The sequence below is a fragment of the Helianthus annuus genome, chromosome 17 (assembly GCF_002127325.2).
Source record: "Helianthus annuus cultivar XRQ/B chromosome 17, HanXRQr2.0-SUNRISE, whole genome shotgun sequence".
In the NCBI taxonomy this organism is placed as follows: domain Eukaryota; kingdom Viridiplantae; phylum Streptophyta; class Magnoliopsida; order Asterales; family Asteraceae; genus Helianthus; species Helianthus annuus.
In genome coordinates, this window is record NC_035449.2 from 1109495 (window position 1) to 1170442 (window position 60948).

General features: G+C 39.0%; 4 protein-coding genes across 5 annotated transcripts; 1 reads left to right on the plus strand and 3 right to left on the minus strand.

The window, feature by feature from the left end:
* Positions 1 to 24359: 24359 nt before the first annotated feature.
* On the plus strand, positions 24360 to 26590 carry LOC110920845 (cytochrome P450 86A22). 2 transcript variants are annotated; one of them, XM_022165048.2, is made up of 2 exons: positions 24360 to 24548; positions 24659 to 26590. In XM_022165048.2, exon 2 carries the CDS (start codon positions 24711 to 24713, stop codon positions 26289 to 26291), a length of 1581 nt encoding a protein of 526 aa, XP_022020740.1. In that variant the 5' UTR covers positions 24360 to 24548; positions 24659 to 24710; the 3' UTR covers positions 26292 to 26590. The 2 variants fall into 2 exon arrangements, with proteins under 2 accessions (XP_022020740.1, XP_035842483.1); XM_035986590.1 differs by having other exon boundaries at positions 24368 to 24551; positions 24674 to 26590.
* A 6830-nt stretch (positions 26591 to 33420) lies between these two features.
* Positions 33421 to 35210, minus strand: LOC110920695 (BTB/POZ domain-containing protein At5g41330). The gene has a single exon (XM_022164889.2). The coding sequence runs from the start codon at positions 34965 to 34967 to the stop codon at positions 33561 to 33563; it is 1407 nt and encodes a 468-aa protein (XP_022020581.1). The 5' UTR covers positions 34968 to 35210; the 3' UTR covers positions 33421 to 33560.
* Positions 35211 to 36735: 1525 nt separating this feature from the next.
* On the minus strand, positions 36736 to 38707 carry LOC110921536 (ubiquitin-conjugating enzyme E2-23 kDa). The gene is made up of 6 exons (XM_022165872.2): positions 38484 to 38707; positions 38294 to 38373; positions 37596 to 37710; positions 37464 to 37516; positions 37249 to 37377; positions 36736 to 37010 (listed from the first exon to the last, which is right to left on the minus strand). The coding sequence occupies exons 1-6, from the start codon at positions 38525 to 38527 to the stop codon at positions 36877 to 36879; spliced, it is 555 nt and encodes a 184-aa protein (XP_022021564.1). The 5' UTR covers positions 38528 to 38707; the 3' UTR covers positions 36736 to 36876.
* A 10808-nt stretch (positions 38708 to 49515) lies between these two features.
* On the minus strand, positions 49516 to 50606 carry LOC118489215. Its single transcript, XM_035986914.1, has 3 exons — positions 50009 to 50606; positions 49637 to 49939; positions 49516 to 49523 (listed from the first exon to the last, which is right to left on the minus strand). Exons 1-3 carry the CDS (start codon positions 50604 to 50606, stop codon positions 49516 to 49518), a joined length of 909 nt encoding a protein of 302 aa, XP_035842807.1.
* Positions 50607 to 60948: the final 10342 nt, after the last annotated feature.

Genomic DNA, 60948 nt, shown 5'->3' on the forward strand with positions numbered 1-60948 from the left:
GAAATCGGGGTGTGACAGTCGTGGCCATTTCATGAATGATGCCAAGGATATCCGGGACATGGTCATTAAACTCCCAAAGGCGTAAAACAAACAAAACTAATTTTTAAACGGGTCACATTGATAATACCCAACTACTAATGAGTTAGGGTCAATTGCCCGACCAAGCGGTATTTTATATACCGTACCCCAAGCCCGTATAAGGGAAAATAAGTTAAAAGTATTTACCTGAGCAAATTTATACAATTTATCCCAGCCGTATACCACCAAGCAAGTACAGATAGCTTTTACCGGGCTCCTAAATCTGGAACGATGGTTTTTAATAACCTATTAGATTCCTAACGGGTCTTTAATTAAGCCTATGCTTAGACCGGTTAGTTTTAAAGGAGGATACGGTTCAAAACGCATGATTAAGCGAGAACCGGATTAGAATGTGGTTTAGAACCCACAAGCCTGTATACTTGTGTAATAAGGGTAAACTAAACACATTCTGGATTTTGAGATAAAAACGATAAGGTTTGTCCCGTTTCGGCTAATTTATGCAAACTAGTTACATAAGCCGATCCGAACGCGAAAAGTGCGTAACGGGTAACCAAAAGAGTCAAGAACAAGTTTCCTAAGTCAATATGCCTTAAGTATATTGTGATATCAGTAGGATACCTTCCATTATGCCCAAAACGAGTTTAAGACCAATTTATGCCCCGAATGGGTATTTCGGTCATTTTAAAGGTTATAAAAGAGTTTAAATAATAATCTGAGTTACAGGTCTGATTTAATCTATAACTATACTTAATTTAATAAGTCATAACAGTAGGGTATCATATATATGTGAAATTTATTAATTATAACCATACTATGCACCGTAGGGGCATTTTGGTAATTTCACATAGGCTAAAAGGGTCAAAACTGAAAACCCGAGTTTAAAACTTTTCCTTACTGTTAAAATATAAAAATTTACTGAATATATCAGTAGGCATCAAACCTTATGAGTTTAAAAATAGTTTTAATACATACTATGCGTTGAAAACGCTTAAAAAGGCGATTTGGAGCCATTTCCGGGTTTTCAAAGGAAAGCTGATATTTTTATAATTCCAGAAGGCTCAAAATAATTTATTTATCATATTAGATCAGTAGAAAAAGGTTTGATATCAAAAAGATTTGTAAAACTCATTTTATAAGCCAAAAGGGCAAAATCGGCAATTAACGAATCAAGCTTAGAACCCTATGTTATGCTCAGCCTAAAAATAAATAAAAATCTTCAAAAATACCAAAATATTATTTTATATCAGTAGGTATAAAGTTTGATATCAAAAATTGGGTTTAGATAGGATATATGCTAATTATGCCGTTTAATTAATAAAAGCTTTTCATTTACGCTAATGAGCATAACTTCTAATCTAGACCTCCAACTGATGTCAAATTTTAGGGACAAGTTTATAAATCAGTAATAAAGATTATTGTCCTCTCACATTTTCAAATTTCTCGTTTTAGGGTCAAAAGGCATAACGGTCAACATTTAGACATTTAACGGAAACATGCATGAACTAGGATTTCTATGGAACCAAGTTGTATAACCTTGGAGGGTTATACTAACTTATAATACGGTCCTAATGGAATCCTAAGGCATATCTAAATTAATTTAAATCGGGTCAGAACTGAAAGTCAAAGCAAAAGTCAACTTTTGCGACTTTCGGTTCCGAACCGAGCCTATACTTAGAATTGTCGGGTTAAATCATGCTTAGGCATGTTCAACTAATATTTACCAAGTTATTAAAGTGACAACACTGATTTTATAGCTTCTATATTATTAGTTATGAATTTTATTTAAACTAACCCGTTTGACTTTTATTTGACCCGACAATTTAACTAAGTAAACGTGGTAATTAGGAGGTGCCCTTTTGAGGGTTTAACACCTACCTAATTACGGTCACGTAGCCACGTTCGATGCGAACCATGGCTCAACCGTTTAAAAGTCAAAGCGTTTTATCGAAAAAGCTTGACTTTCGGTTATAACCGCTAAAAATTAAACTAAGCATGAAATGACACTTACAAAAGGTCCAAGCAAGGAAGGAATTGATCTTGGATGTTCAGGTATGAAGCACAAGGGCCCCAACTTAGAACATTTAGATCAAGGTGTGGAATGGGAGCAAGATCAAGGGGGTATTTATAGTTTTTGTACAACCGTTAAGATCGTTTGTCGAAAACCGAGCTTCAATCTCAACCATCCATGTGGGCACATGGTTTACAAATACAAGGGGCACTTGAAAACCATCAAAATTGGCCCATAGATTGATCAAAAACCATTTGCAAAAGCTGGAATGAGCTGGAAATAGCTGGAAACACATTTTGCTGGTCTGGGATGTCTTACGGACCGTAAGCAAAGGTCCATACGGACCGTAAGGACCTTGCAGGTCAGCAACTTTCAAAAATGGCAAAACAGGCCCCTGCACCCCCCAAACTTGGTTTTCGATGCATTTTTGACACGTTTAAGTCCCGTTAACCTCATTTCAAAGCTCTAAAATGAAGTTAAAGTATAGGGAACTTAAAATATGTTCAAAAACATCTCGGATGTCGGTTCGTTTGGTCGTACGGTCCCGTTGTTCGGCTAATTACGACGAAACACGGACGGATGCTAAAAACGATCTAATTTACGCGACGAATGGAATTTTATCAAGCCAAACACTAAAATAAAATATTTTAGTGCTTACATAAAATTTTGGGTGCCCGGGGATATTCAGATTGTAAGATATGCGCGAAAATGCAAACTTGTGCACTTTTTGACACTTTTAGTCCCTGCATGACATAAAAGTTTATTTTTACGCACAAAACACCTCTAAGCCTATATCTAAGCTATATAAAGGATAAATAGGGTATGATTAACTTGTGTTCATATTCTGGAAGGTCCGATTCTACATGGATCGACATACTTTTGCAGTTTGACGCAATTAGTCCCTTATTTGCGCAAAGTAGCGCGAAATGCCGTTTAATGATATCTAAGCCTTCCATGGCCCATAATAATCATTCCAAAGCATATATTTAAATATTACTACGCTCCCGTTTGCTTAAATGGTCACCGAATGGCGTAGATTCAAAAGTTGACGCTTTAGGTCCCTCTATTACGTAAACTTGCGCATCTCATCATCTAATAGCATTGAAGCCTCGTCTAATCCATATTTGTCATTCTTGAAAGTATTATTGAACATCACGATGCTTCGGGTTTGCTAAAAGGTCATTCAGAGGTATAATTAAACATATTGACACTTTTAGTCCCTCTAACTTGCAAAGTTGCGCGTAACTTTACTTATAGGCATAAACACCTTAGACGACCATCATTTGGCATTCTCGAGAGTATAATTAAATATTATGAAGCTCCCGGTTTGTTAAAAGGTCACTCAGAGGTTAGAATTGACATGTTGACGCTTTTAACCCTTTATTGCGCAAACTTCCAATTTATTACACAAACAGCTATACTTGATTGACAAGTGGCTCATTTGTGAACATAATCATCGTGAGAGGTTATTTAGAAACTTATTTTTGGTATGCTAACACTTCCAGTCCTTTCATAATCAAAGTTTTCGATTTTTCGAAAAAATTAGTCCTTAAATTTCAATGCTTGACTTTATTAGGGTTTATTACACGTGTCAATACATCATTGGATGTGATTTTACGAGGTGTTACAGCTCCTCTTCTTTGGAGAGATACTTTCTAAAACACAGACCTGTGGCGGAGATCTTTTCTTTTCAAGGAAAGGATTCTTCAGATTCGAAGTCCCTTGTCAAGGGGGCTCTCCCCCCCTCCCTTTTTTTTTTTTTGAATAAGTTGGTCAGGTGCGAAATTTCAAGGAGGATTTTTCTCATATATCAAATCCCAGGGATGTACTTTCCCATTCTTAGAAGGAACTTTACCAATACTTGATCCCATAGCCGGGTGCACTTCTGTTCGTTGAATAGACTTCTGCAATACTTAATCCCATGGGAGGGGATACCCTCCTTTTCTTGGGAGAAACTTGTTCCTGTTCGTTTAAGAGACTTACGAGACCCCTAATCACATAGCGGGGACATCCTCATTTTTTCGGAGGTGGCTCCTCCAAGACTTAATCCTCAGATATACTAATCCCCATCGTGAAACTCCCACTTTAATTACCCCCCACATTTAAGTTTCAAATAATGACACATTGGATCCATGACTCATTTACTCCCACTTTAATTACCTCCCACATTCCTCTTGTATTTTCATTCAATTCAACTTTTAATTAATGACCGAACGGCCCCTGTACTTCCTTATTTCATATTCTTGGAAGGAGCTTCTTCAAGGCTGAATCTTCGAGTGAGGGATATGTTCCTTCCTATTCTTGGAAGGAGTTTCTTTAAGATTGGATCCCGCTGGAGGGATGTGTTCCTTCCTATTCTTGGAAGGGGCTTCTTTAAGACTGGATCCTGCTGGAGGGATATGTTCCTTCCTATTCTTGGAAGGAGTTTCCTCAAGACTTAGTCTTGAGGAAGGGGTATGTTCCTATTTACGAAAGGGACTTCTAAAATACTTGATCCCAGATAATGGGATATTCTTCATATTCTTGGATGGAACTTTTCCTGGACGTAGTTCCATGGAAAGTATACGTTCCTGTTCTTGCAAGCGACTGCTGAGGTACCTTGTCCACAAGAGAAGGGATTTTCTTGTTGATGGAAGGGACTTCCGAAATGCTTTAGTCTTTAGGAGTGAATATCGCTTTGTTCAAGGAGACCAGGGTTTCTTGAGCACGAAAGACCGTAGAAGGACTTCACTTTCCCCTTAAAGAGAAGATATGCTTATTAAGGTTTCCCTCTTTTTCTTTTTCCTTGTAGAATCTTTGTAGATGCTAGCTGATGGGAGGAGCTCATTTCCCCCTATGATATAGAGTATAAGTGTTGGGAACTTATTGTGCGGATTATTTTTCTCCATGGAAGAGACTGAATTAGCGGCTCGCAGGAGGGGGTTCTTCCTTCCTTCAAGGAGTGAGTGTCCCGGTTTATGGATTAATAACGCAGTCCAGGGAGTGTTTCGCCTTCTGGTGAGGAGCCAAATATGCAGCCCAGGCTTCCCATTTCTTCAAGTAAAGGATAAGTGATATAGCCCACTGATTCTTTTTCCCTTCAGGGTAGGAGCCAGATACACATCCTTGGCTTTTCCCTGTCTTCAAGCGGAGGACGAATGATGCAGCTTACTGATTCTTTTTCCTTCAGGGAAGGAGCCAAATAGACATCCCAGGCTTTTCTTTTCTTCCAGTGGAGGAGTTAGTAAGGCAGTTCATGCCCATTCCCCCTCCCTCCCCCTTTTTTTTTGTTTTCGAGATCTTCGAACATGAGAACTTATGGAGGTGCTTAATCCTTTTCGGAGGAGGTAATACAAAAATAAAGATCCTTTCGAGAAGTCTTCAACGTAGGACCCAATGGTGTTATACCATGCTAGCTCCCCAGTTCAGTGTTGTCAAGCGTAGTTGGTAATACTGAACTTATGAAATAGGTTGTCCTTGAGCCCGTCTGTCTAAACCCTCGGTTGTGAATGAAGAACATAGTTACTTTTGATGAGTATCGGAAGTCTTCTAAATCATAATCACTTCTAATGAGTGATGTCTTTATCCGAGACACGATAGCACGCAAGGAAATAACCGATAGATGTATCCGGCAGATGATTCTTTGTTGAATTAGAGTAGCCCGTGGTTAGCAAAAACTCTGTCCCACAATATCCCCCTAGACATATTAGTCCCCCAGTTTAATGTTGCACAAAGGTATTTCTTGCTTTTACTAATGTTGTGTCACTTTCCTCCTACCCGAGGCTATATCCTTGTTTAAGGATGTTTAAGGTGGTCACTATTTTTCAATGTCTTTCCAAAGATCATGCCTTGTTTCTCTGGTGCACATCATCCAGTCCAATATTAGCTTCTGTCGACCTATCCCGTAGGTCGTGACTAATAGCTTCTTGTGTTGTTCATGTTTATGCTTCGATACTCGCCACGAAAACACTTTCAAAGAGGTATGTCATACCAAAGATCAATTTACCCATATGTTAAACATGTTGTGTTGTGTGTACAAGTACTTGTGCCTCATGCTTTATTTTGTGAAGACATGCGATCATCATCTCGTTAATGGGGGTAGCCTACGTACCCTAACAACGTTGTAATGGGAACAATAAATCTGCATTTAGCAGTGGTGCATGACGCAAGACTTTGAAGGGGGCCTTGCATAGGCGTTTAATAGTTAGGATCTAGAAAAGGACCTAGTAGAAAGGCCTGAGGAAGGACCCTGTGAAAGGACCTGAGTAAGGGTCAGGTGGAAGGACCTGAGGAAGAGGCCAGGGGAAGGACCTTGGCTGAAGGGCCTGAGGAAGGACCCTGCGAAAGGACCTGAGGAAGGACCTGGTGGAAGGGCCTGAGGAAGGACCCTGGGAAGGACATTATGGAAGGACCTGGTGAATAGACCTGAGGAAGGGGCCAGGGGAAGGGACCCCGCGAAAGGGCCTGAGAAAGGACCCGGGGAAGGACCTTGTGGAAGGACCTTATGCAAGGACCTGTGGAAGGGTTTTGTACTAGTAAAATATTATTATTTTACATTGGTAAGAGTAACACATCATTACTCTTTTTCTTTTTTTCTAAAGGTGAGGTCACATCACCTTGGGAAGACAAATGCTTAGCTTTTTTCCTTTCTCTTTTTTATTTGTCAGAATAGTGAAAGTCAAATGAAGACAAGGTAATTAATGACTTTCTTATCAACTATATTTTTTAATTTGCATAAAAAATTAAAATAGTTGTTGACAGCTCATGTCAAGCTTTACCACATTATTTTTTTGTACTTTCCAAAGTAGGCAAGAAGTTTTACCTTTTGACTAATATTTAGAATCCAACTTTCTAATAGGACGGACCTTAACTTTTGTCATCATGTCCCAACAAGTTCACCATAATCTATTAAAAATCATTTTAGTGTGACTTAAATGATGGCTGACTCATGCAAATCACCCTAAAACACTGTTAAAATAATATATGGTAAAATGTAATCTAATACTCCATTACCCTGTAATGAGGGCATGTTTTTCTTTCATAAGAGCAAAGAATCCTTTAAACTCTCACATAAGGATGTGTTCATATGTCTTATTTTAACAATAAAAGATGGTCAACACCTTATAACGTTTTCTTTTCGTGATTCATATAATCATGGTGTTTAATAAAAGATGGTCAAACCGTTTTTTCTATTTTTTTTAAATCTTAGTACATGCCATGAGTAAAATTTTGAAGCAACAAATCTTTTCAAGCTATGCATAGGAGAGTTGTACTTATTCAAAATTGTGTCACAGACGTCTTTCATGAATTTACAAAATATCATTATTTTTATCCTACCAGTATCATGTATAGGATCATGTATGTGGATGATAGATACCACAAAGCAATTAGTTCATATGCACTTTTGAGGTTTTAAACCCCATGTCATTACACATGATGCTTTCTTCTGTGCATTATAGACTTGTGCACAAAGCACTAGCACTTGTTATTTTCATTTTCTTATTCAAAAAATGACATGTTTTTATGATGAAAGTATGAAAACGAACTGTAGTGTTCCATGTTTATTATCTTGGTTTTGAAGATGTTTCTAAGCCCGCATGCTTGGCATAACGATGTTTATCTTTATAGATCTGTAACTTTTATTTAGAAAAGTGAACAGTGTTTGGAGGTAAAAACATTTAATGTTTGTCCAAGACCCTCAAGATCTGTAAGTGTGCTTTAAACAGGGATATAGAGCAAAAAATGCATATGCCCCTACAGATCTGTATATTTTCGGGGTGAAGAGAGAGATGTAACGTTTGGAAACAAAAGCTTATAAAACTTATTCAACACCCCAAGACCTATAGGTTACGACAAGTAAAACGTCTTTGACAGATGGAGGAAGTTTAGAGATTCGGAACCTGGTGACCGGAGTCAAAATGCAGATCTGACAGTCGCAGAGAGGCAGATCTAGCCGTTTGTATGAAGGGACCGAGGCATGCTTGCACTTTGTCCCACGGATGGCGCCAATGTCGAATCCCCAAATCCCTGAAGTCGTTCAAAGGGTTTGGCGGTACTAACCTTAGATTCGGTGAGCTCCGGTTCAGGTTCGTCCTCTCGTCGTCACGGTGACGGTTCCTCTTGAGGGATGTCGGGTCTTGGGCTGCAGCCACAGGTAGATCTAGTTAGAGGGCCCGAGGGGGTTCACCCCGTGGGCACTCCGACGCTCAAGTCAGTATCATGTATGGCAATGATAATTATAAGTGCAAGTAAAATGTATATATCCAGGAAGAGGGAGCAGCGATATTGTATATGAGACGGAGAAGTAACCTTTTTTGTGGGGAAAAATATGTTCTCTTTATATAGTGAGACATTTGGGCCATAGCCCTAATGGGCCGATCCAAGAGTGGGCTTAACAGGTCATGGCCCACTCAAACCAACTAAACATACCGAGAAAGACACAAGTGGGCTCGAGCCCAGCCACCAATCTAGGGCGATGAGCCCAGACGAGGAGCCCAAGCGGGGATCCTCGTCGTCAAGCCTACTGATCGATGGAATTAAGTATGCATTTGCCTTTGTTAATTATAATAAACAGGGGGGCTTTGGATATTGATACAATTAATCAAAACTCACAAATTTAGAACCAATCTGATGAAGATGAGAACCCTAGATTGGTCATGGCAAACCCATCTGATGAAGATTAGAACCAATCTGATGAAGATGAAAACCCTAGATCGAGTTTCAACGAGAACCCATCTTTTTTCGGATTTCTCCGCTTCAACTTCACGGCTAACCCTCATTAAAGAAACACTCATAATCCGTTTCAGTGATGGCGGCGTTAGGGTTTCGGGCGTAGGTGATGGTGCGGTGGTGGAGGTGTAGTGGTGATGGTGGTGGTGTGGTGGTGCGGTGGTGGTGGTGGTGGCGGAGATGAGTGCTGCAGCGGTGATGGTGGTGTGGCAGTGATGGTGATGGTGGTGTTAGGGTTGAGAGAGGGGAAGGAAGAGAGAGACGAGGAAGAAAGAGAGGGAGAGTAATCAGTGTGTGTAAGATAATAATAATAATAATAATAATAATAATAATAATAATAATAATAATAATAATAATAATAATAATAATAGTAATAATAATATTATAATAATATACAGGGGCATTTTAGTCTTTTAATGAAAAACTAACAAAAAATTCAAACAGAGTTAAAAAATTAGACTCAAATGGTTAAGAAAAGTGGTTGTAGAGACTCAAGATGTTAAACATTTTGATTTTAGACTCAAGTTAAAACCTCTAAAACACAGAGACTCAAAAAGTAATTTTCCCTAAAAAAAACATATTCATGTGAACTTGTGATCCGTATTTGTATGAACTCGAGTCATATTCATCGACTAATATGTATTTTCCTCCTAAGGACCACTAATGATTAAATCAATGTCAAATAAAAGTCATTCTTCATTTAAAGACCCAAAGAATTCAATCTATGAAATCACTGGATCAAATTGCTAGTAACTGTTTGGTTAAGATAACTTAAATTTCAGCAATTTATTTAGTTTTAATTTACAAAGACCAAACAACTATTACTAACTATTTGTCGTAAAATCGAACCGTGAATAATCCTATAAAAGATAATAAAACTAATCACATAACATTACCACTAAATTTGAAAAACTTAAAGGAGAAACTTAGGCTTTAATGTTAAGTTAAAAATCTCCTTTTAAGGACATTTTCTTTGACATCCAATATGCAATCTGGCCCTAAAATTTGAACTTGCTCAAAAAAAATTTATGGTTCAACTAACAGAGAAAATAAAAAAAAATCCACAAACGTATTAACTACACAACTGACCGATATTATTAATCGATTGACCTTTTTTTGTTAAAAACTAGGTGGACACCCGTCCGATGGACGTAGGTACATCGTAAACATTGAATGTAAGCCTACGTTTATATGTAAAATATGATGTGAAATTATTTAATGAATTCACATCCGCATTATACTTAAGAATACATTAAACTTGTTGACTGATTAAGTTTAGACACAAGAGAAGCATAACGAACCCACAAAACATGTTTAATTTCACTAAATGATTTAATTTCACTAACATAGAAAACGCAGTAATTGAAAATCATATATTGTGTTATTTAACTTTTTTATCTATATGAGCATTTGTCCCGGGGTACTAAGGTCGTCTACTATTAGCGGACAACTCATCGTTTGATTTCCAACCTCACATGCCCATGTCACACCGCTGTTGTTCGGATCATTTGAATGGTTATTCTAAATGACGCCATTATACTGAAAAAAACATAATCTTCAGTTACAACAAGATTTAAGAGTTTAAAATGAGCCTATGCATTTAAAGAAATGAACTATGAGTCTATGATCACCTTTGGCTCATCGACTTGTTTGATTCTGCCAGCATGTTTTGTTACACTTTGCAAGAAAAGCATGTGTTTAATCGTTCGATCCAACAAACAGTCAATGCTCATCTATAAAATCAAAAGGAATCAATTATTTAATTAGTTACTAAAGGATCCAAATCAAATACTTGTAATATGACAGTATTTAGTGTTCTTTAAAAGTAAATACCTTTTCACCGTTCGGGTAAGTTAAACATGTCTTGAAGTGGTTCTTTAAAGGAAGTCAAACCCGAACCGATGTTTGGTTGTAAATCTATAGTAGACTGGTTATTATCAACAAAAATGGATCCAAAATAGGAATCTTGTGATGGTGTCAAGGACGTAAACATTCCATTTGGTGAAGAAGATGAAATTGTTGATAAATTTCCGTTAACAATTTCGTTAAACATTGTTTTCGTTTGATGTATGAAATATGTGTTCTCTAGAATCTGACCACACAAGTAATTCATTAGATTTGTAAAAATTATGTTGACAATTTATATAAAAACTTAAAGCTACATATTTTTAAGGTTGGCTTACTAACCTTATTGGTAGACCCAATTTGTAACACCCCTTGTGGTTCCACAGGGATTGCTGCAATTGTCTGCAAGATGGAAGCGAAAATACGATCAAAACTGGCTCGTTTACGCATTGAATAAAGATCGATGTCGAATAAATTGAATTTGAGTAAATTAATTACCATTATACCAGAAGAAAGTTGCCCACTAAATTTGGAATCATTCTGAAAAATAAATATACAAAAACATGTTAATTACTGAACCTCATATCCGTACACTATCTAAGACATCTATATTAATTACACGATAGCGTAAAGAGTCTAAAGCATACCTCACCACTTACCTCATCCTTTCATCAGATTTCTATGAATTAATTTGAGGGTTCAGACTTTAGAGGTCTACAAATTTCACTCTTTTTACAATCCTCTTGAATCATCTGGGACGTATCGACGTAGTAGGTTCAAATTACAAACTTACCGGTTGCCATGTGATGATATCAGGTAACCATTTACCCAGCACTTCTTGATAACCTATTAATAACCTAATAATCAAAGAATCTAAAACTTACATGAAATTAAAACATAAACCTGTTGATCACCTAGGATTAGGATCAAATACAAAGGATCTTAATTGTAAGAAGTGTAAGAAGGATTTATAGAGTGACAAGTGTCCAATAACCTAAAAAAATCCACTACACAAAAAAAACCCACTAAAAAAAAAAAAAACCTTAAACATCCACCACCACCAAAAACCTAAACCCCCACCCCCACCCCCCCCCCCCATATCACCCACCCTAAAAAAAAATATTTTTTTTTGCCGAGGGGGTGGGGGTGGGGGTTTAGGTTTTTGGGTGGGGGTGGGGATGGGTGTTTAGTTTTTTTTTTTTTTACAATAAACTCATCCCGATATTTTTCATTCATATTTGCCAAGTTACATCAAAACAAAAGGTAGACGGGCAACAAGCTGCGCCGCCACCCCTTTCTGAATGGCAAACCCCTTTTTTTAGGTTTTTTTTTTTTTTTGGGGGGGGGGGGGGGTTAGGTTTTTTTTTTTGGGGGGGGGGGTTAGGTTTTTTGGGGGTTTTTTGGTGAGGTATAGTTTTTTTTGTTTTTTTTTTTTTTTTTTTTTGCGGGGGGTGGGGGGGGGGTTAGGTTTTTTGGTGGGGGGGGTGGTTAGGTTTTTGGGTGGTGGTGGGGTGGGGTGGGGTGGGGGTGGGTGTTTAGGTTTTTGGTGGTGATGTAGTAGGTTTAGTTTTAGGTTATTGGACACTTGTCACTCTATAAATCCTTCTTACACTTCTTACAATTAACTTGACCCTGATAACCTAATATCAAATAAAAAAATAATGCTAAATAAGGACATTGTTTTGAAAGACCACTTACCCAGCACTTCTTTATAGTGCAAATCGTCCATATTTCAACATCAACTTACAACTCAATATCAAAACCTAACAAATATTACTAAAATATACATCAAACTTGGACTTTTAAAGAGGTAAAACACCTGAACTTCAACTGAGCCTTTGCATCCTCTTACCACATCAAAACCCTGCAATCCACCGTCTATGTGACCACAACACATAGTCCAACAACTTGTAAAACAATGGCACAACTTTTACACCCACTTTGTACATTATCTTACCTTGTAAAACCGTAGAAAATAAAATCAGAATATAAAACTAATTCAAAATAACTTCACACTCGCACAAGATTTTGTTTATAAAGGCTGATATTAGTAAAATGATTAAAAAAGCAAGAGATAGCATACTTGGTACAACAGATGTTTGATTAAAACCGATATTGATAAGAATCCTTGAAGTTTTTCTTGCTGCAAACAAAGCTAAAGTTGCCTGTACATCATGCAACAATAACATTTAGGATATTTATGTAATGTATACTCTTGTTATGAAATCAAAGAGATACCTTGTAAAACCGTGGAAAATAAAATCAGAATTTATAAAACTAATTCAAAGTAACTTCACACTCGCACAAGATTTTGTTTATAAAGGCTGATATTAGAAAAATGATTAAAAAAGTAAGAGATAGCATACTTGGTACAACAAATGTTTGATTAAAACCGATATTGACAAGAATCCCTGAAGTTTTTCTTACTGCAAACAAAGCTAAAGTTGCCTGCACATCATGCAACAATAACATTTAGGATATTTATGTAATGTATACTCTTGTTATGAAATCAAAGAGATACCTTGTAAAACCGTGGAAAATAAAATCAGAATTTGTAAAACTAATTCAAAGTAACTTCACACTCGCACAAGATTTTGTTTATAAAGGCTGATATTAGAAAAATGATTAAAAAAGTAAGAGATAGCATACTTGGTACAACAAATGTTTGATTAAAACCGATATTGACAAGAATCCCTGAAGTTTTTCTTACTGCAAACAAAGCTAAAGTTGCCTGCACATCATGCAACAATAACATTTAGGATATTTATGTAATGTATACTCTTGTTATGAAATCAAAGAGAGAAGAAAACGTAGATGCAGACCTGGCTGACTGCACAGACTGAAGGAACATTCATATAAAACATTGCTGAGTAGATGGCTTCTTTTAGTTCCCGTCTAGCCGTTTTATCATATTGCGTATCTAAACATATTAAAAACGTAACAGTAGTGAAGCCGATTCTAACATTATATAAATGTCAGCAATAAAATTTAGCATACCTCCATATTGGGTGATTGGAATTGAGACAACAGTTGGTTGTGTATATGATTTCACTTACATCCTGCAAGTCATAACATCAAGAAAAACTTCAGTTTTAGATAAAGTAAAAAAAACAGATCTTACTAATATACAATTGATTGCCAAGTAAGCTTTTCTTAGGTCAGCTCTACTTCTCCTTTTATATATAGTTAGATTTACTCACTTCCTGGTAACACCCTGAACTGTACCCAATAAACTAATTTATACCTAAGTAACCAATTTCATAAGCATTGTTTCACTAAAGACCCTATCATCAAAATACACAATAAACACTACACAATCAATCAATAATCCATGAATCAAGTATCTCGAACAACAACAGTAAACTACAAAAACCTAATTTTCTCCTAAAAACAGAAAAAGTAACCAATTCAAGCATTGTTTTCACTCAAAACACTAACATCAAAACTACTAAATAAACACTATATAATCGATCAATAATCCATGAATCAAGCTCTCCAACAACAGTAAACTAAAAAACCCTAACTTTTTCCCAAAAACAGAAACGGTAACCAATTCAAGTGGTGTCATCACTTAAAATCCTAGCATCAAAGCTACACAACAAACATTGCAAAATCAATCAATAATTCATGAATCAAACATCTCCAACAACAGTAACTACAAAACCCTTAGCAGAGTCTTGTGTTTTTTTAATAAGCAGTCGCTACCCTGGTAATTTTCTCCCAAAAACATAAACGGTAATCAATTCAGGAATTGTTTTCACCAAAAACCCTAGCATCAAAACTACACAAAAAAACACTCCATAATCAATCAACAATCCATAAAACAAACATTTCTAACAACAACAGTAAACTACAAAACCCTAATTATCTCCCAAAAAACAGAAAAACGACGCAATAAACACCACATAATCAATCAACAATCCATGAATCAAGTATCTCTAACAACAGTAAACTATAAAACCCTAATTTTCACACAAAAACAGAAAAGGTAACCAAATTCATATGCAACATTTTCACTCAAAACCCTAGCATCAAAACTCCACAATAAACACTACACAATCAATCAACAACTCATAAATCAAGCATCTCCAACAACAACAAACCACTAAACCCTAATTTTCTCCCCATAATAGAAAAACTACCTGATTCAAAATATAACTCTTGCCTTGACTAGCACGGCCACAAACCGAAACAACACCGATCAACTCCTTAACAAGCTGAAGAACAGAAACAGCTTCCGGATCCATCTGAAACTTGCCTCTCTCGTCGCAATAGACGAGGCGAATAGGTCTAGCAGGGTCGGAAGACACGACAGTTGACGGAGAGAATAGAGGCGGTGACGTAGACGACGTTGATGGAGGTGGTGTGGCTGGTTCTGCTCAGAGGCGTGAGAGAGAATGGTTGTTAAACAAACAAGAGAGAGAGAGGTAGAATGAGATAAGTGACGCGGTTGGAGAAAGAGAGCAGAGATTTGGGTTTGAAAATGGAGCCAGATTTAGGGAGAATGAGATAAATGAAGTGGTTGAATTTTGAAATTTTGAAAGTGGAGCCAGATTTTGAAATATTGAAAATAGATAGAATATATTAACATTTTAAGTTGTTATTTATGACATCAGCAAAACCTACGTGGCATAACTAGTTAGTTAACACGTATGCAAACTTACATCAGCTCTACTTCTCCTTTTATATATAGTTAGATGATTGATATGATGTTTGATCAAACACACTTTGATACACTTAATTTCTACCTTTAACGTGGATTTGAAAAAACGGGCTTAATCCTAAGCCTAATCCTAGGTCTGACTTGAGGCCCAGCAGGCCGAGTGCGATGCACAACAGTCGCAACTATTAAAAGCAGGTCCAGTTTGGGCTTGAGTAAGCACGAAAACATAAAATTTTTTTTAATTGAATACCAGTACGAGCTGATTTTAAATTAATTGTAAACAGAAACGTAAACTCTATTTTAAATATTACTTTAATGAAAATTTACGTCTAAACGTAAACCAATTATAATTTATACCGACATATGTATAAAAATAAGCACGTAAGAAAATATTGTTTTTTTAAATTAAAGAATAGTACAACGGTGTCAAACGAAAAGTGACTCGGATTTATACTGTATAATAAAAACGTATTATATTTGACACGAGTCATTTCTGAACAAAATTTACGTCAAAACATAGACCAATTGAAAACGTATATAAATTAAACACGCAAACATATTATACTTGATCCCACTCATTTCCTGAAAAAAATTACCTCAAAATGTAGACCAGCTGAAAACGTACACAATAATAAGCATAAGAACAAATTATATTCGACCTTACTCATTTCCAATAAAAATTTACGTCGAAACATAAAACAAATTGAATTGATACCGACACATACATAAATATAAACACGTACAATTACAAAGTCCATGAAAGTTAACAGGCTATAAGTGTCGAAAGTTGAGGTATCAAAGTATAAAAAAAGGACCAAAACAAAGAAAATCAAAAATTGGGAACACTATTCACAATTTTGCTAATTGTATTAGAGTTAACTAGTGGGATATTGGGATTCCTCCGCACCATGCGTTAGAAGTTCGATTGGAATTGGTTTAGTTCGTTACGGTACCAACACTATGTATGGTGTATAACAACCGAAAGAGAAAACCCAAAAAATAAAGTCGTGATATGCATACAAGAATATCAACACGTGTTTTACATCGATTGAAAACCATAAAATAAACATCGGTTCTGCTTCAGATGATGCTGATACCGGTACCGATGTTGTTCCGTAGGAACGGCATGGTACCGGTACGCTATCTCCACACTTATAGCTTTGCTCAAAAGAACATCGAGATATGTTAAAAACTAAAGAGTTAAATGCCATTTTAATCCCTGTGGTTTGGGCCATTTTACCAGTTTAGTCCAAAGGTTTCATTTTTCTCCTGTAGGTCCAAAAAGGTTTCACCGTTGCCATTTTAGTCCTCTGGGTTAACTTCATCCGGTTTTTCTATTAAGCAGAATGGCAATTCGGTCGTTTTATATGTAATTCTGTTAACTAGAAAGACAATTCGGCCATGTAAAATGACCGAATCGCCCTTCTCGTTAACAGAAATAATGAATGAAGTTATCCCAATGGACTAAAATGACAACAGTGAAACCTTTTTGGAGCCACATGAGAAAAATGAAACATTTGGACTAAACTGACAAAATGACCCAAACCACAGGGACTAAAACGGCCCCGTCGTAATATGCGAGTCCTAAATCGACTTAGTTATTGTTTTCTATGTTTAACGTTTCACGCGTGTTGTTTAGCGTTTTCACGTCTACTTTTCTTTTTGTTCAGTTTTATTATTTTTTTCCAATTTTTATTTTTTGATACGAGCTTTTCTAATGTTAGTGGTAGTTAGCCATGGTGTGACATTGGTGCTACTTAACATGATTTTACTTCTCCGCTATGACGTGGGAGGCTTAATAATAGTTTATAAACAACCCAAACCTCTTGGTCCCCTACCCACCTAGATTTGTCGGTTTGTTTTTTTGTTGGCTAACTAAGTGGCCGTTTTATAATTAATGGTATGTGTAAATGTTAAGTTAAAGCTCCCATTAGTTAGAAACATGTATTTATTAAATGTAACTTGATGAAAAGAATACTTTATTAAATGTAACTTAAATATATATAAAAAAGAATTAATAAGTTTGAAGTTAACAAAGACAAGAAAGCGTATGTGATAAATCCTTAACAATATTTATTTAGGAATATGATTTAAAAGGCATGAGGTATACATACTTGGTAAATCGACGTGGTGTTTGCAAATTGAGCAGAATTGACAGAATTTTTGTTTGTGAAAATGTTTTCAACAAGTGGTCGAATGCGCATGTTAGGGCTCTTAAGAGAGATATGTCAGATCATGCTCCGCTACTCCTCTCTCTTATTGATACAAATTTTGGCCCAAAGCCGTTTAGGTGGTTTGATTCGTGGTTAGACAGACCGGGTTGTTTAGAATAATTCGGTCTTGGGTGATTGGCATAATACGGGTCCGGCTGATGTGAATTTAACAAATAAACTCAAAGCTTTGAGGGACAAACTTAAAGTGTGGATTATTGAAAGTAGACGCAAAGATAAAGAAGACGAGAGCAGATTAAGACAAGAGAAGGAGAATATAGAAGTTTTAATGGAACAGCAAGACTTAGAAGAATCTGATCTTTGGGTTTGGTCGGAGTGTGTGAAGTGTCTTCAAGAGATAGAGCTTATGAGATCTCGGGATATAAAACAAAAATCTCGGATTAAATGGGCTTCTCTTGGCGACGAAAACTCCAGTTTTTTTCATAATGTTGTTAAAGGTAGAAATGCGAGAAATGCGATTCCGGGCCTCCAGGTTAAGGGTGTTTGGGTCTCTAAACCAGCTATCGTTAAGCGCGAAGTTCTTAGATTCTACAGATATCATTTCAAGGAAGATGTTAAGGTGCGGCCTAGTTTCATTTGTACAGGTTTGAAGCGCATCAGTGATCAAGACGGGTTGTTTTTTGATTGGTACTTTCTCCAAAGAAGAGATTAGAGCTGCTGTTTTCGATTGTGGTGCTAACAAAGCACCTGGTCCAGATGGGTTTAATTTTCGCTTCGTTAAGCGGTTCTGGAACTTCTTGGAGGAGGATTTCTGTAATATTTTGGGGGAATTTCATAACACAGGTGTCATTAACTTGGGGTGCGGTTCGGCATTCATTACTCTGATCCCTAAGGTTACATCCCCCGTGGGTCTCAAAGATTATAGACCTATTACCCTCATTGAGATGATTAGTAAGGTTATTTCTAAAATCCTCACTAATCGTCTTAAGAAGGTGTTGGGTAAGGTGATTTCGGAGTCTCAATCGGCTTTCTTGTCCGATCGTTTTATTCTAGATGGCCCACTTGTGGTGAATGAGATTATGGATTGGTTGAAAAAAAGGAAGAAAAAGGCTTTTTTACTGAAGATTGATTTCGAAAAGGCTTATGACAATGTCAATTGGCGTTTTTTGCTATCCATGATGAATCAAATGGGTTTTCCGTTAAGGTGGTGTACTTGGATCCAAGGTATTCTCGCTTCTAGTCGCGCTTCTATTCTTGTTAATGGGTCACCTACTTTTCAATTCAATAGTGAAAAGGATCTTCGTCAAGGTGACCCTTTATCGCCTTTCTTATTTTTGATTGTTATGAAATGCCTTTCGTGGATGTTGGAGAAAGCAAAAAATATTGGAGAACATAAAGGCATTAGTTTGGCGGCAAACGAAGTGGACATCAACCACCTTTTCTATGCGGATGATGCTCTTATTATGGGAGAATGGTCACGTGACAATCTTCAATGTACGGCTCGAATTCTTAGAGTTTTTTATTTATGTTCGGGTTTACGTATAAACCTTCATAAATCCAATTTATTCGGGGTTGGTACGGATGACAATGAAGTGGATAGTATGATGGAGGTTTTGGGTTGTAAGCGAGGGGCTTTTCCGTTTGTTTATTTGGGAATAAAAGTGGGAGCCAAAATGTCGAAAATTAGTAATTGGAATTTAGTTATCGACGTGATAAAGAATCATTTGGTCTCTTGGAAAGCTAGACATTTATCCATTGGGGGGCGTTTAATCCTTATTAAATCGGTTCTAGAGAATTTGCCGATTTATTACCTTTCTCTCTATAAAGCTCCTAAGGCGGTCCTTGAGAATATTGAGGCTATAATGAGGCGTTTTCTTTGGGCCGGTTCTAGTGTAGAAAAAAAAAATAAATTGGGTTGCGTGGGATATTGTCACTTCTCCTAAGAAGGCCGCGGGTTTGGGAATCACCAAATTGCAACATGTTAATGATGCCCTCCTTCTCAAGTGGATTTGGCGATTCAAGAAAGAAGGTAGAAGTCTTTGGAAAAAAGTGGTTTTGGGTTGTCATGGGTCGAGTAGATCTTGGACTCTGTTGCCATGTTCTACTTCGACAAGTGGATGTTGGAAATTCATTGTGAAAACAGGGGAAAAGAAGATCTGGAACGGCAATACGCTAAATAGCTATTTTGTAGGTGTTGTGGGAGATGGGAAGTCTATTAATTTCTGGGTAGACGCTTGGCTTCACAATGAACCTCTTCGTAATATTTACCCAAATCTTTTCAGAATCGAAAAGAACAAATGGGTGACAGTGTCAGATAGATTACTTGTGATAAACGGCTCTAAAACACTGAATTGGGAGTGGTCTGCAGATCCTTCAACACCGGAACAAATCTCTGAACTGTTTAGCTTGTTGTCTGATATACACGACTTTGATTGGAAAGGTGGAGTAGATGGCTGGAAGTGGATGGCTGACCATAATGGTTCCTTCTCGGTGAACTCGGCTAAACGCCTGATGACTAATGTTTCTGCAGGAACAAACAGCTGGAACATGAATTGGAAAGGTTGGGTGCCCTTGAAGTGTAAAGTTATGGCTTGGAGAGCTACACTTAATCGCCTACCGACGAAGACGGAGCTGCTCAAACGTGGAGTCCCTTTACCGAATGCAGTGTGTATGTTATGCAACTCGGAAGATGAAACCTCGCTGCATTTATTCACTGGATGTTATTATTCGGATGAAATCTGGTCGAGGATCCAACGCTGGTGTCGTATGGCCCCTATGTATGCTTTTGAAGTTTCGGACCTTCTTAAGATGACAGATTTACAAACAATCGCGAAGCACGACAGATACATATTGAAAGGGATTGTTATTACCACTATGTGGGCGTTATGGAACGAAAGAAATAATAGAAGTTTCGAAGGTAAAAGCCGAAGACCGATTGAAGTCGTGGAGATCATAAAAACGACGTCGTATTTTTGGATCCGGAATAGATCTAAAATTAAAAATATCGATTGGAATGTTTGGTGTAATTTTCCTTTAAACTTGATGTAAAGTCGTTTTAGTGCCCTTGGGTCCCCGCTTTGGGGACCTCTTGTGGCGTTTTTGAATGAAATTTATCTTTAAAAAAAAAAAGTTTAATGTAAATTAACAATCTACTATAATAATTTTAACAAAAGAAAACAAATAAATTAGTACTAATATAAATTAATTACATAGTTAAAAACTGTATATAGTCCCTACTAAAAATACATATGAAAGTGAAGAGTACTTTGCAAAATATCCAAGTATTTTTTTATACAGAAAACACTAGAGATAAAAGAATTGATTTATTCATGGCAAGAAAAAGAGAGAAACTAAATTACTTGTAGATGAGAGGTACAACTTTCATGTTCAAATCTAGGCAAAGAGAGTAGTTTAAAACTGCTGGACATTTGCATTGGCCCCTTGTACGCCTTGTGCATTCTTGCAAGCTATTATGGGTGGTGATCATGGGAATCGAGATCGAGAAGAGTTACAACAAAGAGTTAGGAGGATTCGATTTGCGTCCATGAAAATGGAAAAAAGATTGGACAAGAGAATTATGAACCATGAGTTGAACATTCACACCAACGCGTATATGAGTTGGGATCAAATTTTGTGGATCTAAAGGATGACTTTAGAAGTGTTATTAAAGTGTTAAAAGTTACGCATTAACAAATAATCTCCAAGACTTAAGGGATTTGGCCATGGGCAAGATCGCGAAGTTACAAAAAGAAGTGGATGGGATTTCTCTTCTTGCCATAAAAGCTTCAAATAGATAGAGCCACAATGTAACTAAAGGGTTCAAAATGATTGTGAGGTTGGCATGTGGACATTGAGCGAGGTACATGCACCATCAACACTTGAGTTAAGTTTGTGCAAGAGCTTCAGAAGCAAATATGTTCGATGAATCTCACTGATGAACCAAAAAGCAAACTACACAATTCAAGTCATGATGGGAAAATAAAAAAAGTATATGAGAAACTTCATAACCCTTACCTTGATATCTCAAATACTTTGAACAAGAATTACGTACCTTTTATACACCTTAGCGAGGGGAAACCACGTAAGCCCAAGGAGTATGGAGTGACGATAAGAATGATTAAAAAAAGAAGCAATGTGATCACTCATTGTGATTACATTCAGGCCGATAGTAGAGGATGATATTACTCAATGTGATCACATTCAGGCCGATATTTTGGATCAAACTCGCTCGTATTTAGCTGGATAAAAACTTACTCGTAATCTATCTTGGTAAAAAGTTGTTCGTAATTCAGCTTAAGCAAATTTGGCTCGTATAAACATTCATGCTAAGTTCGAGGTCAACATATCTCACTTATATAAATTTTAATACCTGATTTTGTTTATAAGTTGAGTTTGTACTATGTTATTTGGCACTTGTATAAACTAATAATTGATGCTAATTTGATATTTTAACTTGAACGAAAAAGTATATAAAATCATTAAAATAAAATAAAAAAGAGCTTAACTCAGTGAGACACGTGTGGAATCAAATTTTATACAGGCTAAACTTTCAGCTAACTCAACTTGTTTTGTTATGAACTCGAGCTTGATGCTTATTTGGCTCGACTTGCTTGTTGAACATAAGTTTTTATTTGGTAATAGACGTATGTTTATTTAGGCACGAAAAAGAAACAAAATATATAAAGGGATATTTTAATTATTAGTCAATTGTTTAGGCAAACTAGTGCAACAACACATTTAAAGTCGGAGTGAATTTCAAAGATTGTCCTTTATCTTTATACCCATTTTCAGGCGCTGTCCTTTATGTTCAAAATTGACGAGTTTTGTCCTTTATGTTTTCATATCATACACGTTTTGTCCTTTAGGCCTAACTCAGTTAGTTTTTTTAGTTAAATTTGGTCATATGTTTTGCACATGAGGGCATTTTTGTCAATTCAAAGGTAAGCTCAACGGCAGATTTACATCTCAAAGCTTCTGCAACATTTGAATTGACAAAAATGCCCTCATATGCAAAACACATGACCAAATTTAACTGAAAAAACTAAATGGGTTAGGCCTAAAGGACAAAACGTGTATGATATGAAAACATAAAGGACAAAACTCGTCAATTTTGAACACAAAGGACAACGCCTGAAAATGGGTATAAATATAAAGGACAATCCTTGAAGTGTGAGAAGTGTGAGAAGTATATTATAACACAATATATAATACTATATAACACCATATAAACATCGTAGAACAATATTTAACACCATATAATATCATATAACACTATGTAACACTATATAACATTATATAACAAATATAACACTATACATCTATCATAGACATGCTATCAGACAACCTATAGTGTTATATTTGTTATATAATGATATATAGTGTTACATAGTGTTATATGGTATTATATGGTGTTACATATTGTTATACGGTGTTTATATGGTGTTATATAGTATTATATTATATAGTAGAGTAAACTTCCGTTTTGCTCCCTGTGGTTTGGTCATTTTAACGGTTTTGCTCCAATAGTTTAAAAATAGTCATTTTCCTCCCTGATTTTTCTAACTTATCTTCATTTTGCTCCCAGCCTCTAACTCCGTCAGGGAGGAAACTGGCGACAAACTCGAAAGATTAGGGAGCAAACTGGCGACAAACTCGAAAGATCAGGGAGGAAAATGGCTATTTTTAAACTATTGGAGCAAAACCGTTAAAATGACCAAACCACAGGGAGCAAAACGGAAGTTTACTCTATATAGTATTATATATAGTGTTATAATACAATTCTCACACTTCTCACACTTTAGGCCCTTTTTACACTATCCTTACCCTACTTGTATATCTATATACTTTTCCCATATTTTTCTTATTATAACTTTTTAAATTTTATAAAGCTAAGTTTAGCGATTTTTTTGTCCGATTGGTGTTGTTCGCCCATGTCTGTATTATAAATGTCCTTTTAATATACATTTACCGTTTTAAAAACATTAACCTTTTTAGTCAATCCTTGATCGATCGATGAATAACACAACCATGAAATAACTTTCATAATTTCAATTATTATGCTAACCTTTAATATGATTTGTTTGAGTTGTTTTTGTAGTTGCATTTCAATTTAATTCAAATTTAATATGTTTCCAACAACATCTGGTGGCATTTATTGTGGCTTGCTTTACAGGTTTTAATTTTAGTCCATTTGAATAATACCTCTTTAGGAAAAAGTCACATATATATGTGTGGTTCGGAATTCTTTATATATACGAAGGTTCATATAAACTATAACAAGTTGAGAATCTAAGTGACACACTCTAGCTAGGCTTCCAGATAAAAACATGAAGGGTGAAAATAACATATGTATAAATGTCACAGAGTTGTAATCATAAAGTTATCATGTACGCAAATCCACATTAGTTTTTACATTAACACAAATATATACTACACATACGTTCATGCATTCATAGAAAATCTCTTAATATTAATAGATAAACAAGTTTAAGTAGAAATTAAGATAACATCATAAACACTTAATTTTTCTCATCAACTATATCCAACTTCCATAATGTATAATGCTTCTACTAGTATTTCTCTATCTAAACCTTGTTATCATGTATTAAACGATTTTAAGTAGACATATACAATCCCTATATAACCAAATGTACATATTGCTTTAAGCACAAGACGATTATATAATCCTTCTCTTCTCTGTCCAATCATATCTTTCATGTACATATTACAAGTCTTATGCATCTCTTTATTTACATTGATTTGTATTAAATATTTGGGCCTTTCATGTACATATTACAAGTCTTATGCATCTCTTTATTTACATTGATTTGTATTAAATAATTTGGGCCTAGCTACATCTATACTTATGTGGGGCATATATATACAAGACGTACATATATAAATAATATAATAATATAACGTTAGTTTGGAGGAAGTGTTGGCTGCCTCATTAATAGCCTCCTTTTCTCCTTGCTATCGTATATTGGTCTGGTCCTTATATAAATCCACTATCTTCTAACCTCTCACTCTATCTCTATATCTATATCTGTCTGTCTTCCCACCAATATTTCTTCATTTACCACTTCCTCCCCACCCGCCACCACTCAACACATTGGTAAGCATTCAATATATCAACTACATTGTTAAGTTATGTACAAATATATATAGTTGCTTGTGTTGCAAGCAAGTTTATAAATTAACTAGTTGCATGGTTTAATTTCTCAGGTGGTGTTGGTGTTCGTGTTTGTGTTTGTGTTCGGATCAACCAACTGATTAGATGGATCTATCTACCGGGTGGGTCATTTTATCACTTATTGTAGGGTATGTGATTTGGTTTAAATCAATCACACGCTCGTTAAGCGGTCCACGTGTATGGCCGGTATTGGGTAGCCTACCAGGCTTAATCCAAAATGCTAATCGCATGCACGATTGGATCTCCGATAATCTTCGCATGTGTGGTGGCACGTACCAAACCTGCATCTCTCCCATCCCCTTTTTAGCCCGAAAGCAAGGTCTCGTGACGGTCACGTGCGATCCGAAAAACCTAGAGCACATCCTCAAGGCTAAATTCGACAATTACCCCAAGGGCCCCACTTGGCAAGCCGTGTTCCATGATCTACTTGGCGAAGGGATCTTCAACTCCGATGGTGACACGTGGCTGTTCCAGCGCAAGACTGCCGCGCTGGAATTCACCACCCGGACCCTCCGCCAAGCCATGGCTCGGTGGGTAAGCCGAGCCATCAAGCTTCGGTTCTGCCCGATTCTAAAAACGGCTCAGCTTGAGGGTAAGCCGGTTGATCTACAAGACCTCTTGCTTCGGCTCACTTTCGACAACATATGCGGCTTGGCTTTCGGGAAAGACCCACAAACCTTATCCCCAGGCTTACCCGAAAACAGCTTCGCTTCGGCTTTCGACCGAGCCACCGAAGCCACGCTACAACGCTTTATTTTACCAGAAACAATTTGGAAGCTAAAAAAATGGCTTCGGCTTGGGATGGAAGTCGAACTGAGCCAAAGCTTAAGCCACGTGGATAAGTATCTGACAGGTGTCATCAACACACGTAAGCTTGAATTACTCAACAGTGAAAGTCAAACCCCACATGACGACCTTCTGTCTCGGTTCATGAAGAAAAAAGAATCCTACTCAGACACATTCCTACAACAGGTGGCACTCAACTTCATCCTAGCTGGACGTGACACGTCATCAGTCGCGCTGAGCTGGTTTTTTTACCTCGTAATTAAAAACCCCAGAGTCGAAATGAAAATATTAACAGAAATATGTGAAGTCCTAAACAAGACACGTGGAACCGACACGTGTAAATGGTTAGACGACCCTTTGGTCTTCGAAGAAGTTGACCAATTAACTTATCTAAAAGCAGCTTTATCGGAAACACTCCGGCTATACCCATCGGTACCGGAAGATTCCAAACACGTCACCGCCGATGACGTCCTCCCCGACGGGACGGTGGTGCCAGCGGGATCCGCCGTCACTTATTCAATCTACTCTACCGGTCGGATGAAGTTTATATGGGGTGAAGATGTTCTTGAATTCCGACCGGAAAGATGGTTATCCGATGATGGTAAAAAGTTTGAGATGAAAGATCAGTTCCGATTTGTGTCGTTTAATGCGGGGCCCAGGATTTGTTTAGGGAAGGATCTGGCTTACTTGCAGATGAAGTCGATAGCGGCGGCGGTGTTGCTGCGCCACCGCCTCTCAGTGGTTCCCGGCCACCGTGTTGAGCAGAAGATGTCGTTAACACTGTTTATGAAATATGGGCTTAAGGTGGACCTGCACCCACGGGATCTGGCGCCTATTGTTGCAACACTTGGTCAATCTGGGATAGCGCGTGAATTGTGAATATAATAATAATAATAAAATATTATATAAGAATTAAACTATTAAAGTACACTGTGAGTTTACTTTGTGGTTTATCACAGACGGTTGTATGGCCACACGATCAAAATCATACGAAGTGAAGATCTTTGATAGGGTGAACTGTGACCGTGACTTGATTGCTAGAAACGAAAATGTCAATTTAAATTCGACTATACCAAGTGTTTCGCAAGTTATTGACTTTTTTTTGTTTTCTCTTTTTGGAATAAATAATCGACACATGTAATGAATATTATTTATATATATATTTTATATTCGGTGAAGGGTGATTTTTTTAGTGAAATATAGATTTTCATTAAAATAGAGACGATTACAAACTAATGTCAGGTAGACGGACAAAAAGTTGAGCCGCATGTAGTAGAAGGGTGATTGAAATCTTAAATAATTGATTTATCCATGTTGGTATTTCAATATTAAAAAGATTTCGGATTTCTTGTACATTATTATAGTTTATGTTGTATTTGCTTGTGATGAAACACCTAACAAGTAAAAGACCAGTTTTAATTATATAACCGTAAAAATTTGTAATTACTTGGACTTAGTGTTATACTAACGTAATGGAAGATGGAGAAAAATATACAAATGTATCATATGTTTCTTATTGATAATAATTTTTTTTACGTATTAACAAATGACTCTATGACTTAAGTAGTGTGTTCTATAACCAAAAGGTGAGCGTACAAATCCTACATACTGCAGGTTGTCGTGTATTTATGTTAGAAAATCTAGGAATGTTGTTAAAAAAAACCTCTTTGATCTAATTTGGTTAAGTAGTATGCTATTAATATTTATATAGCTTATTTAAATAAACACAATTTAAATAAATTAGAAAACATTATTAACACGAACTATAAATAACGGGGATTAGAACATGTGGCCTATATAATATTGAAGTATTATAAAGTTAGAAAATTATTGTGATCGAGTAAATACATGGTTGAAATATGTAGGTGAGCTTATGGTTTGTTAATAGTTAGCACCTAAAAATATAGGCTATTTATTGTATGTCATAAATGCCCCTACAATAATTGTTCATGTGCTAGTCTACTTTTTTGGATATTTAAGGGTTGTTTTTTATACAAACAATTAATTTTCCAAGTCTTATATGATTTATAATTTCTTTTTTTAACGACAAATTTGGATGACTAATGGATCACTGCAGTATCATCGTGTCACCAGCAGAATCACCCAATCATATCTATCTCCACTAGGCATAATGCCTACACATCAATTCAGGAGGAAACGAGGGATGACAAAAATATCCGAGCCCGACGGGTATACCCGAAACACGACACAAATGGGACGGGTATACCGGATACCCAACGGGTTTTGGGCCGGTATGGGAGTAGTTTTAAAAATTTTCGTGGGTATGGGTTGGATATGGGATTAGGTGATACCCGACCCGATTACCCGAAACCACATACCCATTTACCCGAACTATATACCCGATCAAATACCCGAAATTTTTAATTTATATTTTTATTTTCCATTAACCCTTATCTATTAGTGATTTATTTTAGTATATTCATAATGTGAAAAAATAAATAAATTTTCTTTTAGCATATGTATTTGATGATAGTATTTATATTTTGTATGTTGTGAAGTATATACATATAAGTGTATAAATATTATAAAGTAATTATTAATTTATGATAAAATTTATATGTATGTAATGTATATTTTTAATTTATAATAGTTACATAAATAAAATTATATAATAATTATAATAGTAAAAAATGTATTTGGAAATCTCAATGTATATAGTTTAGCAAACTATTGGGTATAACCGATACCCCACAGGTATTGAGTCGGGTATGCGACACGATTTTACAACCGGGTACGGGTATGAGATTACCAATATCCGACCCGAACCCGACCCATTGCCATCCGTAGAGGAAACCCAATAAAATATGGGAAAAACCCCTCTTATAGGAATCGAACCCAAAACCTATTGGTCTCAAAGTCTTATCACACCCCTAAAATGCCACTAAAGCCGTCGGCATTTATAATTTTTCTAATTCAAATAAAAGAATCTAAAGAATGTGACTTGTCACTTTCTCCCTTAAATAGCTTTTTAATAACTATATAAATTGTTTAAAAAATAATTAAGATTACATATTATAAAATATAAATGTAATATATTTATTCAAGCATTCCCTTAATAACTTCAATAAAATTATATTAATAAAATATTTTAGACATAATTTACTCTGACGTAGTATCTAAATTTAACTTTATCTTTACCGTAATTATTGAAACAAAGTCCAATAATATTATAAGCTTAATTATACTTTTGTTGTCTTGATTTGGATTTATGTTTTATTTGATTTTTGAATAAATAACAAAATCTAAATTGATTTCAATTATTTTAATCAGCTATATTATTTTTTGGCATTGTTTTTATATTGATCAACTTAACACATTGTATATAGATTTGTAGAATATTAGCAACATGCAACGAAATTGATAAACAGTTCAGTAATTTACTAACTTGTAGACTCGTGTATTACACGAGTTTGAGAATATAAATTATGTAGTTTATACTCCCTACACGAATTTACATAACTGAATTACTTTATTACATACAACAATATAAAATAAAAGTACAATTACACAAATCTCTTAATAGTTTCTTGTATACGACATTTGTTATGTTGTTCGTAGTTTAACCATTCTTATTAAGTACCAATAGCTCAAGACTATCTCTAAAAAAGTATTTAGAGATTTGTGTAATTGTACTTTTATTTTTTTATGTTATTGTATGTAATAAAAATAATTCAGCTATTTAAAGTTATGTATATCTTATATAATTGCATAATTTCTATCCTTAAAACCGTGTAATATACGTAGTAGAGTATAATGTACAAATCATTCATAACATTTTGATACGTTTGGCTATTACATTTAAATTAAAAAAAATTGTGACTGAACCTCTGATGTTTTAGTGTGTGTAATAGACAAAAATGCATAAATCTTAGAGAAGATTTTAGCATTTTACTCTAATTTATATATAACTTCATGTACTATTTTATTTCTATTACATTAAATTAAAAAAAAAACAACTTTTATATGTTCAAGAAGGTTGCAAGCTACAATAATTAGTATTCCAAGTTGTGTTTTGTAAGATTATTAATAATTAATAGGTGTAGTAGTTTTTAAGCTAACATGTTTTACTAAACATTAAGTACATGTTAAATTCCAATCAATTCCATCTAAAATATCAGGAATAGAAAACCAAGTAAATTCTAGTAAATCTTGTTTATAACAAAACTATTTGTAGGACTCCGAGGATAGAATTAAAGCATACCTTTCATGTATTTTTAAAGGATAGAAATGTTACTCTAACTAAAACCCTCAACTTCAAAAATTATTTTGTTTACGTGTATAGAATGGCAATTCATGTAACACAAAATGAGAGTCGACTTTGGGGGAGGGCTGGGTGGCGACAGTCCCCGGGGCCCGTATTTAAAAAAAATATATAATATAAATTTAAAAAAAATCAATGAATTTAATTTCAAATGATACAACGCCCAACTAGTTTAAAAAAAAAACCTAACAATTAAAACCCATTACAAATTTATAACAATTGTTTTGTCATGTTATATTTTATTTTTATATATATATGATTATTAATTTTGTATTACAGGAGGCTGCCTCTTTTTACTCGCCTTGAGCCCAAAATGTTTTAAGATGCTCGGGTACAACCTTGCATAAAATGTGGTTAAGGGAAACAAAATGAAGACCATGCTAAAAGTACTAATGATGATAGTGGTAAATAATCGCTAACGTTAAACGGCAATCAATGGATGGCTAGTAAATCATAGTTGTAATATATAAAATAACAACGAGACAAGATCATTTTGAAATACTAAAAATATCATTTTGAGTTTTGTTGTTTTCAAGGAAAAGTACGTTGAAAAATCAACTAGAGAAAATACGTTTAGCTAAGTGACTTAAGCCCAAATTAATTGCCAATATTAATTTTTTTTTTCTGATTTTTATACTAAGGATACCCCTCAACCGCTACTAGGACACCCCTCAAAAAAAATTTTTAGAAACTGATATTAAGCCCAAATTAATTGCCAATATTAATTCATAAAGCCTAGCACAAATGTGATATGCTCAATATTGATTCGTTAATCTAAATACTAATAACTTAAAGAGTAAAATGCACGGATAGTCCCCGTGGTTTTGCAAAATAACATCTATAGTCCCCAACTTTTGGAAATTACACCGGTGCTCCCTGTGGTTTGACAGTTTGTTACTCGGATAGTCCCTGGAGTGGATGATGGTTAGTTTTCTCCGTTAAGTGGATGTGAAATGACATAAATGTTGCAGGACCGGCTAGCTAAGGTGGTCTCTTTTGTATCATCATTGCTGGATGACATAAGCCTATTCTAATAATAGCTTCTTCCAGTGCTCTTTCCTTGTGGGAAACCGAGTTTTCAATGTGGTCAAAGACGATCACTATTGTAACATACAAAGGGACCAAAGATATTGCCATTAAAGATTTAGAGTGTCAAGTCCTTTCATCTTCTCCGGATGCCATCTTTGAGGTACATAATGGATAGTATATAACAAAACTAACATGAATTCATGTTTGGATTTTGTTAATCTTTCTGTTTCCACCACCATTAAAGGTGGGGGTACGTGGGGTTAGGGTGGAGTTGTTTTGTTTTTATAGAGTGAAGAAGATGAATGGTAAATTTGTCATTTCACATCCACTTAACAGGGAAAACTAACCGTCATCCATTCTAGGGACTATCCGAGTAACAAACTATCAAACCACAGGGAGCACCGGTGTAATTTCCAAAAGTTGGGGACTATAGGTGTTATTTTGCAAAACCACAGGGACTATCCGTGCATTTTACTCTAACTTAAAAAAAACTAGTTTATAAAATTTAATTCGGTAAGACCTAAAGGCCTTTTTTTGGCTCGCCCAGGGCACTTGAATTTTCAGGATCGGCCCTGCCCCGTAATGTAGGTAAAAAAATTTCCGTTCTATAAATGTATCGTAAAAAAATTGGGATACCCCTGAATATTTCTTCTAGTTCCGCCACTGGCTAAGTCCGATAAATATACGATATAAACAAGCATTGCAATTTTTTTTTTCATTAAAGCACTTTTAAGATCTCGCTTATTCAATTTGTACATATTATTTCTTATGTCAATTTCATAATCAACAAAACATTAAGTTAACTTTAAAATGCATTTTTTTTTTCTTCCAAAAAGCTTATAAATTTATTTTTTATTTAACTAGGAGATGTTTTAAAAAGTACTTCAACAGTATAAAAACACATTCCAAGTTTATATCACATCAATTTATTGTGCACGACTTATCTCATCATCCTGGCATAGTTGTATTTGCCTTTAGCTTCTTATAGATAAGAAAATGCAAGTAAAACCCTTGTCACATGGGGTCACAAACAAACGTGAAATGCAAAGTTAATAATAGAATGTTGGACATTTATAACCTAAGCCACGTCAAATGCTCAAAAAGCAATATTGGACCCATAACAGGATGTTAGCATGTTATGTGTTGCAAGTAAAACTTGCCACTATATGTATAACAGTGTCACAATATTTTGGTATCCAAATATGTATCAATACTTGACATTATTTTACTTGGTCGGATCACAAATTTTCTTTACCTATCCTTATTGTTGCCCATATGTTGATTCTATCTACAACTAATATAGGCAAGGATATTTTTGTTAATCAAGGTCACAAAAATGCTAAAATGATGTCTAAAATGTTAACAAGCAATAGTTTTATATAACCATGAATTAAAGAGGAAATGGTAGAAATAGAATCCATCTCATTTACCCTAAATTGAACATGATGATGAGCCCAAATCCTATTTTTTTTTTCCAAATTGTAACGGTCATCTTTTCAGCTTCAACCTCAGGTTCACCAGCAAGAATCCCATCCCGGGCCATTTGCTTGCGGTGGTGTTCCTGTCCAACCTGATGAACCCGAATGCGCCCCCTTCACCCTAACCTCTCTTTAGTTCATTGTCAAAGCAAGATGGGAGACAAACCTTAAAAGTCTAAAACATTATGTATGTAGCTGGGAGACAATCTCAAAGCAAGATGGGAGTTAGTTCTGAAACACGTTAGATAACCAATAAAGTAAATAATCTAAATATAAATCAAGTAACTAATCAAACATCATCTTTGTCCCTATACTTAAAAGACACCTGGATGGAAGTGGGAGATGTAGGTTGATATTGAAAATGATTTGAGATAATATATGATTGAAATGGCATATAAATAACTAATAAAACATTGATATTGAAAATGTAAGGAGATGAAATACGGGAAGTGGGAAAAAATATTGGGCTAAGAGAGTCATGACATATGATGTAATCAGTTACTTATTTATTAAGTATAGATTAGGTTTTGATCAAATTTGGTTTGCCCGTTAGAAGGTGACCCGTATTTAGGCTCTGGTCCAATCCGGTTGGCCTGTGGGCTTAGGCCCATCACCATCTGTTAGAGTCCAAGGGAGCACCCATAGTTGTCAATAGCAATCGTAGCGATCGCTATAGCGCGCTACGTAACGTATAGGTCCAGTGTCGCTATTTGGGTTGTAGCGATGAATAGCGAGAATAGCGACACTTTATTTTTTTTAAATATAAATAGCAATTAAATATAGCTATAAAATAGTTGGATTTTAGGTTTTTGTTAAATATACATGTAAAATAGCATATATACCAGGGTCTTTTGATATAATATACATATAATATTTAAAAAAAAATCTAGTGTATCGCTATATATAACTATAGGTACCTTATCACTATTTGCCTGCTATTTATCGCTATTCGTTATGTAGCATATAGGTACCTTATCGCTATTTGTCGCTATTCGCCATTAACAACTATAGGAGCACCATCTATTAAGAAATCTAATCTAATATGTTACTTGTGTTTTACAGGACTATGGCCTCAGGTAATCTTCTAATGGGTTCTCTAAATGTTGAAACTTATATCCTAGCTCTAGAAAGCTTAAACTGGTCAACCCGACAACCAAACAAGACCCAACTTAAAATTTAGCAACCATTGACAGTAACATCTACAACACCAATCTACTCATATAGAACACTTATCACTGAAATAAAAAAAATAGTAATGTACACAAACAGAACACTTATCACTGAAATAAAAAATATAGTAATGTACACAAACAAACTAACTAACTAACAAAACACCCAACACATATAAAACTTATATGATCAAATTATATTTCTTACAGAGCTTTGCCAAACCTCAACACATTGCTGATCTTTCCTAGTAACAAACATTTTGTTTCCACCAAACCCTAAATTCGTTATCCGGTTTCCCCCAATATCCTTGGATCTACCCAAAACATTTTTCTTAAAGATTCTTTCTTCTTCCCCATTTCTACCAGTTGCTGCTGATGATGAACCCATCAGCACCTCAGACCAAAGCTCCAACTCCCCTTCTTTACTACTAAAAACCTGATTCCCATGGCTTTCAATCTTGCAACCAATCCCTTCTTTCTTCACATTCATCACTTTTCTTGAATCACCAAGACAATTCCAACAACAATCCGATGAAATGTTCCGAAAATCGATGTAAGAAACCTCTCCTGAGTTTATCCCAATCTTGAAAACAGCGGAAAGGGTATCCGAAACTGTGATGTCCGAAAAACAATCGGTTTTTTCTTTGATTTCCGAAACAAGACTCCCAGACCTTATATCCCAAAACTTGATGTTTCCTGTGATCCCTGATGCTCCACTGTGTGACCCAGAAGCCATTAAAAGACTAAGACTTGGAATCCAATTCAATTTTGTCGATGGAATTGCGGAATCAAGATCAGCACCAAATATCTCATTATGCCCAATTTCGGATACAACTTTAAAGCTATCATTCATATCATACACCAAAATAGAGTTCGAATTCCTGCGACTCGATTCAAAACTAGTGAATAAACACTCAGGGGAAGTTCCAATTGCTTGAACAGTTGAACCAGATTTAGTCACATTTTCCCAATTCAAAGTCTGTCTCACAAAGCCCATTTCAAGATCAATAATTTGCAACCCACAGAAATCAGTGGCACCAGCTGCCACAACATTAGATGACAAAGATAACAGAGAATCAATAGCTGTGAATTGGGTCAAAGTAGTTGACTTTCTTTGCAAAGACCAATCAAAAGATGTAATCTTGCTACCATGAGAAACATGAACTGACCCATAAGGCGTTGCAGCGATTGCAGAAGGTGAATCTCTCCCACTGAGTGGCAAAATGATTGACTTTTCAAGATCAAAAGGCTCAAATTGAGATGGGTTTGACTGAGATTGGACAAGAAGATCTTCAACCCCATAAAACTTTGCTTCGAAAACAATATCTTGAATCTCAAAGCTTTTGGCTTTAGATGGCAGATTGCCAGTTCTTAAAAGGGATAAGATAATAGAAAACAATTCAGGGTCTCTGTCAATAAAAGGGATTCTGTTCGGTTGTTCAGAAGAATTGAAGAGATTGGAGAAAAGGGTGTTGGAACCAGCTAGGGTTAGGGTTTGTATGGTGGTTTGAAAGAGTTGACCACCCACATCAATGGTGACAACGTTTGGTTTGTTGAAATCCTTTGATTTGGGGTTGTGTAGTGAAATTGGTGGCATGTTTCTTCAAGAATTGTGAAGAAAGATTGAGAAGAAAGAATGGTTTTGAAGGGGTTTAAAGATGGGGGTCAACAAGTGTGGGCAATGGTTTGTTTTTATCTAGGGTTGGGTTTTTATATATGGTGATGACAGTTGGTGATGTTTATTTGTTGTTTTTTGTTTCAATAAAGAAGGAATCACAGGGGTTGATGATCCTCAAAATAGGGGCCTGCTGGCGAGTTTGGATTCACTTATGTACAGATTCATGTGCCTAAATCTCAATATTTACCTAATTGTTTAACAGTATTTTAATACTCAAGTTATATACATAACTCAATTATCTACTATTTATATTTAACAAGTCACAGGGGCTTTAATTGAAGTAAAGGCAAATAAATCGCTTTCAAGATTGAGTTCTAGAGTGTGCTTGATCAAGGCAAAAACCGCAAATCATCACTTCAAGTGAAGGTATAAAAAATGTGATCCAACAAGATGTGTTTTCTGTTCAACTTTTTTGCATCAATATAAATAGGAGAATTGACATGTAATAATCTCACATAAACCTTATTGGTCATTAATAATTACACCTTATAATATTTCCTCCACCAGTCCCACCCTTCACCTATTTTTCCTACAATGGTCTCCCATTAAAAAAACTTAATGGAGTTAAGTTTTTTTTTTTCCAAATTACAAACAGATTTTTTAGGGCTTTTAATCAGAACGATGATACGAGTCCATTGATGTAAAACTTACTTCGAAATGGTGTTCCAAGTGACTTTATTTTGGTTAATTGGAAATTCAAACACTCGAATTGAAGCGTCGTTTTCATCGTTTGGAGCACCGTTTCGAGGCAAGTTTTACATCAATGGACTCGTATCGTCGTTCTAATCAAAAGCCCTAAAAAATCTGTTTGTAATTTGGAAAAAAGCTTAACTCCGTTAAGTTTTTTTAACGGGGACCATTGTAGGAAAAAATAGGTGAATGGTGGGACTGGTGGGAGGAATATTCTGAAGTGGGATTATTAATGGCCAATAAGATCTAGGTGGTATTGTTACAGGCCAATTTCTCATATAAATATGATTTGAGGGTATATAATAAAGCTATCCGGTGTGGGATGCCAAACCCACGATGCCGGCTTAGGTGGAACACCGCGCCGACAAAGGCGTTGCCACGGCGTGGGTGTCTTGCGATGGAGAATTTCACGGGTGTGAAAGAGGGAGACAAATGTTAGTGGTGTGGAGCAATGAGATATAGACGTGTGAGAGTTTATACTTCCGTGGAGAGTGAAACACCATGCCCCCATATGTGAAATCCGTATGGAAATGACGTGATGCATATATGGTTGTTTCCATAGGGTGTGGAAAAATGAAACCACACCCCATGAAAATCAAAATCTTTCGCTTTTTTTACAATAAAACCTTCGTAAATTTAAGACAAAAAAGTTGATGCAAAAAAAGTCATTTTAGGTCTGTAAATTAGTCATGAAAACCATTTTGACCTGTTCATGAACCTAACCCGACACAACCTTCCAAGTTCCAACTCTACCGGTGTGTTGCTAAATGCACCACTCTCTTATCTCTCACCATAAAAAAATATTTTCCCTCTCACATGGGTGTAAGATGGGGATAAGGTTTAGACACATCATATTAGTGCTACTCTTACCAACTCCCAACTATCCACAAGATGACTATTTCGTTACCAAAAACATGGTGCCTCCTGATGAAGGTGCTAATTTGTTTCAATCCCTAAACATAGATAAATGTAACTTATATGATTATTACCCAGAACAATCATTAACTTTTGAGAATAAATCCAATATAAACAAACAACAAAGGTAAGGTTACAAAAGAAACAAGTGTTTACAAGAATTATTCAAGCATTGAATGCTTTTAAGGTGGAAATACTAGTTATGATGTACATGTGCACTTAATCAAGGATCAGCTTTTCCAGCAACTTCTTCATCACTAGAAGCATATTCAGCTTCACTCAGTTCTTCATCATCACTAGATTTTTCTTCAGGCACAGCCCCAGCATCCTCTGGCTTTGCATATCTCTCACAGTACTCTGTTAACCCAACACAAACCGACATTTTCCGTAAACTTGTATTTTTGTATCCACCAAGACTAATCAATTTGAAATAAGCAAACTTATACTGCGCGTTAGAAGTGTTCATGGTCTAGTACTCTAGTTAGGTTTGTTTTGATGAAAAATTCTAAGTTAAACCCTACAAACAATAAGCAGATATCCACATAACTCTTTCTCCTAAAGTTCTAAACTAAGAAGGTAAATGAATAAGACATACCTTTAACTTTCTGCTCATATGCAGTTCGGTCCCGCATCATCAGTGCTGCAGCATCTCCATTCAAGGGGTCCGACGGGTTTGGATACAAAAGAAGCTGTGGAAGGAAGACTTCAAACACATTCACAAGATCTGCAGATCAGAGATAGTAATACTCATCAATCCACGACGAAAGTTTTGAGAAAAGAAAACGCAAACACATCAATATATAAAGATACCAAACATTGGACTCCATGTCTGATTGATGACGTCTAAACAAACCGAACCTGACCTGCAAAGAACCCGTATATGTTGTTGATTAAAAAACAGACAGAGCTTACTCTGATTGTAATTAAAGTTAAAAAGCTCACATTTCATCAACATTGGGGTGGTAAATTTTGTTTATAAATCCAATTGAAGGAGACTTATACGGATATGCATCGGGTAGCTCCACTCTAATTCTCCAAACACCTCCCTGATAAGGGCCTGCCTCGCCAAATTTTTGCAACAAACAACACTCATATTAGCATAAGAAATCACACACATTGATCGTTCCGCAAATGCTTATTGGTACCAAAATAATAAGAGCCATATTAGCAACTCAATTTTACCCTACAGATATCAAAGAAGACGGAAAAGAAATCAGGACTGTTGTAGTAAGCATGAGGAGTGATGATCACACACACAAACAACAGTGGTTGCAGCCTGCAGGGAACAAAATATCCCACACACAATGTTTACATGACTCAACAACATTTACATGCTTCAACAATTTGCTTACATTTGATTGACATAACCAAAACAAAAGCCAGTTAAGTGTAAATGTGTAATACGAAAATCAAATAACCCTTATTTTACATACTAATTTCAAAGGGGCACAGACAGTATAAACCCTAAATGAAGAAGACAAATTCCTAACATCAACAACACTGACTGACTGACTGACTGAAATGGAACAAAAGCAAGATGACTGACTACCCACAAAAATTACACAACTTTGATCGATCACATACCCACAAATATTATAATAATGAAATAAAGATGGGATGGGATAGGATATGAAACGTACTGTCTTTAGGTCCATGAAACTGGACATAAAACTCTTGCATACCATCATTGATCATCTCCACTTTGTAATCACCCATCATCCTAATTCACAAAACCAATCACAAAACCAATCACAAACAGTATGTTAAGATTTGTGTACAACCCTTCAAATAGCGAGAAGAAATTAATAAAAAAAAAAAGAGTGAGGTTACAGCTTCATTAAATCCATCTCCCTGCGTTTGCTTGGGGAAGACATTGTGTGAAATTATTGAATGATTTTGTGGAGATTGAATTGAAGAGTGTTGGTTTTGGGTTGGGTTGGGTGGTGGGTGGCGTGCGGGTAAAGGAGATGAGGAGGATTCTTTAAGGCGGTTCAGACAATCAATGAGTGAAATCAGGACTACTGACTAGATAGATTCTTTTTTAATCTCCCAAACAACTCGTTTATTAACCTTTTTATATTTTATAAACCACTCGTATTAAGCCCTCGTATTGTGGTAGGGTGTTAAGTAGTGTCATGGCTGTAAACGAATCAAACGTTCAACGAATCATTCGTGAACCGTTTGGCGAGAAGTTCGTTTATATTCGTTCGTTTAATAAACGAACAAACATGAACAAGAAATTTTGTTCGATTAGTTAAATGAACGAACATGAACAGAGTCTCATTCGTTCGATTGTGTTCGTGAACATTCGTTTATATTCGTATGTTTGTGTTTTAATTGAAGATCTTTGTACTTTTTTATATTTTATTTGTACTTTTTATATTATTAAACTTTTAGTTATTTTATTACCCTAACAATTAAACTACGAAACCCACTTTCACCTTGTTTATGCATCATTTTCCTTTCATTTCTCATTATTTACATCAGCGAATACGATCAACCCCCGTTCCACAATAAGGGATTCAAGTTCGAGTGCTACTCTCTGGGCCATCTATCTTTATCCTTCGTCGCGTTCGCCAAATTTATTTGTGTTCATGAACCGTTCGCGAACACGCTCATTTCCTTAATGAACGAACACGAACATAAAATCTCGTTCAGTAAGTGTTCATGAACCGTTCGTGAACACATTTATTTCCTTAACGAACGAATACGAACAAGGCTTTGTTCGTGTTCGTTTGGTTCGTTTACAGCCCTAAGTAGTGGTATACACCGTAAATACATAACAAAAGAAAAAAAAGAAGTGAATCATAAACGATAGATTATAATATTGATTTTTTACAAATACATTACAAAATTTACAATCAACGTACTAAAGACGTAATATATTTAACCATATTCTATTTTTTTCACTCCGGCTTTTCGTAACGTGCGTTAAGCGCGTCAATTACAACTTGCAATTTTGTCTGCTTCCGACGAATAATACTCACTCTATCTGTTAACTCATTCAATTTCCTAGTGATATCACAACATTTTTCTGATATCTTTCTTGGTCGTTTAAAAACTTGCACATCTTTTTCTGAACGTAAAATATTAATCTTAATTAAAATGTAGTTCAATTAAATAGTAACGATTGAAAAAAAGTGCAAACTCATTATCGAATTACAATAAGAAGGCTCGTAGACATCAGTATAGTATAACTAGTTGCTTTTTTGAAGTCGCGCTGATAATAATAGCTGTAAAACAGCTCATTCGACTTCGCCAATGAGCTTGGAAACTTGAATATAAATCGCAAACCACAAAACTAAAAAAATGACATACTAATATACTATTTAATCGCAACATAAACGTGCAATGACCAAGTAGCAAATTTCACTTGAGAGGCTTATAAATTTGGGTACAACTAGTTACTTGTTCCAAGCCTTCTCAGTTGTCTCTACCCAAATACTCCTATAACACATCATTGTCTATATACACGTATCACAATTGCATAGTTAATGAAAAAAAGTACACATATGTTAACCTTAGGTAAGCTAACCAAACTGCAATGCCACAAACTAACGCTAAAAAATAATGACAACCAAAAACAATCCATCTAATAATTGATACTCATCACATAGCTGAAAAGTATAATCACCCACAACATAACCAACATGTACAACACCAACATTCATAATCAACAGTGTCAACTTTAAATACTAAATTAAGATAATTTCAATGGGTCAGACCCAGTTAGGAGTTATCTCTACAAGTCCTCAACCCAATCTAGTGTAAACTACATCATATTTGGCCTCGCGGTTGAGTTAGTAAGCATAATAATAAATATTAATATAAAAAGACTATAAATAACTGGAATGTCCGACCGTTCGGGTCAGGTCCAATATCATACCCCATCAAGATTTGAATTGTTATTATGTTTTATTGAAATTTCAAAATATGATGCTTATTTTAAACATTATCATCGATTGCTTTTTAACTTTTTCCTATCAAAGAAGGAAAAAAAGTTGAGGATTGAATAAAGAAAATCCTTAAATAGTTCACTCTAATTTTAATTCTAAATACCATTTTTCTCAATTGGATAGGTTACAAACAAATTTTAATTCTAAATACCATTTTCCTCAATTGGGTAGGTGAAGGGGTATGGTCCCAGATCTCGCGACAGCATCGACTGCGAGTGACCATTACCCTTATCAAAACCCCCACCAGCTAACAACATACTTGTACCCACGCGAGAACGCGTCGACACAAGGGTTGAATTCAATCTATCTACTAACGAAGGAGGACTTACATGGAACATGAGAACGGTAGAGTGATGCGACATAGCATCACAACTGGTGTATGAAAACGGAAGTATTCACAGCGATGCGGCCTCGCACCGCGTCCAGTAAACACTTCTATCAATACAAGAAAGCCTCACCTTAGGTATAGAAGAAGATGAACATAACAGTGCGGCTGGCACCGCACCATATGGGCATTTTCGTCACGACAAGGGATGCAGGCAAATAGTCTCCACGGACGACGATGTGGCTAGCACCGCATCTCGCGTATTCCTTGATCACAAGTAGGAGACGCGGTAACTTCAGATGTTACCGCACGTAGCGATGCGGCTTGCACCGCATCCTATGCACTCAAACAAGTGGGACTGACACCACAGTGCAAGTGGCACCAATGGCAGTTACCTGTCAGAGCTACGTAAGCAATGGACTGACGAGGCGTAACCTCCACAACCGACAAGCCTGACACACCTGCAAAGGTGCAGCACGTCGTCAGTCCATCCATCATCATCCTCCTTCACTCCTCGGCTATAAATACCAACCCCAAACCAGGTTTGAGGTATCTCTTCACAACTCTCTCACTACTACTACTATCTTACTTTGCTTCCCAAGCAAACTACTGATTCTCACGCCGGAGAGTGGTAACAAGGAGCACCCCCCCACCCCATCCTCCTTGTTACGAGTCACGGCTTGTTTCCTTGTGCAGGAGATCAACCACCGGTGATCCAGCCAGCGATCCTCGAGAGGAAGGGATTAACCCTTCTTGACGAGACCAGTGTGTTAACCCTGCCCGGTTAACCATTGTTTCATCATTGGCGCCCACCGCTACTCTTAGCATTTTCTCATCTATCCTTTTCCCTCTCTCAAGATCATGACTGATCACCAAAACAACACTGTAGATAACCCAAATCCCTTAATCCCACCTCCAGTAGGGGTCAATGCCTCGACCTCCCAACCCGGACACATCGGCACGTCCACACAAAGGAGTCCCTCCTTTATGTTTGGACATGACTTATCACAGTTCGCATCTGTGATCCCACCAGGCATGACCGTTCATACCTGTTACGAACAGCAGGCAGCCCTGCTGACAGCAGCATACAACCGCGCTTGTACGGAAGAGAATATACAAGCTGGGCCTACCCCAGCACCGCACACCCCTGCTGAGCGTATTTTACAATACGACGGCAGGATACATTCACGCCCGGCTTTAAGAAGCCGACGCGAAGACCGCAGATCGTCTTACTGTTCGGTCCACACCCTTAACGAGGACGATTCCTTGTACGGGTCCCACACCAGAGGACCAGTGCATACCCGCCTTGGCCCCCATGGCGAGGACAGGAGGCGATCAACCTCCCGACGCGGCCTAGGCATTCAAAGCCGATTGGGCCCACTACCATACACCGAAGGGTATGGTCATACCGACCCTGACGACGTACCTACCGCGAGGATTCCCATGACACCAGCAGCAGACCGGGAGGACGCAACTATGTTCCTCCCAGTCACCCCCGCAACACATACCTCAGGGCGGCTAAGCGCCCTGCGAATGAACCATACAGGCCAAAGGCAGCGGCCGAAAATTCCAAGTCCGGCCCGCGGATCGCCAACGCCCAGGTCACCACGACAAAGTTCCCATTCAACGTTGGGAAATACAGTGGTTCGACCGAACCGGACGACCACATGAACATCTTCATGGGCGCAGGCATCAACGGCCAGTGGGATGAACCCACTTGGTGTAATTTTTTCCCCCAGACCCTTACGGGCCTGGCCAGGGCATGGTTCGATTCTTTGCCAGTGGGATCACTGGATTCATTCGAGGACTTGCGTACCAAGTTCCTCGCCCATTTTAGCCAGCAGCGACGCCACGAACGTGATTCATTGGACGTCATGAACATCTGGCGAAGGGACGACGAATCTCTCGAGGCATTCGTCGTCCGTTACAATAAAGAGTGCCTGGAGATAGGTGACGTGGCAGACCAGATGGCACGAAACCACTTCATCCGGGCCGTCAAAGACAGAGAGATGATCATGACCATCTCTGGCAAGGAGGGCTTGCCCAAAAAATGGGAGGATGTCATGACCGCGGTCAAGACATACGCCCAGACACAGCGGTCACTTGAACCGCACGTGGCAAAGGCAAAGCCCCAAGCCGAAACATCCCACCAAGGGTCCAAGCGGAACAATAAACGCAACCGGGACGTTGGAAATCGTGATATTTCCAAACCGTATTTCCCGCGAACCAACCCGTTCGACCCAAGGAACTACAACCCCGCCCGAGACAGTCGGGCATCAAAAAAAGATTCTCGGGACCGCAACTGGACCGAGATCACCATGTCGCCAAGTGAGGTCCTCCTTGCGGACCCACAGTTCTTGCGACCGGCCCAACCAATGAAGTCCAAGAAAAATCAGGACCTCACACTCTGCTGTGAGTACCACAAGGACTCGGGCCACACCACCAACAACTGCATCAGTCTACGGTTGGAGATTGAGCGGGCCTTAAAGGAGGGGAAACTGCAACACCTTTTGCCAGGTGGGCAAAAACCCACCAAGCACATCACCCCTCATGGCGAAGGTACCTCCTCCGGGAAGAGAACCATGTACGTGGCTTCCACCCACATGATCCACGGAGGCAAAGGCAAGCCGCGCAAAGCGGCGAGAAGGCCGGAATGTGACTGGAAAGACGAGCAAGTCGTCTTTCCAAAAGTCCGAGGCGGACCGCGCGATAGGCGCGCCGTCGTTATTTCAGGCCAACTGGCACACTACTGCACCGAGCGTCTATTTATTGATCCGGGCAGTACTTCTGATATAATCTACGAACAATGCTTCAACCAGTTCGACCAGGAGGACATAGATCGGTTGCAAGCAGTAGATTACCCATTGACTGGGTTCGCAGGGGAAACTGTCTTTCCCCTGGGCCAAATTACTTTTCCTGTGCGTCTTTCCAGCGGAAATCGCACAAGGACAGAAGAGGTAAACTTCATGGTTTTACCTCACACCTCCAGATATGACGTACTCCTCGGGAGAGAATCCCAGGGAGATTTCAATATGATTACATCCGTCCCCCACTCTGCGGTTGGTTTCCCAACCGAATCGGGGGTCGCGATAATCTATGCCCGCAGGGACGTCATTATGTCGGACGAAGTACGTCCGACCAAGGTCGCAAGGCCCACTCCCAACGACCAACCAGAAAAATGGGTTCTCAACGCGAGATACCCAGAACAAAAGGTCACATTGGGTCACGCCTTATCCCCGACCACCAAAGCGCACCTGAAGCAGCTTCTCTTCAGGAACCAAGATATCTTCGCGTGGACACCCGCAGACATGACCGGGGTCCCACGTGATATTGCGCAACATCACTTGAATACCTTGCCAGGTATTAAGCCAGTGATCCAAGGCCAACGCCACCTTGGGTCAGCTAAAAATCAGGCGATGCAAGAGTAGATCGAAGAACTGCTCTCCGCAAGCATCCTGCGGGAAGTCAAATACCAGACTTGGTTATCCAACCCAGTCATGGTAGAAAAACCGTCCGGGGGCTGGCGCATGTGCGTCGATTACAAAGACCTTAACAAAGCCTGCCACAAGGATTGTTACGCGCTTCCAGAAATTGACGAAAAAGTCGATAATCTCGCACCATTCAGGTGGAAGTGTTTCCTCGATTGCTACAAAGGGTACCATCAAGTACAAATGGCAATCGAGGATGAAGACAAAACGGCATTCCGGACTCCCACCGGAAATTACTGTTATACAAAGATGCCGTTTGGGTTGCGCAACGCGGGCTCAACCTATCAAAAGTTGATGAACGACACTTTCCGCGGGCAAATAAGCAAAAGTGTCGAAATCTACATGGACGACCTGGTCGTCATGAGCATGGAAGAGGATACCATGCTCACGGATATTGAAAGAACATTCCAAACTCTGCGAAGCGTTAACATAAAGCTCAATCCAGGGAAATGCTCGTTTGGAATGGAAGAAGGAAAATTCCTTGGGTTCATCGTGACTAAAGATGGATTCAAGGTAAACCTGGAGAAAGTCCAGGCGATCGAGCGTATGCCATCGCCTTCATCGATGAAAGATATGCAACGGCTAGCCGGCAGGCTAGCGGCACTCAACAGATTCTTAGCCAACCATGCAGCTAAGTCTTAATCGTTCATCAAGACCCTGCGTAGCTGTTCAAAGAAAGAACAATTCCAGTGGACCGCAGAGGCTGAACAGGCCTTCCGGGAAATGAAGGAGTGTTTGATACAACTCCCAACTCTAACCGCACCACGCAAGGATGAACCACTCATATTAAACCTATCCGCCGCGGATAACGCGGTGGGTGCGGTATTGATAGTGGAGCGAAAGGGGGTTCAAACACCCATCTATTACATCAGCAAGATGCTCAACGACCCAGAGACGAGATACTCAATAATGGAAAAATTGGTGCTAGCATTAGTGCACGCTTCGAGACGGTTACGACGCTACTTCGTAAACCACGTCATCACAGTGCTAACCAATTACAGGATCGGCCCGATCCTATCCAAACCCGACATCTCTGGGAGATTAGCAAAATGGGCAATCGAGCTGGGCGCGCACACGATACACTATAAACCGCGCCCCGCGATTAAAGGCCAGATCTTAGCTGATTTCACCGCCGAAGTACCGGTGAATCGCATCCAAGAATGCGAAGAAGCACAAACTCCTGCACCAACGCCATCCTCCTCAGAAACATGGGCACTATTCACCGATGGTGCCTCCAACGAGGAAGGTGCGGGTGCAGGTCTGCAACTCGTCAGCCCTGACGGCCAAGAGCTTACATATGCAATCCGCCTCGATTTCAAAAGCACAAACAACGAGGCAGAATATGAGGCCCTGTTAGCGGGACTACGTTTAGCAGTCAAACTCGGCGTGCAACACTTGGAAGCGCACGTCGATTCTTTGTTGGTTGCGGGACAAATACGCGGTGACTATGCCGCAAAAGGGGACATCATGATCCTCTACCTTGAACAAGCCTTGCAACTAACATCCCAATTCGCTTCGTTTAATATCCGACATATTAATCGAAGCGAAAACAAGTCCGCAGATGCACTATCAAAACTTGCATCTACCAGCTTCCAACACTTGGCAAAGGAGATACGCATCGAAATTCTGCAAAATCCTTCGGTACCCCTGAGCCAAGTCAACGTCATTCAATACGGTTCAACATCATGGATGACACCTATTATCGCATATCTGCAATCAGGTGTGACCCCCGAAAGCAAGTCAGAGGCACGCAAGCTGCAATACAAAGCGTGCCATTATCAAATGGGAGACGGTATCTTGTACCGCAAATCATACCTAGGGCCACTACTACGATGCGTCAACCCTCAGGATGCCACATACCTCATCCGAGAGATACACGAGGGCATATGTGGCATACATGCTGGACCACGCATGGTAGTGGCCAAAATCATGAATGCCGGGTATTACTGGCCCGGCATGCACCTGGACGCCGTCAAAGAGTTGCGCAAGTGCATTGACTGTCAACGTCATGCTCCAAAAACCTTGCGGCCAAAGAACAACTTAGTCCCCGTCACAACCGCATGGCCCTTTCAGAAATGGGCAATTGACGTGGTGGGACCATTCGCTGACGCTCCGGGTGCGGTCAAATTTATCATAGTAGCGGTGGATTACTTCACAAAATGGGTAGAAGCAAAACCGCTCGCCTCAACCACTGCTATGATAACAAGAAAGTTCATTTGGGAACACATCATCTGCCGTTTCGGATTACCAATGTGCATTGTCACCGATAACGGCACCAACTTCGCTGCCGACGAATTACAAAAATGGCTAGAAGAACTACATATTGAGCACATATTCTCATCAGTCGCACACCCGCAAGGGAACGGCCAAGTTGAGAGTATCAATAAAAGCCTAGTCGAAGGGATCAAGGCGCGGTTGGGAACGGCCAGGCGTGGCTGGGTCGATGAACTCCCAAGTATCTTATGGGCTCACCGCACAAGCCCAAAAACAAGCAATGGGGAAACACCCTTCAGCCTAGTCTACGGTTCAGAAGCGGTGATCCCCGCAGAAGTAGGTCTCCCCTCTCCTAGAATGTTGGCTATTGAAAAACTAGACAACAACATGGAACGCAGGATCGATTTGGACCTCTTGGAAGAAAGGCGCGAAAACGCTGCCATCAACGAGGCCAAATATAAATCCAAACTTGAAAAGTACTACAACACGCGCGTCCGCGTTTGTACTTTCAACCCAGGAGACTACGTCCTACGCGACAATGAGGCATCCAATGCCGAGCGCCTAGGCAAACTTGCCCCCAAGTGGGAAGGACCCTACCTCATCAAAGAGGTCTTAGGGAAAGGCGCGTACAAATTGCAAACGCTAGAAGGCGAACCTATCGCACGCACATGGAATGCACAACAGCTTCGACGCTGTTATATGTAAGCCATGTCCTTACATTTCTCTATGTAACCTATCGGGCCGCAGGCCATTTGCAAATAAATAAATAAGCAATTTTATACATTATTGTTTGTTACTACTATTACAAATGCGTGTTCCACTTTGCGGTATCCCAAAAACAGATTGGCAAAATCTTCATTCGCGATACCCATACAAAGTGGTAACCACACACAAATATTGTAATAGGCCAGCAGAAGGCAAAAAGACTTGCATATTTATCCGGCCGGATAAACAAGTTTTTTGTTAACACTTAACACAATTCCTGAGCCCAAAAAGGCAAACAATGGAATTGACGCGTACTCATACGACAAAGGTATGGAGTACACTTGACCCCATTCACAAATGGGTAGAGTTCCGGATATATAAGCTTTTACAAAGCTTACACAATTCTAAAACCCTAACGCGGTAAATAACAGAATTGACGCGTACTCATATGACAAAGGTATGGAGTACACTTGACCCCATTCACAAATGGGTAGAGTTCCGGATATATAAGCTTTTACAAAGCTTACACAATTCTAAAACCCTAACGCGGTAAATAACAGAATTGACGCGTACTCATACGACAAAAGTATGGAGTATACTTGACCCCATTCACAAATGGGTAAAGTTACGCATATATACGTTCAGACATGCAAGAATTAAAAACACTTGTACAAACTGAACAAAAAACTTTATATTCAAAAAATTCAAGCACCCACGTGATGCTTAATGGATTTACATAAAGTTCCTATTCTATGCAAGAGGAAAACAAAAAGGAGGCACACTAGCCAACCTAAACCCTATTTTGTACCGCTGGTTCCCGCATCTCCTCCGGCACCACCAGCGGGATCTTCCTCTTCCGCATCCGGATAAAGCATCCGCAGGCGATCAACATAGTCCGCAGCCTCCAAACAATTGTCCAGTTCCTCTACACAGGCAAGGGACGTATCATAAAAGGAGACTTCAGCCGCTTTAAGAAGCGACTCGGTATCCACATCCCGAAAGCCGGATCGCTCTTCGATATCACCGCCTATAGACATGACGTTCATATGGGAAATACAGCGGTTGTAACCAGCTTTAAAACCAGCGTCACGAGCACGCTGCTTGACCAAGTCCAAGCCAGCTGCGGTCTCAGGGGCATCCATGATAGCCTCAACAATCTGCAATAAAAAGATCATAAGTCTCGGATGATAATCCAAGCAAATATAAAGGCAACGGATACTTACACGCGCGATACCGTGAGTCCGCAACCACTCACGGTCAGCCTTCAGCTGGTCAAAAGAGGACACCAAGGCATCCTTGGCCTCAACAGCGGCATCAGCCCGCTCCTCCGCAACAGACACACGGGCAATAAGGTCTGTAACCGCGACCTCCCGGGCCTGAATCTCAGCCTGTCAAAAAACAGAAAACAGTTTACTCGATAAACATTTTCAAAACAATGAAGGAAATATACAACAGAGGTAACGAAACATACCTGAAGGCTGGCAACAACTTTATCCAAACGAATGCGCTCCGCATTCGCCTCTTCAAGAGCCATAGAAGAACGGCTCTCCTTCTCTGCGGCCTCTTCAAGGGCCTTTGCAGCACGCGTCCCGGCTTCCTTGGCCTCTTCAAGCGCCTTTAGGGCCTCGGCCTTCGCCTGCTGCGCTTTAACCGCAATAGCCTCAGCTGCAACTTTTTCCTTGCCCAAGGCAACGTTCGCTGCCTTGGCGTTCGTTAACTCCTGCCGAGCACGAAACAGAGTGTCATTCTGCTTAACCCAAGAATCATTCCACTTCTTACGCTCATTGTACAACTTTTCGTTCCAACTCTTGCGTTCATCAGAAAGGAGTTTGGCAAGAGTACGAACCTGTTTCAGCTGAGCAGTGGCAGCCCACTCCGCGGTCTGTTTCTGCTTCTCAAAAGCAGCCCTCTCTTTCTCAAGCTGCTCCGCACCCGCACGAGCAGCCTCGACCAACTTTTCCGCATCAGCCCGCAGGCGAGCAGCTTCTTCCTCGCGGCGGCCCAACACCTTGTAATCTACCAAAATGGCATTAGCCACAATGGAAGATCCTATTAACATTGTTGAGAGCTGGTTTATGCGCAGCTCACGGGGTGAAGCACGGGCACGTTCCACTTCAAAAGGGGTGCCCAGACCACCCAAAATCTCCTTGCATGCAGAAGGGTCATTGGAAATATCATCCCCCTGCATAACAGTCCAGGGGGGGCGGTGATACACAGTACTTCGACCCTTAGTATAGGTGCGGTAGTAATACTCCAATTCAGACTCCCCAGGCTGAATTGGAGGCCCATCATAACCCGCACCACCGGCAGACGAACCGGTACCTTTCTCACCAGCAGGAAACCTACGCGGCTCAGCATCATGCTGCCGCGCTTCAGCACCAGTTTTTTGCGGTTCAGCATCAGACTGTTGCTTCCCAGTATCAGCAAACCGCACACTCAAATTATCTCCCTCATTGGGAGAGATCAGATTGTTGGACGAGTCAACGGTATCGAATATCTGGGTCGCAACATTAAACTCCTCCTCGCCATCCGCACAAACAACTTTTTCCACCTGACCCTGGAAATCCGGGGCAAACATCCTCCACACGGGAGCGTCCTCTGATAACAAACGCACAAGTCAGTAACGCATACAAGGATAAGAAAGTTAAACAAATGAAAAGTACGTACCACCACTTTTCTCCCGCACCACGGGCTTCGACTTCTTGTTCCTCCTTGTCAACATCATGCGCAACACCCACAACTGGGTGTTGGTCAACTTCACAGACTCAATGGTCTGCAACTGCGGAAACCACTCCACCGTCTTCACACTAGGGACCCCAATGGTCTCTGCTATGATCGTCTCGGTCACGTTCCGAAACGTCATCTTTGCAACAATGGCAGCAGCCTTGATGTAAAAGAACTTCTTCTTACACATCGTCAACCCCTTGGGAGGAGTCATCAGCTTGGGACTACCCTCTCGCTGACGGAAAGAAAAGAACCCCAAGGACACCGTCAGTTGATAAAACCGTCGGAAATCTCCAACGGTAGGCTCTATACCAAGAGCACGAAATGTAAATTCGAAATTTCGAATCCGGATCATATCAAACGGACTCATTTGAGAAATGTGGACCTTGTACCACTCCAAAACCTCGACAACAAAAACGGTCAAAGGTAACCGGAACTTGCAGTCACCAAAAAAGTCTGCCCACATGGTCACGTAACCGGCCGGAGCGTCGGCACCGGTGTCACCTTCCGATGGGTAGACTGCCCCATATTCAGGGGGCATTTGAACGTCAAGCATTAGACGATCAAAGCTCTTCCTGGTCCACTTTAACGCCGGTAAACCACCACCGGCGGCTCCCTCTTCTTCTTCCTCCACCACTACCGGCTGTTCAGGGTTTTCACCCTTCACATTGTGTGGACTTGACGGTTCAGCCATCAGGTATATCGAGGAAATAAAAGAACGTGAGTGGAAAAACTAAAAACCTCACCGGAACTTCAAGAAATATCGTCGGAGAAGACAAAGAACAAGTTTTCTCTCACCGGCAAAATTTTTGAAATTTCGAACAAGTGAGGGGAAACCACGAACGGTTTCCCCTTATATACCCATCGCAATTAATGCGGAAGGAGAAAACGAATCATCACGTTCAAAAAGAGCGAATTGCGCGACACCACGTGTCAAGCGCCGTTTTCGCTGACGGTTATCACGCGCGCGTGGCCGCCCACGCGCCTGACATAGGAGACGTTTACACTCTTTGCTACAGTGCATTTAATGCCTCGGGCAGTGCAAACGTCCTTTCATTTCAGCACATGCCAGGAAGATCTCACCAACTTCCACCAACTCACACGTGAGATCAGCCACGTATGCAACAAAAAGCGACTACATTATCCAATTATAAGCGGCATGCGGTTTCTCTGGTATACCGCACCATAACCCATACCGCATGTCGTTTTTTAACATACCCCTAAAAATAGGTAAAAATATATATCTCTATACTATAAGGGGGTATAATACCTATCCGCACTACCCACGAGCACACGTGAAATATGCGGACATGACACACACGAGCCCGTTCAGGTGTGTCAGATGCTCAGAACCAGCGTTGTTCTTTGGACTGAACCGCATCTCAGACACAGGTAAACCGCATCGCCTTCATTCTCTTCAAGCTTCAAATCCCTCCTGTCCGGTTCACAACCGCAGAGGGTACATGAACACCTTCTTTAACATAAAGAAGGAAGGGAATGTACGCGCGCGCACATCAGCAACCCTGACTCCTGAACCTTCAAGAGCTACATCCGAGCAACACACCCGCTTCGAGCGAATATAGTAATGCAAAACCGCAGACACTCACGAGGAGCTACGGACATAACCATAGCTTCCGCAGACTGGTTGCTACGGAAGAGCCAACCTCACTCCACATCACCGAGCGAAGCTACTTCAAGGCAAACTCGGTATTGGAGCGGGAAGGTAAGTGGCTCCAAAACGAACGCAGATAAACGCTCTAAACAATCCCTTGTCGAACAGCAAGCGTCCGAACAGCGGTAACAAGTCTGCTTATGACTTTGTTTGCCCGCCTATGGGCTGCATAGAATAAACAATGGTGGGCATACCCTTGCCTATGACCATGTTTATTTACCCATAGTACGAATCTACATTGTTCGACCAAACATGGCCAACAATGACGCAACGAGGTAACCGCAAAGGACGTGCGGTTACTAGAGAGCTATGACGACGAACACGAAAACCCAACAAAAAAGGGATCGTCATCTCATGGCTAGATGCTGAATATAGAGCTTGAGCAAAGCACTTACAAGCATCAACTACTTTTGATCCCAATCTCAGAGATTGATCCAAAGTTTCTTTTCTTCTTCATGCACCACGTCAACAAGTGGTTTGAAGACAAGACCATCTCTCAGAGGTTGAAAGCTTGTGCATACCTTCAAACCACCATCTCAGAGGTTGGTTCGAAGTTTGTGCAGCATTACTAACAAAGTCTCCAAGAGACCTTCGGCACAACAACAGGTGGCAACCCACCTGGTGACATAAAACGGCTGAGAATTTCGCATCAGACGAAATTCCTTCACCGGTACGGAAGAGGCGTCAGATGACCCTTCCAGACCTCCAGCTTGATTTACATACAGAAAAGACCATCCACATGGTCTAGGATCTTCTCCAGACTCCAAACTACCTTCCAAACACCATAGTCCAGTACTCCTCCCACACACAACTTGTATGTGGCAGCAACACTAGACTGGGGGGACTTGAAGGGGTATGGTCCCAGATCTCGCGACAGCATCGACCGCGAGTGACCATTACCCTTATCAAAACCCCCACCAGCTAACAACCTACTTGTACCCACGCGAGAACGCGTCGACACAAGGGTTGAATTCAATCTATCTAGTAACGAAGGAGGACTTACATGGAACATGAGAACGGTAGAGTGATGCGACATAGCATCACATCTGGTGTATGAAAACGGAAGTATTCACAGCGATGCGGCCTCGCACCGCGTCCAGTAAACACTTCTATCAATACAAGAAAGCCTCACCTTAGGCATAGAAGAAGATGAACATAACAGTGCGGCTGGCACCGCACCATATGGGCATTTTCGTCACGACAAGGGATGCAGGCAAATAGTCTCCGCGGACGACGATGCGGCCAGCACCGCATCTCGCGTATTTCTTGATCACAAGTAGGAGACGCGGTAACCTCAGACGTTACCGCATGCAGCGATGCGGCTTGCACCGCATCCGCATCCTACGCACTCAACAAGTGGGACTGACACCACAGTGCAAGTGGCACCAATGGCAGTTACCTGTCAGAGCTACGTAAGCAATGGACTGACGTGGCGTAACCTCCACAACCGACAAGCCTGACACACCTGCAAAGGTGCAGCACGTCGTCAGTCCATCCATCATCCTCCTCCTTCACTCCTCGGCTATAAATACCAACCCCAAACCAGGTTTGAGGTATCTCTTCACAACTCTCTCACTACTACTACTATCTTACTTTGCTTCCCAAGCAAACTACTGATTCTCACGCCGGAGAGTGGTAACAAGGAGCACCCCCCACCCCATCCTCCTTGTTACGAGTCACGGCTTGTTTCCTTGTGCAGGAGATCAACCACCGGTGATCCAGCCAGCGATCCTCGAGAGGAAGGGATTAACCCTTCTTGACGAGACCAGTGTGTTAACCCTGCCCGGTTAACCATTGTTTCATCAGTAGGTTACAAACAAACACTCAAATGCGTTAGTAACAAAATAAAAATAACCTAAAAAAACAATTTTGTAATACACTAATTGTCTTCTTATGAATTACTTTTCGTGTACAATAACCTTATAAAACCATGTTCTCATCATAACCACTTTCCTTTATAAGTTCACAACCCCACAAGTTCACAATCTCCATCATTCAATTTTGGTGGCAACTCTATTTTTCTATGTTCAATTTTCTGCTCAAGGTGGTATTAATCGGAGATTCAAGGGTTGGCATATCTGAACTCATCATCGGCGTTGAATTTGTCACTTCGACACTTCAAGTACACACTCTCTTTCTCTATATAAACTTGTTTCAAAAGGTTTATGGCATGGTTTCTTTCTTCTTTTCTTTTTCCTTTTTTAATCATGAAAAATGTATTAAAATGAAGCTTGCAAGCCCATAAGGCAGATGGACCATCACCAAGTGATAGACCACCTCCACACCCACCAGCCTAAACGTCTTTACCAAAAGGGACGGACCAACTATCTGTCACGACACAATGTATAATGCGTTTTGTTTGTGGATTTGTATTTGATGATACATGTTATTACTGCGTGGCTTGCGAAGAAAGGTTACCCATTAGACCATGCGTAGTCGTTGGGGTGAATAATGCCCCACCTTAGGGCGTTTTGCGCCACGTGTAATCCTAGTCATCAAAGAGACGTTATTCACGAAGGGGCGTAGTGGTGATAACATCCAATAATGCCTCGATAATCATTACACAATTATTAAATTTTTAATTAAAACTAATTAAATTTCATTAATTAAAAAAATTACATTCTAAAAAAATAAAATAAAATAAAAACCGGAATTAATAAAAAACCGAAACAAATAAATTTAAAAAAAAAACAAAACAAAGCTAGAGTCCGTATTTTTTACGGATTTGTTCCCGACGCATTTGGGCTAGGATCAACGCGTCGCCTGTGAGATGGTCGATGGGTTTAGACAAAAATTCGATATCTTTCTCCATTTGTCTCGATTCTTGTATCGCGACAAACTTTTTCTTTTCCTCGTTTCTTTCCTCGATACTTTGTAAACTCCTATGACCGAGATCGCGACAACTATATCATATCATCATCACTTTCGTTTATTAACCTTTATATATTTTATAAACCACTCGTATTAAGCCCTCGTATTGTGGTAGGGTGTTAAGTACTGTTTGGCGGGAAGTTCGTTTATGATCGTTCGTTTAATAAACGAACAAACATGAACAAGAAATTTTGTTCGATTAGTTAAATGAACGAACATGAACAGAGTCTCATTCGTTCGATTGTGTTCGTGAACATTCGTTTATATTCGTATGTTTGTGTTTTAATTGAAGATCTTTGAACTTTTTTGTATTTTATTTGTACTTTTTATATTATTAAACTTTTATTTATTTTATTACTGATGTGTGTAAAATGCAACATATAAATCACATCAATTAAGGCATAAAACTAACCCTTTTTGAGTACTAATGTTGGAAAAAGAGTGTTTTTGTCTTCCTTTTGTATTTTCAGGATGAAATGAGCTCAAAATCACAAAAGAAGCAAAAAGACAACTAATTCTACCATAAATACAAGAAAAGGAACAAAAGTAGACTGCTCGGACCCTCAACGGCACCTCCCAAGGCAAAGGAGAAGAAACAGAGTCTGAACACGCCCCGTGTCCAGCGAACACGGGGGCGTGCCCAGGAAGCAGCAGAAAAGACAAACCAGTAGAAGCTTCCATTGCCCACCACGGGGCCGTGTCCAGCGGGCACGGGGGCGTGGTGAAAGTACAGCAGGCGCATTAATTGTAATTCGCAATTACAATTAATGAAGAGAGAGAATGTCAGACGGGCACGGGGCCGTGTCCAGCCTTCTGTTCAGCCTATAAATAGAGGAGCTTGGCTTCATTCTCTCTCATCCCTTGGCACACCACCTCTCTCACACCTCATCCACCACCCACCACCACCATAACACCATCATCCACCACCATCATCCATTGTCCATCGTAGAGTGTGTGAGTCGTCTCGAGATCCAAGATTGATCGTAAGAGTTCTTGACAATCAAGGCCATGTTTGCCTAAGTCTCTTACATCACTTGGTGAAGACAAGTGTTTAGTATAATACTTTTTATTTTTAATCTTTTGCACTTTTTATTTGGTTTTGTATTAATGACTTTAATAACTAGTTACTTATGTTGAAGGTGATCTTTCCTTATCGTTTGTCCGTGGTGTCTTGGCATTATTTTACTGTCTATATAAAATAAAAGATTTTCACCATTCATATCTCCACGGTCTATATGGAGGTATGTTGGCTACCTGGTCGGGGGTTAAGGGAACGGTTTGGTAAGGGTCTTGCCCTTGTTCAGCGTTTAGAGGTCCTGCTTGGGACCTGGGTCAAATTTAGTAGGATCTCCTTCAATGCCCATAGGTATTGGATGGCGGGGATCCAAACTCTTTGACCCCCTCATAAGTTAACTACTATTAATACTATAACCCGGCTATTTAGGACTGTATCCCTGCTGACTCAGACTACTTAGCCGAGGGTAACGTCACCGCCAAAAGCGGGGCCTACCACAATTCGCATTAATAACTTAATTCATTATCTTTCAATAATCCGACCCTTTAGGATTGTATCCTTGCTGACTCAAACTACTGGGTTGAGGGTAACGTCGCCTTCAAAAGAGGGGCCTACTACAATAACTAAGATAATCTCTTAAACAAGTGCAAAATTGCGAAAATAATCAAAGGTTATACTAATACACGTGTCGGATCCAAGTGATTCATCTTGTCTATCTGTTTTTATTTTATTTTTATTTTCAGCATTTAGTTAGTTTTTACTTTTCTTAGTTTAAAACATTTTTCTAACCTTTTTGATTTGATTAGACGTTGAGGATAAACCGGTACTAAAAGCTCTTGTGTCCTTGGACGACCTCGGTAACTTACCAACACTATACTACGTCCACGATGGGTGCACTTGCCCATATGTGTGTTTAGTGTTAGTGAATATCGTGTTTTATAAATTTAAAACTTGGCTAAAAGTGTAAAAAGGGCTTAAATATATATCTAAAAATATAACACACTTCACGCACATCAAGTTTTTGGCGCCGTTGCCGGGGACACAAGGATTTTAAGAAAGCTTAAAATCGACGGCCTAATTAGTTTTTCAAAAACCTTTTCAAAACGCGCGCATTTTTTTCTGCATTTTAGTTTAGTTTTGCATTTACAGTAGCCTGAACACGGGGCCGTGCTCGCTGAACACGCCCCCGTGCTGCATATCTTTAGAGTAGATACCCAGATACAGAGTCTGAACACGGGGCCGTGCTCACTGAACACGCCCCCGTGCTCAACGTGACCAGTAAATTTAATTAAAACGCCCAGATACAGACCCTGAACACGGGGCCGTGTTCACCCAACACGGGGCCGTGTCCAGCTTCTGTTTCCGTCTTATTTTTGTTTTCTGGTCCCGAGACTCAGTTGTGGTCTGTTGAGTGATTCTTATGGATCAATACTCAAGAGGTTACAACTACACCTATGATGAGGATTATTATAGGGGTAATTATTGCGCTAATTGTCGTAACGCACGCTCGGTTCAATATAATAACTCATATCAACCATCCAATTCATACAACCATTATGAGGAGCCCAGGTACGAGCCATCAACTTCATACACATCCTATGAAGACCAAAGGTATGAACCTACTCCCTCATACTCATATTTTGATGAACCAAGGTATGAGCCTTCATACTCATACTTTGAAGATTCAACATATGAGCCACCACCTTCATACTCTTATTATGAGGAACCATGGCGTGAACAACCCACCTCATATGAGTACTATGAAGAACAAAGTTTCGACCCTTCTCCATCATATACTTATAATGAAGAACAATGGTGTGAACCATCTACTTCATATGAGAATTATGAGGAACCAAGGATCGAACAACCGGATTCAAGCTTTGAGGATCCAAATTCTTTTTCTCTCACCGAAGTAACTAATAGGATATTGGAAAAACTTAAAACTATCGAACGTTATATAAAAGAATCTCGCGCAAGGGAAGAGGAATCCCGCGCAAGAGAAGAGCTAAAAAATGATAAAAACGTAGAAGTAGTTGAAAGTGTAGAAATGGAAGAACAAGAGAGTGAAAAACCAACACATGAGTTAAACAACGAAAAAGGCGAGTCCAATAATGTCAAAATTCAAGAAGAGTCTAATTTTGAGGAAATTACGCTCTTGTCACCTACTTTCGAAAATCATTGTTTAATAACCCCTCATGCCAAGTTTTTAAAAGAGTTAAACACTAGTGCTAAAATCAAAGACTTAGTAAGTGTTAAGTTAACTAATGATCAAACCTCGCTAATAAAAGAAGATCCTTTTGAAATTAACATTACACCGGTTCCATGTTTCTTTCAAAATTCATTTATTAGTAATATCACCATTGATAAAGATCTTTGTGTTAACATAATGCCTAACTACATTTTTGAAAAATTAAGTGTTAGTGATTTTACTCCACTTCAAATACCCATTTTTCTATCCGATCGAAAAGTAATGAAAACAATCGGTGTAGTTGAAGATGTTTTGGTTCAAACAAATCAAATGGTAATCCCAACCGACTTCGTCATCCTTGATGACGCACCCTTAGTCTTGGGAAAACCTTTTGTACAAACTCATAAAGCTTTGAAAAACCGGAAATTCAACAATCTACCTCTTCAATTAGGGGCATTCAAAAGGAGCATAGATCTTGAGCGTTCAATGAAATATCCTTTTGGTAACAATGACCCCCTAATTGAAGATGAAGCTGAACCATCCGATACAACCAACGAAGAGGACCACTTTGTCGAAGAAGAGACAGCCATAGAACAAACCTTTAAGGTTCTTAATCTAGATGAGCCACAAAATAAGGTGTCTTCCAAAGACCCACCCGTTGAGCTCAAAGAACTTCCTAAAGGTTTGGAATATGCTTTTCTAGGCAAAGATGGTAGTTTACCTGTAATTATTTCGTCTAAATTAAGTAATTTAGAAAAAGAAAAATTAATTAGCCTACTTAAAAAACACAAAAACGCGATCGCTTGGAAGGTTGTAGATATTAAAGGAATAAGCCCTTCCATGTGCACGCACAAAATTTTAATGAATGATGACTACAAAACGGTAATTCAACCACAACGAAGAGTGAACCCCAATGTTCAAGAAGTGGTTAAGAATGAAGTCATCAAACTACTCGACGCCGGACTAATCTACCCTATCTCCGATAGCCCGTGGGTAAGTCCCGTTCAAGTAGTCCCGAAGAAAGGAGGTATGACGGTAATAACTAACGAGAAAAATGAATTAATACCAACGAGAACCGTCACAGGATGGAGAGTTTGTATAGATTATAGGCGATTAAATGAAGCGACAAGGAAAGACCACTTTCCTTTGCCCTTCATTGATCAAATGTTAGAAAGATTATCCGGTCATAAATTTTATTGTTTCTTAGATGGTTTTTCAGGTTACTTTCAAATACCGATAGCACCAGAAGACCAAGAGAAAACACCTTTCACATGTCCCTACGGAACTTTTGCATATCGACGCATGCCATTCGGTCTATGTAATGCGCCTGCAACATTCCAACGTTGTATGGTTGCCATTTTCCATGATATGATCGAAAAGACAATGGAAGTCTTCATGGATGACTTTTCCATCTTTGGAGACTCATATGACCAATGCCTCGATAATCTTGAACGAATGCTATCCCGATGTGAGGAAACTAACCTCGCCCTTAATTGGGAAAAATGCCATTTCATGGTAACAGAGGGAATAGTACTCGGTCATAAAATCTCAAGCGAAGGAATGGAAGTTGATCGAGCAAAAATAGAGACTATTTCTCGATTACCTCCTCCATCCTCCGTGCGAGCAATCAGAAGTTTCCTAGGATATGCCGGATTCTATAGAAGGTTTATCAAAGACTTTTCAAAGATTTCAAGACCTCTAACAAAATTACTTGAAAAAGATGCACCCTTCATCTTTGACAAGGAATGCAATCAAGCATTTCTAACCCTCAAGGAAATGCTAGTCAATGCACCTATCATGATAGCGCCAGATTGGAAATTTCCTTTCGAAATCATGTGTGATGCAAGTGACTTTGCTGTGGGAGCAGTCTTGGGACAAAGGAAAGAAAAGCATTTCCACCCAATTTATTATGCTAGTAAAACTCTTAATGACGCACAAGAAAATTATACAACTACAGAAAAAGAATTACTAGCGGTGGTATTTGCTTTTGATAAATTTCGTTCGTATCTTGTTCTTTCTAAAACAGTAGTCTATACAGACCATGCAGCCATCAGGTACCTCTTCAAGAAGCAAGACGCAAAACCCCGTTTGATCAGATGGATTCTACTCCTCCAAGAATTTGACATTGAAATCAAGGACAAAAGAGGAGCAGAAAACACTGCTGCAGATCATCTCTCGCGCTTAGAAGACCCAACTTTGGAGACAACCAGAGACGAGCAAATCAACGAGAAATTTCCCACGGAATCCTTGGAAATGATGGAAAGTAGACAAGAACCATGGTATGCCGACTACGCTAATTTCTTAGCTAGCGGTATAGTCACCAAAGGATGGCCACATCATCAAAGAAAGAAATTCTTTGCTGATGTAAAGCATTACTTTTGGGAAGACCCCTATCTTTTCAAAATGTGTGCTGACCAGCTCATCCGAAGGTGTGTCCATGGTAATGAAGCACGAAGAATTCTCCGTCATTGTCATGAAGGTCCATACGGAGGACATCATGGTGCCACAAGTACCGCACGAAAGGTATTTGATTCGGGATTTTACTGGCCGACCATTTACAAGGATGCACAAAACCTTGTAAAGACATGTGATGCCTGCCAGAGATCAGGTAATATTTCTTCCAAAAACGAAATGCCTCAAAACGGCATTCTCGTCTGTGAAATTTTTGATGTGTGAGGACTCGATTTCATGGGACCTTTCCCACCTTCAAAGGGAAACAAATATATACTTGTGGCAGTCGATTACTTGTCTAAATGGGCGGAGGCCGAGGCTCTTCCAACAAATGATGGGAGAGTAGTGGTAAAATTTCTGAAAAAACTGTTCTCTCGTTTCGGGACACCAAAGGCTTTAATAAGTGATAGAGGTACCCATTTTTGCAATCATCAACTCGAAAAAATATTAACAAGGTATGGGGTCTATCACCGGGTCTCAACAGCATATCACCCTCAAACAAATGGGCAAGCCGAAGTGACTAATCGAGGTTTAAAACGAATACTTGAAAAAACCGTAGGAATAAATAAAAAAGAATGGGCCGACAAATTAGACGACGCTTTATGGGCTTTTCGAACTGCTTATAAAACCACTATAGGCACAACCCCATATAAACTCGTCTATGGAAAAAGTTGTCACTTGCCAGT

Excerpts from the sequence above, each read along its gene's own strand:
- LOC110920845 (XM_022165048.2), top strand. The coding sequence starts at position 24,711 with ATGGATCTATCTACCGGGTGGGTCATTTTATCACTTATTGTAGGGTAT.
- LOC110920695 (XM_022164889.2), bottom strand. The coding sequence starts at position 34,967 with ATGCCACCAATTTCACTACACAACCCCAAATCAAAGGATTTCAACAAA.
- LOC110921536 (XM_022165872.2), bottom strand. The coding sequence starts at position 38,527 with ATGTCTTCCCCAAGCAAACGCAGGGAGATGGATTTAATGAAGCT. Across the intron at positions 38,374-38,483 it reads GAGATGGATTTAATGAAGCT|GATGATGGGTGATTACAAAG; the intron begins GTAACCTCACTC and ends TTTGTGAATTAG. Across the intron at positions 37,517-37,595 it reads CACCCCAATGTTGATGAAAT|GTCAGGTTCGGTTTGTTTAG; the intron begins GTGAGCTTTTTA and ends GGTTCTTTGCAG.
- LOC118489215 (XM_035986914.1), bottom strand. The coding sequence starts at position 50,606 with ATGCCCCCTGAATATGGGGCAGTCTACCCATCGGAAGGTGACACCGGT. Across the intron at positions 49,940-50,008 it reads GGTGCGGGAGAAAAGTGGTG|AGGACGCTCCCGTGTGGAGG; the intron begins GTACGTACTTTT and ends GTTTGTTATCAG.